This window comes from Triturus cristatus, chromosome 4_1, assembly GCF_964204655.1.
Source record: "Triturus cristatus chromosome 4_1, aTriCri1.1, whole genome shotgun sequence".
In the NCBI taxonomy this organism is placed as follows: Eukaryota; Metazoa; Chordata; class Amphibia; order Caudata; family Salamandridae; genus Triturus; species Triturus cristatus.
In genome coordinates, this window is record NC_140585.1 from 581,526,098 (window position 1) to 581,598,186 (window position 72,089).

Sequence of the window (72,089 nt, forward strand, 5' to 3'; positions counted from 1 at the left end):
TCATATCATCATTCGAAACAGATTTCACTGTTTCCTTAACAGTCCCTTTTAATTCCTTCCTGACAATCTCTCTAACTCTCTCCTCTTCAATGCTCTCATTATCCTCTGTTATTCTAATGCCAAATGCCCAAAAATCAAAATCCTTTACCCTAAAACGGAAATTGTCTCACACTAGCCGACAGCTTTTATGTCCTTCCTCACTATATTCTCATATAGAAGACTTCATTCTTCAAACGTGTTCCTCAGCATGCTTAATTTCAGTCGGGACGTTCTTATTTTTTAAAACTACAATAGCCTTTCTTCTAACCTCAGAATACGCGTCATATGTGCGAGGCAAACTTCCTATAAATATCATCCTGCTATGCAATGCAATGCCTAAACAAAGATGGCCGCCCGCAAAATGTAAATGTTTGAAGCCTGCAAGGGCTACTTGCCCTCACTCAAACAAGTGAGCTAGAAGCTCATGACATGCATCAAGGAGAGACCCATTTTCTTAAAAAGCACTTGCTACGTGGTGCTTGCCCAATTCAAAGATGGCCACCTGCTGTAATTAAATGCCTGAAGCTTGCAACAATAACCTGCCCTTACCTGGTCACACATGCTAAAATGCTTGAGACATGTCAAAGCCAGATCAGTAGCTGAAAACTGCTACGATCAATGTACAAACTGGTAACATTCAAAAATATTATTTATTCTTACAACATTGCTATAGAATGAATATACATTTTAAATGCTGCATTCTAACCTGTAAAGAATTTAAAACCTTCTTTAAACTAGGCAACATATATACTAAAGCTCTATTCACCATACATCATACATCTTAATCCTCATATTGTCACTCATACCAATCCATAAATTCGATTGAACTTGAACATTCACTAACATTGTCAAAAAAACATTAAGCATCCCAAATAAACAGCATGTAATTATCTGCTCAGAAACAGCAACAAAATAGGGCGAAGTCGGAATGTTGGTGGAATATATGGACTGTAGTGTTCTTTTTTGTTTATGAGTCATCCCAAGTTCATTTTTTGGAAGTTTGGAATGTTTGCTGCTTGTAGGTGGTAAATAACAGGGTTAAGAGACTCACTGACAATGGTGAGCAGAGGTAGGAGATTGTCCCCAGAGAAAGCCTTAATTAAGGTTGATGTTAAGACAGCATCTTCATAAGAAGTGGAGCTGAGGAAGTTGAGTATGTCAGCAAGATCTAGAATAGAGCTATGGAGGCCAAACATTCTACGATTTACTGGAGGGTAGGTGTAATCCATGAACTGGGCTTGGTATTATCAATATGCTGTTATATCTTCTGTATTTTTTCACTAAAGGAAAAGTTGATGGCATTCTTTTTTCTGTGCAATGAGGAGTAGAAGGGTCTTTGTTATATCCTCTCTAGCTTGTCTATGGCTCGCTTTGCCTGTACTGGAATGTTTTGCCTCACTGAGTTCTGGCATTTTAGAATGTTTTATTTTGGATCTGATGGTTGGGGTATACTGGACTTGGGGAAGCGGAGAGTACCTGCATGTCCTTCCTGGGCAGTTCATTAACTTTGTTACATATAAAGCTTGTACACACAAGCTTTATATGTAACAAAGTTACAAAGTCTGTAGTCATCACTACAGTCTCGGAAGGGGTTGAAGCAGTGAGTGATTGTATTGAAGTGTTCTGCTTCTGTCTGCTGGTGGCTTCATTGTTGGTGTCTTTATAGTACTTTGCATTGGCTGATGTGATGAGAAGCCTATGTGTTGAACAGAGTGAGTTCATTATCAAAAGTTCTGCATTTCTTCTTTTTTCTTTGCTATCTGTGGATGAATCATTTATTCTCTGAAAGGCCTTTAGAGGACGAGGGTGTTGAAGGCTTTGGCTTGCACTTGCATTGTTTGATAAGGGTGTGGATGTTCACTAAGCCTTGTAAGAAATTGTTGAAGTTGTTTAAAAGTGTGTTGGCATTGGACGTGGGGACGATAGGGTGAGAGATGAGCTGACGCATTTGATTGTCTATGGAGAATTTTTAGAAGGATCTGACGGTTTGGTCTTCTCTTTTCTGTTAACCTTGGTTTGTTGGTAGGACACTGAGCTGAGAGAAAGAGACCACAAAGTAGTCTGTCCACTGCAAGGGTAGGTGGTTTGCACTGTGTTGTGCCCTGCATAGAGACACTGGTAGCCTTGTGAGTAGTTTCAAGTCTTCTTTATTAGATCCACGTCAGGATATTAACACTATTAGTCCAGCCAACTCTAGATGGGTACAAGTCATGTACCAGCCATACACCAGCCCCACCAGGAGCAGCCTGCCTGATGTGAGGAGGCCTCAAAGGCAAGAGAAAAAACAAAGACGGGAAAGGCCTCACCGTCAATGTCTTGCTCTTGACACTGCAGACTAAACTTGGCAAATTACACGCCGTGTAGGCAAATCTCCAAGAACACCACCCAAAAAAAAAATCTCCAGTGCAAACTGTAAAACTGTTCTTGATCACGCCTGGACCATATATAAGTGTCCATGTATCCCACCACAGAGGAAACCAGATCCGTTACGCTCCTACACAGAGATGTAACATAACACCTCACTTCTTGTGCGTAACATAACTCCTCTCTTCTTGTGCCCACGTGTAGAAGTTGGGAAACACTGCGTAGACTGCTAAATGATCACATCTGTCCCAACGCTGAGATTTCACAGGGCCGTTTGTGTAACAGACCTGTAGTGAAGTTCATAACTTCCCAGGCAGACGACTTCCAAAGCACAAATAACATAGGGCCAACTCTGTCACTGCGCTTGCTGATTTCATAAGTGCAAGTAGTATTACTCAGATGTCAGATGTAGAGCTTTCCATGCGTAATGAAGACACCAAACTTGGCATAACCACATCGCTCATGTGTGGTACATGTGAATACATTCACAGAGTTAGTCTTTAACTCGCCTTTGTATAGCCACAATCCTTTTACGCGATATCCAATCAGCACCTACTTAAGGATGTGGTAGGGTGAAAGGTATTTCAGACACACCCTAACATTTAGACCATAACTGTGGTCAAATCCATGGAGCACGATCAGGCTGGACACACACGGTTGTTGGGGCCGTCCGATGACAGAACACTGGTGGGGCTGGCTTGCCTGTTGCTCCAACCAAGACGCTCTTTTCCTTTTTATGGTTAATTTCTTCCATCAAGGTTCTCATGTTTCATTTGATCTCGTGGTTACTGTAGTCTTGGTTTCTCCTTGTTTCTGTTACATCCTTGAAGACGCTTGAGTCCTGGTCCGCTCGTCGCCAAATAAATGTTGTACCCTGCATAGAGACACTGGTAGCCTTGTGAGTAGTTTCAAGTCTTCTTTATTAGATCCACGTCAGGATATTAACACTATTAGTCCAGCCAACTCTAGATGGGTACAAGTCATGTACCAGCCATACACCAGCCCCACCAGGAGCAGCCTGCCTAGCTGCTCTGCCCATCTCCAACTGTCATCCACACATCCACTCAGGCACCCAGGCATTCCACGCATCACAGTCACACCAACATTCCATTACCATCTCTCACTCTGGCTGAGCAGCTAGGAGGACCTAGGCTGATTACACATACATGCAATACTTAGGATATAACACACTGGATTATTGGTGATGAAAGGAAGTGCAGGTCGAGGATGTGACCTTTGGAGTGTGCTGGTTGTGTGATGTGATATATCATTGAGGGTGTCTCTTGAATTGTTTTTGAGCTTATGCTGTGTAGGAAGTTGAAGTTATCCAAGAGAATAGTGTGGGCGAGTTCAATGGATGAGATGTGGAGTAGATCTGAGCATTCATTAATGAAGGTCTTCTTCTGCTGAAACACCTGTAGATAAGATGGAAGGTGGTGAATTGAGTTGCCGAGAGTGGGAAATGGCACATCAGTAGCTGAATGGAGTTGAGTCATAAATGATAGGGGAAGTTGTAGGGCTAAGAGGACTTATGATTGGAAGGAAGGCTTTCTCCCTTCTTTAGTCCATAGCCCACATGATGGACTCTGTAGCATGTGGGAAGAATGACGTGATGAAGAGGGCCTCAAGCTTCTGCTAGGTGATGAGGTCTGCAATGTCTGATGCATGAGATACTGCATAAGTTGGAATGTGTATCCTGTAGTTGAGGGTGCCTGGCAGTTAGTTGAATGTGTATACGTTGCGTCTATCTGTTGTATGTTTGGTATGTGAATATCTGGGTCATCTACATGTAGGTGTGATTGTGGTGATTGGCAGTATGGGGTGCTGGGTGACGCAAATTATTTTATCTTACATTTCTGTGGAACAGGGGTTCTAGCTGAAGGGCCTTCCTTGCCCCCAAAACGACCAAACAGGCAATGTGCTTGTCCAGGTCTGCCCTTTGATTGTGATGTATAGGTAATGGGATGCCGTGAAGAGTAGATTGAAGGAGGGAGAAGGTTGGAATTGATGTCACTTCCTGTACAGATAGATCATGCGAAATGCCGTGGAGTGACTTCCTGTGCAGATACAAGATGGGAAATGAAGTTCTCTTGCTTGGCTCCTTTCTTTAAAGACAGTGTTGGTGGGATACCAGCGTTGTTACTTCCTATGCCAATAGTTGATGGCAAATGCAATGGTTTCACTAACTGTGCAGATGCAGGATGGGAAAAACAAGGCCATTGTGCTGTTCTACTTTTCTCACTTTCATTTTCATGCTCATGGATGATGAGATGATGAGAAAAACGTGGCTTATGTACTTTGCTACTTTTCTCACTTTCTTTTAAATGCTCAAGTCCTTCATGGTCTTCCTCATTTTCTCTTTATGTGTCAGTCATTCTTTCCTTCTTTTACATTCTCCTTCTCCTTCTCTGGTGTTCTCTCATTCTCTCTCCCAGTTTAATTTGACTTTTCTATAGATATCTCCCACTCTCATTCTCTTTCTTTTTCTGTCGGGCGTCTCATCCATTGCTTTCTTTCAGTTCCCTCTCCTTATATTGTTTCACTTTTAATATTATCATTCTCTTTCTATATCCTGTCACACTGGTTTTCTATAATTTCACTCGATCTTTCTATTCTATAGAGTTGCATATACTCTCTCCCTGACTATCTCTTCACTGACTTTGCTTATTCTCCTATACCTGTACACTCCATCACCCTTATTTTTCTCTTTCTATCTTCAAATATCTTTCTATCGCTTTCATTGTCTGCCATAAGCCTCCCCATTGCTGCACAATGAACTTGCAATGTTGTGATGATGCAGGTCATCAGAGGGGGGTGGAGCTGATGTAGTGGAAAACGCATTTCAATTGTAGGGGTGCATCATAATCACACGTAAAGTCTGCATCCACATATAATCCTTTTTTGTATTAGCATGAGGCATTAGAATGTGAAATGCAATAATGTGAATTGTGTTGTATTTTAGAATACTTCAATGTAATGTGGAGAAATTAACGTTGCAAGTAAATGTAAAAAGCTGAAAACCTTAGCATAAAGGACTCGCTTTGAGCAGGTGACAATAATTTGTGTATTCAATGTTCCCACAAACATGTTAATTTAGATGTAGGTAATAACCTTAATTGTCTGCATATTGTTTTATGCAATTCGTAAAGTTCATGTGCCATATAATTGTTAGTTGAATTCGTACGCCTGAAATTTTTCCCTGGAAGCTCTTGTTAGAATTAACAGTTTGAATTTAATTTGCGATGTGGATTTTGTTCTTTCTCACGTTTGTGTTGCGGGTGGAAAGAAGCGTCCTTGTTAGTTAGAATAACGTCTTTGTCTCCTTAGTCAGGCGAGTAGAGAAGGGATACATCATGACCTTAGTTTGATAAGGGAACGTGTTGTGTTTCACACCGAAGAAGGCATGGGAGTCAAGGTCAGCAATGTTGCAGTTCAGGAGAATCGCTGACCAGTGGTAACTTACCTATGGATCGTGTACAGAATAGATGGTGTGACTCGCCGCAAGGCATGATGGGAATAGGGTGCTTGAAAAGTGTGATGCAAAGTGGAAAAGATCCCTCTTCTTCTCTCTCTATCTTGGGAGAAAGAGTCTCTTAGATTGAGCTCAGTGGCTTCATGCCACAGTGACCCATAGATGTGGAGAGCCTTCTATATGCTGGAATGCTAAGTAGGTATGACATGTTATGATATAATAGGGACAGGCTAATGCTCTATTTTTATGCAGGGAAATTTGGACTCATGCTCACTTATCCCCTCCATCCTATTTCTGGAACTAATTGTTTTGTTTATGCTCCATAGATTGCACTGGGTGTGCAGATTTGGCTTTGTGTTAGTTCCGATGTACTTATGTTAGGGGTGGGCGGAATTTGCGTAGTCGAGCTACGCAAAGCTCAGCGAAATGGTAAAAAATCTCCGCGAGCATGCAAAATATCCGCGAACATGCAGAATTGCTTGCTCCGCCTGTTCGCGATGCTTTTTTCCTGTTCGCGAATGCTGTTCGCGTGCTTGGGGAGAAATATCCGCGAACAAGCATTTTGAAAGCGCGAACAAGCAAAAAATTCCGCGAAGCGGTGGATCACAGAATTTTTGGCAATTACGCGTTCTCTGTCGGAACGCGGAATTACCCAAATTCCGCACATTCCATGAGCGGAACGGAATTTACCGCCCAGGCCTAACTTATATACTCTCAACCTGAGGTGTCTCTATGTTTGTAATGAATTAACTAACTTCATGCAGTTGTCTGCGGTTACTATATGCCCAGAGAAATTTCCTTGAATTGGCTTGGCTATATTAACAAATTTTCTCCCCTCTAAGCTTACATGCTGCAAAAAAAGAACCATCGGATTGGGGGTCTAGTACTGCTCCAGAACTTCTGGGCCCAGCACCATCAATGATATTCCATTAGAACTGTTTCAAAAGAAACCTGTGGTAGCTATTTGCTCCACAACAAATAGGACTTTAGCCCAACATTGGGCATAAGTTTCAGATACAGAACAACATTCAGCTTTAAGCTTTCCTTTATAAATCTATCTTCGAAGTTAAGGATGTGCTTTAATTCACCTTTACAAATACCCTTAAGTTTCCTGGGGTCTTCAAAAGAAATTAGGTCTTCCCAGTCAACCAGACATTAATTTGACATTTATCAACCATGGAATCTCATGGGCATAAGAGTGCATCATTGGGCAGCTGGAATAGCACAGTTTCTTTCTTTTCCTTTATCTCCAGCACTCATTGTTATGATTCAGTTATTTCCTCAATTATTTCATTCTAATTTTCTGAAGTTCTTTTCTTCCTATTGGCTGATTCCCAAGTTGGTCTCTGCACCTGCTGTGGGTCTATCTTTGCGACCTGGCATGTCATCAAAGATTGGAGTGACTAGACCGGCCAGCAACTTGTAGAAAACTTTGTTGCCCCACCTTCCTCCTCCAACTCTGTGACCAAATGCGTTTCAAATAGTGCTTTGTATTGCATTTCATCTCTCCCTACAAACCATGCTCATTTTATTTTTCAACCTCACCCTACCCTATTTGTGTTTTCACCAGGACTTCTCTCATCTGGTCTCCTCCATTGCCCCTATCACGTTCTACTACTGCCACTCACCTATCTGTTTGGATCATTTGGCCAGATGCTAAAATGTTGTCCAGATCTTTGACAAACAGGAAATGCAAGCATACTCCCTTTTCCATATTTGGAATCTCATTGTAAACAAAGACTTGACAAACAGAAGCCACCTGACACTTACGGACCTTTCTGCCACAAATGCTGCTGCACTCATAATTGCCAGTGGAGACTGACCACCACCTAATCCAAGGATGTTTGGAAAGAGCCCTTGAATTAGCATAGATACTGACTTTACAATCGACCCCGGGTCAACTTGGTTGTCAAGTCTTTATTTAATTATCTAAGCCAACACATGTTATCTTTCTACTGAATACCTTCTGCATGAACACCAAAGTGTTCAGAATATAGGGCCAAGATGGTTGCTCAACTTCTTTTAATTGACTTCATGTATCCCATAAAGTCGCCTTCAAGGTCCTCTGCATCACCCACTGTGATCTACATGATTTGGGTTCAGATTCCGCCACAAGTCATTATAGTAATATTTCACCAGATAGATTTTGCAGTAAAATGCCAAACTTGATCACATCTCAACTAGAAGGCTAAAAATTCTCTGTTCAAAGTGCCAAACGATGCAATTTCCTAGGAGCTCAAGATTGGACTTTTCATAATTGTCACTTTCCACAGGGCCACGAAGACTTGATTATCCTCATGCAAATAACTACCACTGTTACAAAGTGCCACCCACACCAGGGAGCACTGCCAACTGCTCTCTTACTTCTCAGAGATATCATAGCACAACCTATTTCACCTAAAATCTTAGCTGACACATCTCACTGTTGCCTATCACTGTAGCACGTCTCTAGCCCATACATAGGGTCTACCCTCATGTAATGTGCACCCCTGCACTTTCACAGCCAGGAACTGCAATATTCCTACTGGAAGTTTCTGTGGCTCACACTTGTTTAAGCTCTACACTCAACATTTCTGTGCAGTCATTCTTATTTTGTTCAACATCAAGTCGGTAGCAACATGATCAGGGGACATCCATGATCCTCGCACTGATCACTCAATTCTCCACACATGGATCACACTTCCTAAAGACATTTATGCCTGCATGCATCTGTAGACATCTTTCTCAAAGGACAAGACAGTTGAAGACAACATAAATAGCAGCAGTGCAGTGCATGATGGACAATGATACTTTTTTGGTGGATGGGGGTAGCTATAAACACTGATATGAAATATTTGAAGTAGATCGTCTCAATCTCCTCAACTGTACAGTGACAATCAGGTGCCCTCCTAGTTCACGCTCTTCAAAACCAAGCTCCTTCTCTTAGAATAGATATATGTATTCTCATATTGAAAACTGGGCTTTTAGACAGTACATGCAGAGTTACACTATGGGATCGTTGATAGAAATGCACCAATTCATACTGGAATAGTTAAATATGTAAACCCAGTCCTCTATAATGCAGTTTCATACATATGAAATTTGTTTCCGGTCAAATATTTTAAATTGTATGTTAGCAGAAGTAATTGTAAAATGGCAACAAAGTTATCCCTTTGTGCTCCCCCAGGTATATTTTCATAAGTTATCCTAATGCAATTTTTGTTAATGGGAATCAAAAAGAACTTGGTTGAATATAAGAGTTATTTGTGTTTTTGTAATCAAAAAAACTATCTAGGACCAAGATTCTCTGTTTCCAGTTGCTTTTCTCCCACTATGTAAACAACGGTTTGTATTCTGAGAGTGAATATGCTTGTATGAAGACAACCACTTTCTGAAAGTAAATCGTAGGCAATGCTGACCCCTATAGGAACAAGAACTATGACCTGGTTATTTCCGGGACAGTAATTTGTTAACTGTTAGCACATATTTGCTCCCATGTCTGGAACTGAGTATTGTCTCGCTACTTTAAGATAAAGTCTGTCATGAAATTGTATGTTTTGTGTATGCAGTTGGAAATTTTTTAATGTTCTGTATCTCCTATGCTCAAATGTGACTAGAGTGCATTGCTGTCAACTATCCCCGTGCAGTTTATGCAGATTTTGTGGAATTTTTCTCCATGTATCCTATGTAAAAGTTAGCGTTATATTTGCTGATAGAGACACTGGTTCAAGATGCAAAAGTCCTGTAGGAACAGCAAAATCGCAATCTAGAGACTTACAAAAAATGTCTAGACACGGTGTTACGCTAAATTTGTCAATGCCACTCTCTGACAAAACGCAGCAATGCGTTGTCTTTCCCCTAGTGCAAAAAAAGATGACTAGCACCAGCACAGGCACCCTGCTGCCATGCTGCAAGAGTGCCTGGGCTGCAGTGTCGATTGGTAATGTGCAGTGAGGGAGTTCATATAAACAATCAATAAGGCCGATTTGCTTTTTCTATGGGCCTGCAGTATGCAGCACCCATAGAGAGAGCAAAACACGAGGAGAGATTAATAATTTCTCCTCATATCGCCATTCTGAGACCAGTTATTCTCTGGCCTTAGTTTTTGGCGCTGCCCTAGCTTTGTAAATTTGGGGCAGCATAAAAAGCAATGGGTGTTGCAGTGCAACACCCATTAAACTCCCCTTTGCCGCAGAGGACCACAGCGGAAAGGGGAATATTTACAAAATAGTGTTAAGGTGGCTTAGTGCCACCTTGTAAAATGGGGAATTCTGCTATGCCACTGAAGCGCCATAAAAGTGACGCTCTGGTGGAGAGAAGGGCTTGTAAATATGCTCCTTTCTCTCTAACCAGTCTCCTGCTGGTGTCTCATAACGTTTGTGCATGAACTATGTACAGAACAGAAGAACATATAAATCATTATCACAATGCAAGGATTTATCAGCAGAGAACGTTCTCCGTTGTTCCCTTAATGGAGAGAACTGTTAAGCCTACAAGTCCGCTTTCATTAGCTTCTCATTGAATATTTCTGTTGATAATCCCTTTTGCCTTGAGAGTGGTTGACTGTTCCACTAGACTATTATTGTAACAGCTGAGCGATCACTGCACCCCCCCCCCCCCCCAGCCAGCCCTTCCATAATCCCTGCAGGTGCAGCCGGAAATCCATCTCGTGTTCACTTTTTAGGGCTATTTAGATGAAAAAAAGGGAAAATCAACCGTGCTCCTGTCAACTAAAAATATGTATGTCAGGAAAAAAGAACAAAAGAGCAGACCACGTGACATCCCGCTCATTTCGAAGTGTCTGGTGAGTAACTTTGTTTTTCTGGTAAATGTTCCTTAATTGTCCGAGTGGCTCAGCAGGGGTCCAAAGGTCATTTCAACATTCTGACGTTTCCGCGTGTTTAGACTGCAGTGCCACTACTCATGACGGGTTAACACGAGGCGTGCTGCGAACATGATTTCAATGGCCCTTCCCTGAGAGTGAGAAAGGCTGAACTAAAAGTGTACAAATTGGAAATTGTACCTGGTAGGAAACCAGCCACGAAAAGTGCACATTTTATTTAAAGATTTTACAATACATTCATAGGCTCAGTAGAAAAAATACACAAGAAAGCATTTACTGGCTTTCCCAGATCTGGTATGTAAACTATTGCACCACTGAAAGTAACTCACCGGCGGGAAATAGATCAGCTTCATATGAAGCCAGGGCCTTGGCAATGATCAGTGCCGCCTTAACTCCCCAGACATGCGGAAGTCTGAGCTCCACTGAAAGTGGAACAATGGTGTTTTATTCTGAGACCATTAAAAGTGAATGTAGATGGTGGGAACTGGGGGAAGGCAGACTCCACGAAAACCGAAACCGGGTCTCTGACATATATTCCAGTTAAAACGCACACATTAATATTCAAACGTTTTCTAAATATTGGCAATATTTTATACCCCCCTAAATTGCAGTGGTAGCTATTTTAAACACAAGTGTGCTACTGTTCTAAAATGTATAAGTTGCCCTGACCTCCCCCATTTTTTAGCTGATACTCTGATTGTGTCCTGGGTTCTGCTACCAGACCCAGGGCCAGTGTTCTGTTTAAAAGGTACATGGTAATTAGGTATAGTTACAATTGGTTTGCCAACCTACCTGTGCGCCCTTAGTAGATGGTAGGGCATGTCATTTTAAAGTATGCACGGCTGTGCTGGATACTGTCATTTTAAAGGCAGCCCTGCGTTGCAGTCAGCTTTTAAAAGTACATTATATGCAAATTCGACTTTGAAATTATGGTACTTCCAAAGTCTTAAACTACCTTATGTTTAAACATGTTATCCCAAGGTCTCTCCTAGGTGCCCCAGGGGTAGGGTGCCTTGTAACTTTAAGCAGGAATATTATGACACATGTTTTATATGCCCTGGTAAGAGAGAAACCACCAATTTTGTTTCCCCCCCATTGTATCACATTGTCTCCATAGGCTAAGATGGGAATACTTTAAGAATGTATAAAGATTGACAGGCACCAGCTAAACATATACTTCCAAGTATTCCAATGATCATAGGAATAACTCAAACAACTTGCCAAGGTTCGATTTATTACAACTAACACAGAAAATAAGTTATAGAACTTTCTTTTCTGACTAACTAAAATCCAGCATTCCAACAGCCTCTCCTGATTGGCCTAGCCTTTGTCAGGCTGAGCCAAACTGCTCTAATGAGGTGTGAAGTGGCCTGCGCAGAGACAAAGGACATCTGATGGGCCAAGATTTGCAAGCTCTAGAGCAAAAGGCAGGAAGGGGGCTGGGTAGCTAAACTGGCCTTCAAAGAGGGAATGACATTTAGGACAGGGCACAGGCAAAATCCCACTGCCTTTACCCCTAGCCAGACAGGAGCCCCAGCAATTAGATTAGCGCGGGGCTGGAAGGGGAGTGTTAGGGAAACTTAGCCACACCAGTGGTTTGGCTGAGGCAGATCTTAACCTTCAGAAGAAAGTTTCTACATTTTGTATTTTAAAGTACAGTGTTTTCTGGGGCAAGAAGATACCACACTTTGGAGGAAGGTGACATATGACTGGGTGGTAACCTGTATCCCATTGGTCAGGGGTGACCCCCTGCTTGTCACCCAAGAACATTGTATAAATATGGGAGAGCTGCAAAGCATCTCACATCCCTGCCTGAAAATACAAGAAGAAGAAGGACTGCTCTTCTGGACCCTTGCACTGCATAAGAGAGCCCTGCACCCATAAGGAGTGCACCTGCTGCACACTTTGGTCTTCAACCCTAAAAGGACTTTGCCTTGCTTTGAAAGTTGAAGGAGTGGACTCCCAAAAGGCAACAAGTTAAAAGAGCTCCCCCTGCATCATCTTCACCAAGAAGAACCCAGCTGGTTAGCATCTAGGGGACTTTTAAGGATTTGGCCAGGTGCATTGTGGGAGATGTAGTCCCAACATCTCAAGGAGCAACTCAAAGCTTCTGGAACTTTGGATTGATGGTGTGGACACTTTGGAACCCCAATAGGACCTTCTGGAAGAAGATCCAGAAGTTTGGAGAGGTTTGGAAAATTTTTGTCAAAAAGCTCCATGAGTTGTCTGACCTGTCGTCGAGAGTCAAACCACGACTATGCCTGGATTTCAGGTTTGTCCCACTGAAATCTCCAGAGCTCAAGACTTCCAGGACTTCACAGAGGCCTCGCATTAAACCAAGTCACCTTTGTCAACTTTAAACCCGGCCGGACAAGGTGCCTCATTCAACGTCGAGAGAGAAAGCTCTATGTTGGCCTGCACCTGTGAATTTGTACTGGTTTGGCATGACCAGATATCCGCAGCTGGTGCTTTATGCTTCTATGCGTCGTTATCACATAAATGTTTAACATTGCATATCTACAGTTCTCCTGATTGGATTTATGTTGTTTTGGTCTCAAATAATGTATTAAATTAAACTTTATTTTTCTAAATTGGTGTGTGATTTCCTGCGTTCTTGTGTTGTGTAATCACTTTATTACTGTTTGAAGTGCTGCATAAATACTTTATATATTGCCTTTGAGTTAATCCTGACTGCTTTTGTTCCAAGCTACCAGAGGCTTAATTTGGGGTTTGCTTGTGTTTCACCCTGAGAGAGATTGTGGTTCCTGCTTAAGGAGAGTTTCACCCCTCTCAACCTGTAACCACATTTCCAAAAAGGAAGTTGATTTTAGGATTTAGGACCAAATTGGAGTGTTGTGTGGTATGAGGGTGTCACCTAAGGCATGTCCAGCTACCTGAATGTATATATTTGTCATTTATAGCATAGTATTTTGCAGTGTGTGAGACAAAGGAAGGAACTTTCTTCTCTGACAGCAAGGTTTCCTTCCTTTGCTAAAGGCATCTGCTCAGGCCAAAAACACATTCATTTATGAAAGTTAAACAGATATTCACAGTTCAAACTCTCTTGTATTAGCCTCATAGGTGAATTCTTGCTCTTTGAAAATACCAATGTATGTCAGGTTATGTGAGAAGATTCAAATTATTTTTGTCAATTGCGGGTCTTTTTGATTCTGAATCAGGTAATTACCTACTTTGATGGAATTAACTGCCATGACATAGGAAAAGTAAAAAAATAAAAGTTGTTTTTACACAGCTGTTATTTCAGTAGGGGAAGCACTTAAAGGAATTCACATGTATTAGAGGCAACAAAACATCCTTCGAACCGAATACATTATTTCATACTGATTGATACTTGCAATAAATAACACATTTTTAGGTAATAGAAAACGTATTAGGATTTTTCATCAATTTTTTAGTTAATAGAGACATTACATAAATGTATTTAATATATTACCTACTGGCGGTCACCAGTAGGTAGTCAGGGTTAGGACCAAAGTTTCCGTAGGAAATAGTTTTTTGTTTTGCCAATAACTTTGGTGCTACTTGACAAATCTTCACTACTCTTTAAAAAAAACTTCCTCTTTTAGGTTCAGCTGCTGTATTGAAATTTTCGGGTTGATCTGGCATTTGGGGGCAGAGAAAAAAGGGGATTCCCAAAATGTGTTTTCCCCATGTTATGTCTATAGGGGTTTTTCATTTTTTGAACATGAATTCAGCCCAAACCACAGAATGGAATTATACCACATTTGGCAGAAAGCTAGATGTTGGTCCAGAAAGATTGCTTTTTGTGATTTGGTGTAAATCTTTCCAGTAGTTTCAGAGATATTTAATCTTAGAAAATATAGATATCAAGGGATGTGAGTCCTTAAAGTGGACTTGTGGATGCTACTAAAATTTGATTGGTTGTCAACACTTCAACTAGGAAGTGTTGGCAGTCATCTTGGACTCAGCTTGAAGCCCAAGAAAAGGATAAAATAAAGAAATGGGGGCAGGGTAGGAATACCCTGACCCACAACCTGTGGTGGGGGGTCCCAAAGTGACCCCGTTAGGGGGTAAAAAGATTTTAAAATGATGTTTTGCCACAAATTCACAGGTGAACCCACATATCCAAGGCAACATTAGAAAAAAAAGATGCGCGGGCTCCAGCAACTTTTTTATGAACCCCAGGGTGGGCCAATTCCTGGGGACTGTGTTTATTACTTATGCAGTGGGTGCCCATGAGTCACCCCTCCATACCTCAGAGAAAGCCACCTCCCTGGGGCAAACAATAAAATGAGTGCAGTTGAACCCTGTATGGCCTCCCCAGCAGCACCGGGGACCACTTTCTCCCAGGGACAAATGTATTAAGAAAGCTGGAGGAACACGTAGACCCCCCACAGCCCCAGGGGCTGCCACCTCCTCAGAGTTTCAAATTAGAATAATGTGGGGGTCAGTGTGGACACCCATGCAGCACCTTGGACCACCACCTTCTGGAGGCTTTACCTAAAAGAAATGCAGAGAGCCATGCAGCCCTGGGGACAAACCCCCCCAGTGCTATAACTTTAATTATTGGGAGGCTGCGCGAACCCCCAAGCCCCGAGGACTGCCACCTTCCCGGAGCAATCAACAGAGACATGCAGGGGTACGTGTCGCACATCTGCTGCCCCAGGGACCGCCACCTCCCCGGGGCTTAAATAATATTTTAAAGTGGGTCCGGGAACGACCACCCCAGGGGTGAATAAGATAGAGGAGGGGGCCCGCACAGCCCCTCTCCTGGAGCCATACATGGCAATCGGGCCTGCCACCCCCTACGGCCAGCTCCTGCTATGTCCTCGAGTGCCCACCCCTGGGACATAGCTGTTTGCTATGGCTTGGCGGGAGCATAGCAAACTGTGCTCCACTTTGAGCAAGCAAGAGCATTTTGCTCTCGCTTGCTGAAAGCGAGCACAATTGCTTTGACATAGAGGGAGCAGCATGTTAGCAGTTCCCTCTAAGTCAAAGCAATGCAGCCACCATAGGGGCTTTGAGGTTCACCTCACGGTCCCCAACTCTAGACAGTGGGTGCTCTGGATGGGATCAGGGCACCCACAACAGATGATGGGCCCCAGGGGATTGGGTCCCTTGGGCCAAAATCGGCTCAGGAGGGGGACGCATAGGCACCCCATTATTTATTTATTTTTAAAATAAGAAAAGGCAAAAGAAAAGGCTTGGGTCCTGGAGAGGGGGACACTGGGGCCGAAATCAGCCCCAGAGGAGAGCCGCTCAGCCCCCTTCCATTTTAGATTAAAAAAAAATGTAAAAAGGCCAGGGCCTGAGGATGGGGTACTTGGGGCTGAAATTAGCTGGGGAGGGGGGCCAAGCAGGGGGTAAACATGCCCTCCTGTTAACTCTAGTATGTCCCAAATCGTGGGATTGCCAAGAGGACTTCTGAGGCCAAGACCCCTTTCTCCACGACCCTGAAAATGCTCCTCCTGGCACAATGCTGGTTGGGGAATGAAGTTTCCTTGGCTCCAGAGGGTCCTTTGGGACAACTACCTCTCCTGTTAACTCCAGTAAGTCCCACTATGAGTGATTGCTGAGAAGTCTTATGGGGCTATGCCCCCTTTCTCCACCACTCTGCTAACGTGTCTCCTGGTGCACTTCTAGTTGGGGGATAAAGTCCCCTTGGATGCTAAGGGCCCTTAGGGGCCAGGAGCCCCTTCTGTTACCTCCAGTTAGTCCTGGATAGTGGGATTGCTGAAAGCTTATTGGAGGCCCCACCCTCTGTCTCTGCCACTCTGCAAACGCAACAATTAGTTAGAAAATATAGAAATTCACTGAAAAAACAAAGGTTACAGAGACATTATAGTTAGAAATGGAAAAAAGCCTCAGAATTTCACTTAAGAAAACAAAAGGCTTAAAATCCAAGACCAGTAACCCTTTCCACTTCTGAATCATATCTGAAGTACCTTTAACAGTTGTTACAATGGGTCTTACCAACTTGTCAATACATTTAGAGAGTGGTTCTGTCAAACAGTTACTGTAGGAGACTATAAGTCTGAGCAGTGCATCTTTGTAATTTTTAAGTGTTCTGGATACCCGTGGAGTACTGGAATGTGAGGGTCTTTCTGACTGGAAAAGTTGAACTCTTGTTCAGGTGTGTCTGATTTTTATCTTGCAACTGGCTTATAGAGTCTACGTTTCTTTTTTGATAACATTATGGTATACATACCATATCCAGCATGGTATCTTACTTCTTTGTATTCATTTTCATAGTCGTTGCATTCATTTTGCAAATCTAAGAAAGCTGATTACTTGCTTAGTAAGGTTTAATGGTGTCACTGAAATTAACTTAGTCATACTCTTTAGACTCTTAAGGTTATGTGTTTTTAAAATATGCCTACCTCTAGTTTACCATCTCAAGCATGTGGGAAATGTAGGACAATATTTGAGACCAGATGTATGTTACTCTACTAAGCTTATCTGTTGTCTTTGAACATAATAATACATAAGACATATCTTTTGAAAAAGTAATGAATATCCCTATACAGTTCGAATATGTTTATTCCTGTTTTGGCACAAATGTTCTGTCTTTTGACATCATATCCAGGAAATATATATTCAAAGATTTTGAGGATGAGTATTTTACCTTCATCACTAATGGTCTCCAATATTGTTGTCTCCTCATTTTGAGGTAGTATTGTTGGTGGTCCTGGTTCTGATATCTGCCCCTTCCATGTCCTTGAAACCTGGCCTGTGTTCCATTCCTCCAAAACTCTAACTAAGGTCAATCACTGTTAGAATAATGTATCTCTTTATAGGATCTGTCTCTACCAATGCTTCAACCATATTGCCTTGACAGGCCTTCACCTTCTAAACCTGATGGAAATGTAGCAGGTACTATTTTACTGTACTTATTATCTCTCTTCTTATATTTCACCTCTCTTGAGCTGGATTTTGAGTGGACACCCAATGATAGGAAACAATATAACAGGGACGCCCTCTGATAGGAAAAATTATAACAGCTCCTTATCTTTCTATTCTGCTATTGTGGCCATTTGCTTTAAGAGATTACAGAAACTTCTGAAGAACCCAATCAGTTGAAAGCTAGGTTACGACATATATCTCCCCACAGCTGATCCCCTTATAGTTCACTTTGCTCCTTGTTTGAAAAGTATGCTGAAGGGGGATGTTACACTAATCTACCCCATTTTACAATTGTAAATCTTCAAAATTCGAATAGAGTTTGAGAGAGTCAGAGGATTCTTATGTATGCATGAGAGAAGACAAGTCTCCTCTGCTACTAAATTGAATTCCTAGGAAGTCAAATTATGGTTAACATATTAGATCCCTGTCTAGTTAACGGAACCTCCTCTTTGTGACTTTTGATTCCCCTGTTTGCAGTACTTTGCATTTCTTAAAATCTATCTTGGTGTAGTTATTATTTTAGTATCCTAGTAACTACTTGCACAGGGCACTCTTTGTCCTCTCACTTACAAACATCAGCATGAGGAAGGTCAGCTGACCTTGGTAAATCTACTGTTATGGGAGGCAGTTCTACAGCAGACCATTTAGAAAGATGATACACAATGAAACAGCCAGAGTAAAATCAGGTATAACACTCTTATGTACTGCAAGATAAACAAATCTCACATTGCACAGTTGTTTGGATGCAGGAATAAAACAGTATTTTGGAGTGCTAAGGAAATATTTTGGCAAACAATAAGGTGATGGATGAAGTACTTGAATGAATTTCCACTAGTTCTAATTGCTTGTGTCGCACTCCGGTCCATCTTTTTTGGGCCCATCACATCAATCTAAATATAGGGCTGCCTCATGCTAATCAGTACTGACCTTGCTGCTTATGTTAACAGTTCATCACAAACTGTAAGGCTTGGCCCAATTTAGAAGAAACACAAGAAGCCCCGACAGGTTTCGGCGTATTTGAGCCTCATCAATGGGGTGCAGCTTGAGCTATATGGGTCAGTCAGCATGGAAGCCATGCAAAGGCATACCTGTCATATTTAGGGAGTCAAACGTAACAAAAAAGAAGGTGATGATTAACATGTTTGAATAGATCTGGGTCACTGACCATCATTCGGGTTACATTCCATTCCTTGTATTTGCTATGGGATTCCATCAGAATGAAACTAATGATATTGATGGGTTTGCTGTCATACACTTTGATAGCATAGCCCACGTTCCAGGCTTACGCTGGAGATGGTGATGGGGTTTGGACAGATACACAACTCAAGTAACTATAAAGTTAAAAGAAATATGAATGTAAATTCCAAGTCAAGCTTAATAAAATTATAATAATAAGTACACAACATTCAAATAAAATTATAAATTATTAAATGGAACTCATTTTTTAGAATTTAACTTTCCCATTGATTTGTGCTGAGTCAGCTGGAGAGTTTTCCATGAGGTTGAACAGGTTTGTTGGGTCATCAAAGTGCAGACGAACCTAGATGGAAATTCGTTTGTGAGACGTTTGTTGGTGAAAGCCTTTCTGGCACTTTACATCGTAAATTTCATTTAATTCTTAACCTGCAGCAGCTGAGTAGCTTCCTTACTCTCTATCAGGCAGGGATGTTCAGCTAAATCACAGCAGGTCTCCACAAGGTCAGTATAACTAGCATTTTCATTAGTTGTAGTCTGCCTGGTATTTTCAAAAATGAATCCAGACAGAACTTTACAGTACATTTTTTCTGACAGGGAGATTCTCGAAATAATAATCTTTGGACAAATTTGAATACGTGTAAAGTAGAAAATGTTAGCCATAAAAATATTTAGCTAAACTCCTGGAAAACGTATGCTCAGCCCTACTATGGGGCATATTCTCATGCCCCTACCGCTGCTGGAACATCACTTTTTCTCACGTTCCCGTGGCAATAGGGTCAGCACATAGTTCTCAAGGCAGCGTTAACCCACTTAAGGTGGCATTAAGCCACGTTAAGTGGCTTAAAGCTGCCTTGAGTATAAGGCCCCTTTCATGCAAAATTTAGCGTGAAAGGGGTGTGCAGTGGGTGTTGCGGTGGGTGTTCCACTGCAACATCCATTGCGATCGATGCTGTAATTCTGATGGAATCCTATAGCAAATACAAGGAATGGGAGGCAATAATAGGTAGCAGCGCCTAACTTAAGACCATAAAAATCCTGGTCTTAAGTTTTGTTTTTTTGGCCTTGTGCAGCACACATGGAAAAAGCTAAATGGTATTTCAGAAATGTTCATGTACAGGAAGGGGCACCTTCCTGTACATGAACAACCCTCCCTTGCACACAGACACCCTTGCAGTCTGGTGCAAGGGTGGCTGCGTTGGCGCTAAATTGTGAAACTTAGCGCAATCACAGGTGGAAACGCCAGGTGGCACCACATTCTTGAGAATAGGGTGCAGCCTTGTGTTTATGAAGTGGCGGTGAGAGGCGTTAAGCCTAGGAGGCTAACGCCTCTCACCGCCACTTCATTGAGAATATTCCCCTATGCTTCTTTATACAAGTTTTAAGGAATATTGGCTGAGCATTTGAATTCTCTCAAAAGTAGATTAGCGCATGCAGGGATTTTAAGGCAGACTAGCCTGACCTCTTGTTTCTAAATCCAAACTCAAATAATTCAGACTAGCAAAACAAGAGACCGATTTTTTTGGCAAAGATGATGGTGTTAGAAATAAACATTCACATTAATGTTTGAAAAACCCTCCTGTGAACTCAAGTGCTAACGCTTCAGGAAATCCCTAACGTAATGACAAAGAAAATATTTCTAACCTTTGAAAAGTAAACGAAGTTGGTCGGTGTGCTCACTTAAACGATTACACAATGAAGACCTAGCACTTGGCATAATGCCTCGAAATGAGGTGGACTAAAGAGAGATCAGCCCAGCTACTAGGAAAAACACATATCTATTGGGATCCGAAATTTCTCTCTTCTACAGAAGTCACGGTCGACTACAACTGAAAAGAATCAAGTAAGTGGAAAATAATCTTGAAAAGGAATCTGAAGACAATAAAAAATGTAAGCCACGTGAAACCTGCAAAAAGTGACAGATGGACTGACCCCAGTAGCACGAGGTGCCAAATAATGTTTTTCTTTTCCTTTTGCTTTATGTTTAAAATTGTTTGTACGATGGTGTGACATATCTTTAAAGCGGCTTCTTAACGGCATGTAGCGCCTCATAAATCACTGAAAACATAAATAGCTCAATTTCACCCGTGAACAGAGTGCATGGAATGTATGACTGTGTTCCAAAAAAGCACTATATATTACCACGACGCCCTGCCTCGCTGTATAGGGCAAATTATAACTCTGTAGCACACATTCAATTCCATCGAGTAGTAAGCATTCTCCTGCAACTTGCTAGGTCTTTGCAGTGCTTTATTATTACAATGCCCAGTTCTCACCTTCCTATATCTGTTGCAATACACACTAATCCTATTTTCAGTTAGGTGCTGTTCCAAGATGTTCACTGACATTTTGGGAACTCCTTTGATAGAGTTGTAGAGGCCCAATAATGTCTCCATTACACTTGCTGCTTCAATATTATAACCCTTTTATTTCAGTTTTTTGTTTAATTCTGAACAGTCAACTATCAGTGGGAGGAACATAGCATTATATCAGTTGTATGACAGAGGTATGCATGGCTAATCCATGAGTGCCTCTACAACGTGAGCCCGACAACAAATGCATCCAAACAATTCATTCCTTTACGACGCATGCCCTTACTACTCATGCCTTTTCCACTCAATTTTGTGGTAAAGGCATGACTGGTAAAGGGATGTGTGGTAAAGATCACACCTTACCCCCCCGGCCTGAGTCCTAAAAAAGACCCCAACCCCCCTGAGCCCTAAAAAAACGACCTGTCAGAGGATGGCTTCTTCAGCATAGGGTTGATCTCTGCATGTTTCCAGTCGTTGGGGAAGGTGGCGATGGAGCAGTTGATGGTGTGGCATAGCTCAGGGTCATGGAGGTGGTGGCTCTGTGAAAGATGTGGTGTGGGCAGGGATCCAAGGGGGCTCTGGATTGCATCCTTGTCGTGGTCTTGAACGTGTCGTCCGTGACGAGCAGGGTCCAGTTGAGCAGGATCTATTGGGAGGTCAGCGTAGTTGGGTGTGGTGGTGGCGGACTTGGTGGGTGAGTCTTGGGTGACCAAGCTGTCATAGATCTGCCTGATCTTGTGATGGAAAAAGGTGCCAAGTTTGTTGCAGTGGTCTTGGAATGGTGAGACGTCTGTGTTCTCACTGTTGGTTCTGGCAAACTAATTGACAATGGCAAAGAGTTCTTTACTGTTGCGTGCATTGGTGTTGATTCTGTTTTGGAGGGCCGTTTTCTTTGTAGTTTTGAGGAGGAGGTGGTGTGTGGTGGCGGCAGCTTTGAAGGCTGAGTGGGCTTCCATGGTCTCCTCTACGCCATCTACAGGTGCGTTTGGACTCCTGAAGGGTGGGAGTGAACCACCTGGCTTCTTGACAGAGGTGGGTGAGGGTGCGGCAGCAGTGGTGGCAAGGGAGGGGGCCATGGGTGTCATTCGGCATCACGAGAAAGGTGGCGGTGTTGTGTTTGGGGTTAAGAGCATGGAGGGTGTAGGCGTAGTATCGGTGGCAGGTCCGAGGACCACGGTCCATAGTGCTGGGTCCAGGCACAGACGGGCACACACGGGCTTGCCTTTGGCGTACCAGCGGTGTGGCTCCACAGCGGCTGTCATTAAGTCATTTGCAGGGGTGCTGGAAAGCAGGAAATGCGGGGAATGGGAAAGTGGCACCAGAGGGGGCGGGGCTGCGGGGATCACAGTGGCAGTGGCAAGGTGACAAAAGGTGTAAAAAGGAAAAAAGTGCACACTGATATTAAGACACGCACTGATATATACACATGCACACCCAAGCAGACAGTTGTGGATACACTGACACACCCAGAGACACACTCATACATACACTAATACACCAAAGAGTACTCTTATGTACACACTGGCACACCAAGTCACACACTGATCCATATAGTGATCTACCCAGGCACATACAGATGCATACAGTGATACACCCAGTCACACATTGATGCATACACTAACACAGGCAGGCACAGACTGATTTAAACATGAAGAGTAACATACTAAGAGTAGCTATAATATAGTGAAATAACGGTACTTAAATCCTTAAAATATGTAATTTAATGGTATAGGATGAGAAGCTAATGTATTGATTTGTTTTTTCTTTCCAGACATCTACTTAAAAACAGAGAGTTATAATGCAAATAAAATGGAAGAAGAAAGAAACAGAGGAAAGGATACTATCTTCTTACAACCGAGAAAGAAACGGTTCAAAATATGGACAATGTGGTTAAAGAGAAAAGAGCAGCTGGTAAGAAAACTAAAATGTTTCTTAAATTAGCATGTGGAAATATGAAAAAAAAGGAAGGTTTCAAATCAGCTAAGAAAGGAGAAAAACTATGTGACATTAATAATAAAATAATCGTATAAGAAAGCAGAGAGTTTAGTAGGGTAATTCAGAATTTGGTATAAACTATGGGGTAGTACAAAAGGAGAAGCGCAACAATCGAAGAAAAAGAACATGTTGAGGCTGTAGGTGATAAGGCTTTCGCCCTGAAGAGGAAGCTATTTATTTTGATTCTTTGCAGAATGAAAACACTGGATGGTGTTGTCTATAAAGAGATGTGGCAAAAAAAAAGACTTTTGAATAGATTTAATACTTGTAAAAATTTCAGAGGTGAATGGAAGCATACATCCAGTACTGAGCCTTTCTTAATGAAGAAAGCTACTTCCGAGAACAATCAGTGCATGTAGTTGAAACAACTCGCCAAAGTTATAAAGTTAAAGATGGTACTCCAATTGCAAAAGAGGAGATGGTTCCTAGGAATGTTAAGGAAGTGATAGCTGAAGAGGTACAAGGACGACATAAGACAGGCCACTGTCTATGGAATTGTAGCACTATTTGCTGTGTTCATCAGGAATTAATTGATATATTGAGAACTTTCCTACATGAGTTTCCATGCAGAAGTCTGAAACAGAAAATTGCAATTTTGCAATAATTAGATCCATGCAAATTAAGGAAGTATACTATTTACAGGGACATTCACTGACTTGTCAGTCAAAGAAAGTGTGCTGAAGCTACTTTAATCACTTCAGAATGTTAGCTGTGCATCACTATAAAATGTGAAATTTAGTTAGGAGACTCAACTACGTGAAACTCCTACCTTATGTTTAGGAGAAATTAATAAACTCTTTTGCATGGTGCATTAGCAGAGGTGGATAAGTTTGTGAAGATGTTCAGTTTCGTTTCTTTGGTCCTGAATATGAATCTAGAGAAAATGAGAAGTTGGTATGTGAAGGTGTAAAGGAACAGGACTCGGGCATTAGTATAGATAACTTTACAAAAAAGATTGCAAAGTTTAACACAGTTTCTTCAGAGAAACCAATCTGTGTTGTATTTGTCATTGACGCACTCGCTACAAAAGTCAAACTTGCAATGTTGTTATGTACTCATAAACTGAACAAGACAACAGAGATAAGTGGCAAATATTTGCTGTGAATTTATTTACAGAGGAATGCTTTGATTTGACCACACAGCGAATTATATGAAAGTATTTTCTATGATAAGTTAGAGGGTAACAAAATGTCAGCTAGAGCAATCCATAACAAGTTAGAATTAGTATCAATTCCAAAAGAACTTAGAGAATTAAATGTTTATGAATAAATTCTCATACAATATATACTCCATTCCAGCAGACACAGGCCGTGCAGGTAAGATCGTGGGGCTGGGTTGGGGGGTTTCAACAGACCACAAAGGAAAATTATATAAATATTTAATTTTCCCTCATCGTCGACTGCCGAAATACCCCCACCCGGCCCCACCACCTCACCCCTCTTACCTGCAGTGCCCAAGGCTACATTCCAGTCAAAAGATCATGTGGAACCAAAGACAGGGAAGCTGCGACCAACTGAGCTACAAATAGGCCATAAAGGAATATTTGTCTACTTACCTTTAGATTTTAAATGGAATATTGAAACTGTAGGGATAGAGAAAGATATTGATAAACCAATTAACATTCTAGTAAATGCTGTGCCTACTAAGAACTAAAAAGTCTGGCAAGAGTGGGTGGATGATAATAAAGTGAAAAAAGCAACATTATACTGGTTAGAAAATAATTTTTATTATAAAAATGTTGATGTTGTTTGAGATACAACTTGTATGGAGGATGAAACATAAGCATCCAGTGGACAGATTGATAAAGAGGATTAATCCAAATCAGAAGAAATGTATGAAAACTGTAGTTTTTAGGGATGCCATTGATCTCTTTCACATGAAAAAAGCAAAATAATCTCCCATGAGTATGTGGGAGAAAAGCTTACAGGCTCGCTACTTTCCACAACTATTTCCCACTGGAGCAGGTGGATCATATGCTGACTGCCCCTACAAATACCAGCGGCTGAATACAGATTATATTCAGAGAGTCCTAGATTTCACAAGAGCATTTTATCCATATTGCATCTTCTATTTGAGAGCAACTTGTCTGGACTATCGCTTGCTGTTAAACAAATACTGAAGACAGAAGTTAACCTACAAAATATCTCTGCAAATGAATGTGTTGACAATGTTAATTGGAAGGATGAGAAGTTAGAATATAACTTGATTCATTTAATGGCGTGCAAATGTGGCACCAGTGAGTATTTCATTGTTGTCATGGAGAACTGAAATGTATGTTGAGAAACCTAGGTGCACTTACCTGGTTTGTGACACTAAGTTGTGCAGAGTACGCATGGGATGACTTGCTTGAATTTTTTGAAGAAGCAAACTCAAAATTTCAGGACAGGCAGGAGAATGTTGCTCTGTGGGTACTGATAATGTTTGTAGATATTTTTACCATGGGTTTCAAGTCATGCTGTCTTCCATTTGAAACAAAAGAATTTCTCCCCTCGCGATAGTACTGATTTCTTTTGGCATAAAAAGTATCAAGCAAGAGGTTCTCCTCATATTCACATGGTGTTGTGGATAAAAGACGCCCCGAAATTTGGAACTGACAGTGATGATTCTGTACTCTCTTTCATAGAACAGTAAGTGACACGCACCATGCCGAAAGGCAATGATGAAAAAGGCCTTAAACAGCACATTTTGTGCCTTCAAACACATAGAGTGGCAAGTACTGCTGTTGAAAATACATATGTAAAGGAAAAGGTTACATAAAGTGTCATTTTGGATTTCCATGATCTGTCATTTCCCAAGGAACAGTGAACAGCTTTTTATCTGCAGTCAAACATACGCTGACATGAAAATAAAGGAAAAAGACATGCAACCTATGGAGAACAGAGGCCTTCAAGTATGACTATATCCATGTGATTCTAAAAATGTGGAATGCAAATATGGATATGCAATTTCTGGCAGACAACTCCATTGCTGTGGCTCATTATGTGACTTTGTACATTACAAAATCAGACAAGACAGAGATGAAGGAAATGTGCAAGGAGATTTCTGTAAAAAAGACTTTAACCAAGAAATCGTTCTGCTTCAGCTTGAAAAGGCTTTCCCATGGAGAGATAGTCTCCTACGAATGCTGTGATTAGTTGATCTCAGTCAATTTTTATTTGAAGTCAAGAGCAATTGTTTGGGTGAGCATGTGACATTGAGCGTTCAAGTTTTTACCAGAAATTCAGTACCTAGCAGAGTTTAACAGGGAAAGTATAGACAGTAAAATCAAATATGTTGTATGGACACTACCCAAGAAGGAGTCCCCATCTAGAAAACATGTGTCTTCATGAAATACTTTAATACTACAGATATAGGAGCAATGGAACAGAAAATGGAGATGAAGGAAAATATGCAGTAGATGGTTGTTATGGTTTTTTGGTCCAACACACAAAACGAAATGTAATCAACCAAATTAATTGCCAAAACTCCAGACAAAAGAGAGTTTTCTATTTGGTACTTCTACAACTCTTCAAGCCTTAGCGTTCTGAATCGAAATTACTTGGAGACTATTACTACCACAAAGATTCTTTCAACACTGTGAAAGACAGCATTTAGTTTTCAGTGTTTCCAAACTATTTGTGAATGTTAAATGATGAGATTGAACAGGAAAAAACAATTGTTGCTGCAATTGCTAAGAAGAGTTTACAAAGCAGCCAAAATTCAGGACCACTGGCTCAAGATACTCTTTAACAACCAAGTATTGAAAATGAAGCTTTAATAGCCTAGAATTAGGTGGTAAGTACAATGCAGCAAGCAAGACAGATAAGTGTTGATTTAGAACACTTAGTTGGACAACTGAACGACTAACAGAAAGAAAGTCTCAAGAAGGTAAAAGAGAAAATAGAGCATGGATTCTTCCCCGAGAAAAATGAATGTACATGCTCAACATTCGATTAAATATTATTATACACCAGGGGTCAAGCTGGCACTGGGAAAATCTTTTTGATTGAAGGTCTCTGCTTACCTACAGAGGACTACAGAATCACATTTGTTGTGTGTAATAACAGCACCAACTGGATTAGCTGCACACAACATTAAATTAATTACTTTGCATCGACTACTTATGTAAAGTTGAACATGATAATACACTGGAATACCATAAGTTTTCTAATTAATTTTGTCATGACGTCTCAAGAGTATTGAAGAAACTGAAACTTTTAATTATCAATGAGGGAAGCATAGTCCTAAACTTGATGTATGCCTTTGTACACTTGCGAATGCAATAAATTTTAAAAAACAGAGTATGATTTTCCCTTTGGAGTAAAGCACCTAATTGTTTTCGGTGGCCTATTATTTTTATTAATATTATTTGTGACTTGTAGAGCGCATAGCTGCCCTAGGTCTTCCCAGCTCTAAGAGACAAGGTGCAGGTTGAGGTTGGACAGAGATTAGAGGTATTGCTTAAACAGACACGTTTTGATTGCTTTCTTAAACTCCAATTCTTTGTCCAGGGTCCGATATTCCAGTGGTAGAAAGTTCCAGAGTTTGGGGGCCAGGTCGGACAAGGATCTGCCTCCCGACCTCGCCTTAATGGCACTTGTTGGTTTTAGGAGTCCCTCCGAGCTTGAACTCAGATTCCTATTTGGGATATATAAGGACACCAGAGTTCTGATTTTCCTAGGGCCCCTGTTATGTAGAGCTCTGTGCGTTATGACCAGTGCCCTAAATTTGACTCTGGCCTCCACTGGGAGCCAATGTAGCCCTTCGAGGTGCTTTATTGCCGAGTCCCAAGCCGGGAAATTGCACAGCAGCCTTGCTGCCGTATTTTGGATCACCTGAAGTTTGTTGGTCACATATTTTGGCACCCCTAGGAATAGCGAGTTTCAATAGTCCAGACGGGAAGTGACCAAGGAGTGGACTACAGTCTTCTTGATCTGTATTGAAATCCGCTTTAGGATTTTTCGAAGACTCCTAAGTAGTCTGAAACAGGTGGCCGCGACTTTTTTGGGTTGTGTTGTCATTGAAAGATCCTTTCCTAGCCCAGGTTCTTAATTGATTCTTTAGGCATGGGTGGGCTGCCCAAACATTCAGGCCAGCTTATGGATGTCGGGGAATTATCTTGTTCCTGAGGATCATGAACTCCATTTTGTCCCCGTCCAGTTTTAAGCAACCGTTGGTCATCAACTCCATGCAGGTTGATAACCTCTCGGAGTCCCTGTTGGTTATGGGGTCTAAGGAGATCACCAGCTGCGTATCGTCAACGTAGGATGTCATGGAGATATCAAACTCTTGGGCGATTATAGATAGTGGCTCCATATACACATTAAACAGTGTTGGGCTCTATGAGGAACCCTGTGGGACCTCACACATTAATGACATTGTTTTAGAGAGGGTGGTATTTTCCAAAACTAGGAATGCTCTTCCCTCCAGAAACGAGGCCAGTCACTGTAGCATGGTACCTTGTACCCCGATGGCCGAGATTCTGCTTTGCAGCATTTCGCGGTCCACAGTGTCCAAGGCAGCACTCAGGTCCTAGAGGGGTAAGGCAGCTGATCTTCCTTGGTCTAACGATGTTCTGAGTCCCTCCACCACCGTCAACAGAACAGACTCTGTGTTGTGTTGCGCCCGGAAACCCATCCGGGTGGAGTGGAGGCAGTGGTTTATTTCCAGGAACTCAGACAATTATCTGTTGACGTGCGTCCATGATGCTGGAACCATGCCCGTCTCTAGAGACTGGTTCATGACCGTAATTAGGGGGTGAACGATGGCAGGTGTGACTGTTTTGAGGATCTGCTGCGGGGCAGGGTCTAGAGGCGAACCCGACTTCACTTTACCCATCAATGACTCTACTTCTTTTGTCTCCACTAGCGGAAGATAGGTGATGGTTTTTAAGGGGGGAACTCCTTCCTGATCCTTTTCCCCCCTTAAGGGTTGATTCCCGCTTGCCCTGAAGGAGCTATATATGTCTTTTACTTTAAATAGGAAGTAGGTGGCTAAGTCATTGCACCTCTCCTCCGAGGTCACTATTGGGTGGGGATCCTGAACTGGGGTGGTTAAAGCCTTGACTACCGCAAACAGTTCCCTTGAGGAATTCTGGGCCAAGCTGATTTTCTGCTCAAAGAACTTATCCTGCGATTCTTTGATACTGTTGTGGTAGCTTCTGATGGCTGACTTATACAGGGTTTTAAGTTGTGGGTCATAGTTTTTCCTCCAGTTCATTTTGATATTTTGGCAGATTTTCTTTAACGCTAGCAGTTGGGGAGTAAATCATCCCCCGCCTTGGGTCTGGATTGTGGTTTGGAGGTAACTTTCTGGGCTACTTTGTCCAGAGATTTGAGTAATTCAGTTTTCCCATCTGAAATATGCTTACTCCACTGTTACTCGTGTCTCAGTGTTAGGTGTAGTTGTTTCTGCAAGGATGTTCCTCTGCGTTGAGCTTGGCCCAGCACCTTTTCTTTGCCTCGGCTTTCGGGGGGGCCCAACGGTGCTCTCTTCCTTTGTTTCCTAAGTTGACAGGAATGAAGTGGTGGTCTGACCAGGAGACCAGTATTGAAGGTGCGACTTTAATGTTGGGGTTGTTAGAGATTACTAAATCCAATAAGTGTCCCTTGGAATGTGTGGCAGTTGTTTCCAACTGAGCGAGTTGTAGACCCACAAGGTCTAGCAGCATCCTTTTGATGCTGGGGAGGATCAGATCCTCCATGTGTAGATTTAGGTCCCCTATTATGGTGGTGTTGGATTTCTTTAATAGTATGCTGGCGAGAGTCGGGTAAGCTTTCTAGAAACTCTCCATAAGGGCCCGGGGGTCTATAAATTAAATGCCCTGAAAAGGTGTACGTGGGCGATAAGGAAATTGGAAATTGGAGGCATTCACACCCTTTGATAGGGATGGCCTCAGTGGTACATTTGTACTCGTTTTTTATCAGAATGGCCAATCCACCCCCTACCTGCCCAATCCGGTCCAGTCTGAATATTTTGTAACCTGGTGGCAGGGCCATTACTGAATCAGGGGAGGAGCAATCTTTAAGTCAGCTTTCTGTAATAAACAGGGCATCTAAGGTGGTACCCTCTAACAGTAAACGGATTTCTGTTGAATGTTTAGGCAGAGAGCGACAGTTGATCAACCCTAGCTTCTATGCCTGCCGCTCCTTTGGCCTCTTGGTTTTGCTCGACCCTGGCTTAGGAGGTGCTTTCCACTCTAGTTTACAATGATGACAGAACTTCTCTAAGGCTGGCTTGCTCTCGAAATCCCAGCCCTTACCACAACCCACTGCTCTGGATTTATTAAGGCTATGTAAATCATTCCCAGAGTATGTCATTTTTGAAGTTTGTGCAGGGTTTCTGGCCCCTTGGCACGATCAGGCACGGATGGGCACAGGCGGGCTTGCCTTTGGCGCTCCTTTGGTGGGCCAGTGGTGTGCCTGCTGTGTGTGTCCCCTGGCCGGCCTTCAGTTAAGGGTTCAGATTAATCAGGACCGGTCAACTACACCTCTGACCTGTGTTTTCCCACCTGAGTGCACTCTATGGTAGAGAGGGGTAACTCTACCTCTCTACCGCACTCTATGCTCCTGCCTGACTGCCTGGCTACCAACGCGCTCCCTGCGCTGCATTGCGATTCTATCTCCGCATGGTGCATAGTGCACAGTGCAGAGCGCTGAGATCTGTGTGGCTAAGGCACTACCAGTAGGAAGAACAATGATAAGTAATTACAAATACAACGTTTTTAAAACAGACGAACAGGTTTAAAATAGTTTTAAAACAGTGCTTTTTACTGCCATTAAAACAATGACCGTGTTGGTGTTAATATAAGAGGCCTTCATATCTCACACGGACTGCGCTTTCTCCGCAGCACGCCCGCTGGCCGGCCTTCATTTAAGGGTGCAGGTTAATCAGGGCTGCACAGTCCAATGAAGCATGTTTGAGGAGAAAAGCATTGAACACATCTCTTTTGATATTAGCCAGTGAATATGACAGTGTGGTGTAGGCTTTGTCGAGTGCAATTAATTAAACAAGCTATAGCTGTACACACTTTTCTATCATCAATCAATTGATAATAGGCAAAACATTTTGCAACTTGTATATATGTGTGCCCTGAAAGAAACATAATTGACTTCAAATGCTTAATGACATACATTTGACAGTTATATAATGCAATACACACAGTAACTCATGTCACGGACCATATGAAAAAAACAAAAACAATCCATTAAAAAAAGGGCACAGGAAAATAAGACTGCCTACCAAGAGCAAACTATAGCATGTGGCATGAGAGTTCCTGGAGACAGAGCCGCTAAGGGGGAAAAATCCAGGGATCTATTTCCAGATATGATGTAACCAGTACGCCCTGTGGGCTGGAAATATTCTTTCAACATGCAAGGGACTTGCATTTAAAATGGGTTCTCTCTGAGTCCAACATGAATATCCCAGACAAAAGCTCCTCTCCTGACATGCAGGTGGAAGCCATGTCGTGGAAAATGTCTACGAAAACTGGTAAAGCACTTTAATCTTGGTGGTTTAATTTTCGTGGCATGGTCAATTTGCTGCCTCTGCCACAACAATAGTATTGGCATCAAAATGAGGTCCTTTAACTGTCAGTCCTGTTTAGTTACAGCATTGCTGTTTGTAGTAGTGTCCTTAAGTACTGCCTGTAGAGCTCCAGAGTGGGCACTGGCACACTAGTTATTAGGTTGTGTGTTGAAGTGAATTGCTGCAGCTTATGAGACTGTCTGATTTAATCCACTTTACTATTGTCAGTTATTTAGGTCTACTGATGAAGAGCATAAGAACAAAATCATTCTCAAAGCAGCTCAGTTTGTAAACTGGCAATGAGTTCTCCCTCAAAGAGGCTCAGATAATAGCCCATACATGGGCTGTGTATCTTTCCACAATTTCTGTCACACAACTTGATAGCGTCACTACTGTTCAAAATAGTTTATTGATTATAAGCAAGACAAATAATTAGGAGCATACAAAAATAGAACAGAAACTGTAAGGAACAAAACCTAGGACATTGTAAAATAGTATAATAACAATAACTTACATAAGTCTATTAGATTAGTGCAAGCGAATAAAAACCTGCATTATATATATAAAAATTATAATGGCTACTATAATAAAGAGAGAGCAATACAGTCTGGGCCCAATAAAGCATTAGGGTTAAGAATATCCGAGTCAAGAGTATGCCACACAGGGGAAACCAGCAGGGAAGAATCCTTACATTTAGATAATAATGAAGAATATCTACATCTACGAAAAACTGTCAAATCCCACAACGAATGAACAGATAATAAGCTAGATCATCACGAGAAAGAGGGTATGTAAGAGCAAGAGATTTACACGATATTGAATGACAAAGGAAAAATATTTCCAATAATTTTCCATACTTCTGTCCAAAAATTGAAAAGAGCAGAACAGTCATTGAACATATTCTTTAAAGACACAATAGTAGTTTTGCTATGCTAACAGCTTGGTGTGTCAATTAATTTTGCTTGGAACATTTTATCTGGAGACCTGGATAAATTGTATAACAGAAATACATTAGTTTGTGAAATAGAAACCGGGAGAAGCTAGCAATATTACTCAACCAAACAGATTTCCATTGTTCAATAGATAGTTGACCATCTAAGTCTGGACTTTAACTGTTCATCAGGTGAGTAAAAAAATAGGGCTTAGTGGTGAGTTTTTTAATAGATTTTAGAAGCTATGTGTCCGGAATAACAGATAATTCAATACAAGTCACCTTAGCTGATGGTATCAAATTGAGATAGGAATTAAGAATAGGATTACAAAGAAGTTCATATTTAGAAAAGTATGATTTAGGCAGATGGAATTATATCTCAATTCAATAAAAGAATAATACATTTTTCCTTGGCAAATATCACTAATATTATATATATACCTGAATAATCCAGGAGTTCCAAAAGAGATATTTGTATTATGTTTTAAATTTGGGTTATATCAAAGTCAAATCTTTTTAGATGTCCTTGTATTGATGTCAAATTATTCCTCAAAAGACAATAATACAGGTTTAGTGGTATTAATGACAGGTACAAATTCACCAATCTTAGTGGTAGCCATGATTAAATAAGTAGGCAAAGGAAAGGGATCTAATAGATTATTTGCTATGAAAAGCCACTTAGGAGTACATGGAGGATCAACAAATTGAAACTATAATTAACTGTGTGCAGTGAGAAATAACGTATGGTATTTCTTAAGATCAGGTAATCCAATAAACCGTCTTTGTAAGGAATTTGCAAAGTTTTAAGACTAATGCGTGGAGACTTACTATTACAAAGGAATCAATGTATTAACTTATACAAAAGTATACATAAGTACTTTAGGGAAATAGAATTACATAGAATATTTGTATCTGCTATCATAGTGGGAGTACAAAAAACATTTAAGGTGAAAAACTAATTTTACTGATGTTAAGATCATAGTGACTAATAATATATAAAATAATAGGAACAGAAGTAGTGGAATTTTCAACATACTTCAAAATATCATCAGCATAGGCTGAGACCTTTAAAACAACATTTTGAGTCGCTGGCTCAGTAAATAATGTACACTTATGTAAGTGGACACCTTGCACTGATCCAGACAATCCTTATGGTGATTTTAGTGATCTTAGACAACCTTAGAAAGCTCTCTAAGTGGTAACTGTGGAGAGCAGCCTTCAGGCTTAGTCAAGAAGGAGTGTAAAGCTGCTTGTTTTACCAGACCATAATCCTATAGGTATAGATTAAGTGAAAAAGAACCATATGGTGTATTTATGAACATTTTTATTTATTATGAGACACTCACCAACATACAAATATCTGCTAGCCGGAGAAATACACAATAGACACAATACTTTGCAATAGAAACAGGTAAATAGAACAGAGTACATAGTGGTCCCGAGGGGCAGACCAAACCATATAATAGAATGGTAGTATGCGAACCACGACTAAAGTCAAGACAATAGTCAAAGGACATAGAAGTGCTGGGGATCCAAGTAACCATCCAAGGTGAGTATCTAGGAGCCCCACGGAGATCGTGTGCAGTGTGAGAACACCCCTGAGTTCTCGGTTCAAATCAACATGTAAGTTGTGGTTGTAATTTTGAAGAAAGAGGACCCTTCCCAGTGGACCCTGAAGAAACCCAGTGGAGGAAAAGAGGTTGGAGAGACACCCCACCTGTGGATACCTTAGGAACCAGGATACCTGTACCAGGGAAGCCGTGTGCATAGGTGTGAAGTGGTGTCGGAAACTGTCATAAAACACAATGGGAAATTTCAGAAAAATGCAACTGCTGGAGAAGGTGAAAGTGTCTGGTGGAACCCAAAGGGGATTCAAGATGTGAATAACCTGCAAGCAGAGGTTACAGAGTTTATGCCATTCAGCAGTGACCAGGAGGCACGGAAGATGAGTGCCCACCGATGTCGGTGTTGCAGGAGAGATGACGGTGATGTTGGAACTGCAGCTGTCTGGACCAGGGGATGCTGTGGAAGACCAGGAGCTGTACACATGCTGTCCCACATTGGCTGTCGAAAGTTGAGGGGTCGGTGTCTGGCGTGAACATCAACAAGCCTTGGCAGCTGTAACCAATGAGGAAGTTGAAGAAGGTGCAATGTCAGGACCAGCAAGGTCCAAGAGAATGACCACAAGCAGGGGAGTCAGGGCAGGCCCTGGGCAATCAGGGAAGCCCAAAAGAATTCAAAGGTGACCCTCAAGAGGACCCACTGGCTGGAGGCGCTGGAGTCGCAGTCAAGCAGCTCACCAAAGATGGAGGCCCATGGTGCAAGTGAATTATTGAGCACAAAGATCTTGGTCACTGGAGAAACTGAGTTTGGGGCTACTTGGAGCCCAAAGATCTTGGTGAAAGGAAGCCAACAAGTCTTTATAACTGCAAGTCAACGCGGTGCACAGGAATTCAGTTCCTGCAGCTCCGACGATGAAAACTGGCCTCAAACTTGGAGAGAGGACAGCGCAGGCCTTGAGGAATGTGAAGAACTATGACCTGTGTTTCTGAGCCTTTCGGAGGCAATGGGAGCCCAGGATCAGCAGACTGGTCGACTTAGTTGCGGTGCCTGCAGATGCAGGGAAGTGACTCCTTCACTTCTGGGGAGATTCCTTCAGGTGTCTTGCATGTCCACTGGTCTGGGAAGGTTTTCTGTATGGAGCGCAGGCATGGATGTTGCAGTAGACTAGCATGGCGAAGAAACCAGGAGCAGCAGGGGTCTTCCTGGTTGCAGCCTTGATGCCCAGAGTGAAATCAAGCAAAGTCCAGAGTTCCCAAGCGACCAAAGTTGAAGTGGTGTCTGAATTGAATCATGCCCCATGACGAATCTAAGTAACCACCCTCAGGTAAGCCCTTAAGTACCTTAAGGAAAGGTTTGGGCCGATTCAGGGGTCTCTCCCTAAGGAGGGGCTGGATAAGGGGGAGGATACTTCCCTGTCCTTTGTCCAGTCTTGCGCCAGAGTGGGAACCAACGGGTCCCTGAACTGGTTTGAACTGGACTATGCATTGAGGGCACCAAATGTGCCCTGCATGCAGACTATGTGGCACTGGCAATCGCTTCCACTCTGCCCCAATACACTAAACTCTGTCTGGGAGGTAGTCACACCTCCCTGTGACAGGATGCCTATTGTTCTGCCTTCCACTGCTCGAGCTTGGCTCAGCAGCAGGAGGACAGAAACGTGTCTCTGGTCGGCAGAAGCCATGTTGTGCTGTCGGCGTCTAGAACACTGGTACCGGGAGCACTGAGGGCCTAACAGAGGGTCTTTATAGTGCTTGGAATCATACATCCCACATCATTTACGGTGTGGGGGTATGATTCCAACATATTTGATACCAAACATGACAGGGTTTGTTACAGTAAGTTTCGAGATGGTCATCGCGCAATGACACGGTGCCTCTCTATATGTTATATATATATATGTTATATATATAGGTTATGCAGAGGCACCCTCACACTTAGAACCGAGCACCCTGCCTTCAGTATTGCAAAGGCCTGCTGTTGGAGTGACTTATTGGTCTTAAGTGCAGTGACCATAGATATAGAGAAACCTATATCTTTCGTAAGTGGTGCTGTCACCAGCTTACACAGGCTGCAATGGCAGGCCTGTAGTGATAGTTTGAATAGTCTCCCATAGGTAGCATAATACATGCTTCAGCCTATGGGAGGGCCACTGGGGTACCTATGCCCTATGTACCTTCATACTATATACTAGGGACATATAAGGGTACACCCAGTAGCCTATCTGGGGTGTACCTAAGTACTTACCGTAACAATTTAGGGGAGAATGCAGTGAGACTGGGGGTCCTGATTAGCAGGATCCCAGTCAGACAATTCAGAAACAGCATTACATCAAGCAAAAAGTGGGGGTAATCATAGAAGCAGATCCTACTTTCCTACAAACATTCTTTATAAAAAGTCCAGTGTATTCTCCATCAATGCAACAAGAGCATAAGAGAGGTTCATATAGCCATGAGGAGTAAAGGGAATCCTTGCCCAGTACCCTTTGTAAATTAAAGGGAGGGGAAAGGATACCATTGGTGTGAATTGTAGCTAATAGAGAATTATATAATGTTGTTAACCATATTCAGAAAATCAGAACCAAAATGAAAAGCTTCCAATGTTTGAAACAGGAACTGCCAATTAACTTTATTAAAAGATTTCTCAGCATCTAATCCCAATTGATAAGTAGGACATTTGAGTTTATTAGTTGAAGATAAAACATGACACAAAAGGTGTGCATTATGTACAGAGAGTCTGCCTTTAATAAAACCTATTTGATCAGATTGGATAATAGAACTGAGTATAGGAGTTAGTCGTTTAGCTAATATTTGGTGTATCGAGATTCAATAGAACAATAATAATAGCTTCTTTAAAAGAACCATCCACACTGGAAGTTAGTTGAAAATCAGTAAATAATGAAAGTAATGTGGGAGAGGAATGACTTTGGAAAAATGTGGAAAATTCTGCTGGTATACCATCTGGACCTGGTGACTTATTAGAGGTCAGCAACTTGATTGCCAATTGGATTTGTTGGATATCAATTGGGTATTCAATTTGAGTCTCTCTTCTGAAAAAAAAATGGTGGTAATTGTCAATTTGTTGAGATATTATCAATGATATCACTCTGAGGGACTGCAGACTTGCCATAAAGGGTAGATTAGAAAGATCAAAATACTTTTGCTATTACTTAGGTTTAAGAAGTAAGGTATACCATTGGGATTCCTTATAACATAGATTAGATTTTTATCTTTGTTAATACTCAATTTTTGGAATTAAAGTAGTAGGTAGATTTTCCAATTGAAACAAGTAAGCCTGCACTTTTGCTTAGGAAGCTGTTATATTCATATCATATTTTTTGGACATGAAAAATATGCTGCTCGTACTTGGGAATTACTCTGCCAGTGAACTTTGTGAGTGTTTGCTCCTGGGTGTGAGGGACTGCGAGGCCCTGCAGCGGCAATATCCTCATCAGCTGTGGCCTCTTCCCGGACACTTCCCTTCTTGCCTGCCTGTTTAAATACGACTCGCGGCCCCCGCTCCGTGGGAGCCGCTCGTACTTGGGAATTACTCTGCCAGTGAACTTTGTGAGTGTTTTCTCCTGGGTGTGAGGGACTGCGAGGCCCTGCAGCGGCAATATCCTCATCAGCTGCGGCCTCTTCCCGGACACTCCCCTTCTTGCCTGCCTGTTTAAATACGACTCGCGGCCCCCGCTCCGCGGGCGCCGCTCGTACTTGAGAATTACTCTGCCAGTAAACTTTGTGAGTGTTTGCTCCTGGGAGTGAGGGACTGCGAGGCCCTGCAGCGGCAATATCCCCATCAACTGTGGCCTCTTCCCAGACACTCCCCTTCTTGCCTGCCTGTTTAAATACGACTCGCGGCCCCCGCTCCGTGGGCTCCACTCGTACTTGGGAATTACTCTGCCAGTGAACTTTGTGAGGGTTTGCACCTGGGTGTGAGGGACTGCGAGGCCCTGCAGCGGCAATATCCTCATCAGCTGCGTCCTCTTCCCGGACGCTCCCCTTCTTGCCTGCCTGTTTAAATATGACTCGCGGCCCCCACTCCGCGGGAGCTGCTCGTACTTGGGAATTACTCTGCCAGTGAACTTTGTGAGTGTTTGCTCCTGGGTGTGAGGGACTGCGAGGCCCTGCAGCGGCAATATCCTCATCAGCTGCGGCCTCTTCCCAGACACTCCCCTTCTTGCCTGCCTGCTTAAATACGACTCGCGGCCCCCGCTCCGCGGGAGCCGCTCGTACTTGGGAATTACTCTGCCAGTGAACTTTGTGAGTGTTTGCTCCTGGGTGTGAGGGACTGCGAGGCCCTGCAGCGGCAATATCCTCATCAGCTGCGGCCTCTTCCCGGACACTCGCCTTTTTGCCTGCTCTACCCCTAAATATTCAGTCTGGTGACGCAACGCGGGACGCGCGCGGTTTGCGCGCCGGGCGAAGCCTGGGCCAAGGGCGGGCCCGTTTAAGCCTGTTAAAGACCGAGTAAGACCGGACCGGGCACCCCCCCTAACATCTGCTACTGTAGGAAGTTGGATACTGTATTTCATTGTATCCCATTAGCATTTGGCCGCTCCGTTATTCAATTTATTAATGGCGACCACACGAGGAAGCAGGAGTAAAACGGCCATGGATGCATCTAGTATAATTGGCCCATTGGACAATTTCATTGTAAGAGCTAACTCTGTTATTGATCAAGGGATTGCACTTATGGAACGGAGAGTGTCCCAAGACTTAGTACTAGCAAAACGTTCTTCTATGGGTCACTTTGCAACAGCTAAAACTCCAGACCAGCAAAATAAAGAATTAGTCCCTATTTTAATTCATGCGGACTTACATAGTTTTCCAAATGTGGTAGATCTGTCAGTGTCGGCTTCTAAATGTATGGTGAGCAGCCAAAATATCGAAACTAAAATATCTACCTACACTAATATCGAGTTTTAAATATCGAAGGGACAGAATATCGATGTCAATAATATCTATGGACAGAATATCGATCCTAAGGTAAGTATTTTAATATCGATGTTAGTAATATCGAAGTTAGTAATATCGACATCAAATATATCGATTTTACTAATATTGATGTTACTAATATCGATATTTATATTATTGTTATGTATTTTAATATGTATTTAATATGTATGTGTTATATGTTTTTAGTTAAGTGTTCTACTGGTTTTAACATATATGTATACAATTTTTATATGTTAACAATGGTTTTTTAAGTCAATTTTGTGTTTTAGTACCGTAGCGGGTTGTGGGTTTATAGGGGAATAGGGTGGGAAGTAATTTAATTATATGGAATTAATTATACATTTTTAGGAATTATAAATTAATTGTAATTAATTTTTGTGTTTAAGTTCTGTAGCGGGTTGTGGGTTTATAGGGGAATAGGGTGGGAAGTAATTTAATTATATGGAATTAATTATACATTTTTAGGAATTATAAATTGATTTTAATAAATTTTTGCGTTTAAGTTTTGTAGCGGGTTGTGGGTTTATAGGGGAATAGGGTGGGAAGTAATTTAATTGTAATTAATTAATAATTTATTTTCATTTATTGGTATTGATGATTATATTATTGTTAATTAAGTATTAATTGGTAATTATTTTTTATTAATTGGCAATTAGTTTTTATTAGTTGATTAATTGATAATTATGTTGAGTGTATTATTTTATTAGTGGAGTGTGTCGTGCGTTTATAGGGGAATAGTGTTGGAAGTAATTGAAATCTAATTAAGTAATTATTAAATTAGATGTTGGGTATTGATAATTAATTAATTGGACAATAATTATGAATTGGTAAATATTTAAAATGATAACATTTTGGTTATGAAAAATAATTAATTGTTGATTAATCATTAATTGTGAATTAAATATAATTAAATATTATGCATTGATATTTCTAATTAATATATTAATAAGTAATTATTAATTGGCAATTAATGTGTAATATTTATTATTTTGGCGTATGAAAAATATTTAATAGTTCAATATTTTTTAATTGGTAATTAATGTTTCATAATTATTATTTTGTGGTATATATTTTTTTAAATTGTTAAATATATTTTAATTGGTATTTACTTTTTAATAATTCATATGTTTTTGGTTATGAAAAATATTTTATCGTTTAATATTTATTATTTGGTAATTAATATTTATTAATTATTATTTATTGGTATTTATTATTAATGTATTGTTAATTAATTATTCTTTGGTAGTTATGTTTGTAATAATTATTTATCGGTATTTGTAAATAATTTTGAGTTACTTAATAATTAAATCACTAATTATTTTAAATAATTATTTTATTTATAACTATGTTATTTTTAACTTCTACGCTATCCAACACTTTCCCTACTGTTGCACCCTCTGGAGTTGGAATAGTAAATGTTATCCCTACGCTATCCAACACTTTCCGTACTGTTGCATTCTCTGGAGATGGAATAGTAATTTTTACCCCCGCTATCCAACACTTTCCCTACTGTTGCACTCTCTGGAGTGGGAATAGTAATTTTTACCCCTACGCTATCCAACACTTTCACTTCTGTTGCACTCTCTGGAGTTGGAATAGGAAATTTTACCCCTTCGCTATCCAACACTTTCCCTACTGTTGCACTCTGTGGAGTTGGAATAGTAATTTTTACCCCTGCACTATCCAACACTTTCCCTACTGTTGCACTCTCTGGAGTTGGAATAGTAATTTTTACCCCTACGCTATCCAACACTTTCCCTACTGTTGCACTCTCTGGAGTTGGAAGAGTAATTTTTACCCCTACGCTATCCAACACTTTCCCTACTGTTGCACTCTCTGGAGTTGGAATAGTAATTTTTACCCTTACGCTAACCAACACTTTCCCTACTGTTGCACTCTCTGGAGTTGGAATAGTAATTTGTACCCCTACGCTATCCAACACTTTCTCTACTGTTGCACTCTCTGGAGTGGGAATAGTAATTTTTTCCCCTTCGCTATCCAACATTTTCCCTACTGTTGCACTCTCTGGAGTTGGAATAGTAATTTTTACCCCTACACTATCCAACACTTTCCCTACTGTTGCACTCTCTGGAGCGGGAATAGTAATTTTTACCCCTACGCTATCCAACACTTTCCCTACTGTTGCACTCTCTGGAGTTGGAATAGTAATTTTTACCCCTACGCTATCCAACACTTTCCCTACTGTTGCACTCTCTGGAGTGGGAATAGTAATTTTTACCCCTACGTTATCCAACACTTTCCCTACTGTTGCACTCTGTGGAGTTGGAATAGTGATTTTTACCCCTACGCTATCCAACACTTTCCCTACTGTTGCACTCCCTGGAGTGGGAATAGTAATTTTTACCCCTACGCTATCCAACACTTTCCCTACTGTTGCACTCTCTGGAGTGGGAATAGTCATTTTTACCCCTACGCTATCCAACACTTTCCCTACTGTTGCACTCTTTGAAGTTGTAATAGTCATTTTTACCCCTACGCTATCCAACACTTTCCTTACTGTTGCACTCCCTGCAGTGGGTATAGTAATTTATACCTGTACGTTATCCAACACTTTCCCTATTGTTACACTCCCTGGAGTGGAAATAGTAATTTTTAGCTCTACGCTATCCAACATTTTCTTTACTGTTTTTTTTTGGAGCTGGAGTAGTAGTTTTATTGTCGGTGCTATTTAATATTTTTTGTATTATTTTAGCTAATGTAATATATAATTAATTTTAACAATATTCAAATTAAATGTAATTTTTTTAATGTGTTATATATAATTATTTAATTTTTATTCATGTTATTGTTTTATGTGTATGATGTATTTGTAATTTATAATAATTTTTAACAAGTTATACGTTTAATTAATGTTTTATTACATTATATATATTAATTATTAATTTTAAATATTATAAAATATATTTAATTATGTTTATTTTATGTATAAGTAATATTTCGTTTATTTTACTTTTTTTTTTTAACTAAAAAATACTTTATGTTTTTAATAACGATATTTTTGACATTCTATATATTATTTTCGATATTTTTGTACTTACCATGTTGTATTTAGGATCTCGATATTCTTGTCATCGATATTTTTGTGTCGATATTTTTGTAGGTCGATTTTCTGTCCGTCGATATTCTGTCAGACATTCAAATGTATATCAGTCTCACAATTAGAGAGGTCCTCGATTTTAGAATCAGATCCATTGTTAGAAGATTTAATTACTAGACAGTCGAGGGGAATGAGAGAGGGTGCTATATCAAAATCATCAAAAAATTCAAAGAAAAGGAAAAAAAGAAAGCAAAGAAAACTAAGAAAATTCAGAAAACTATTGCGCCCGTGGAAAAGGGGTCATGCGAGTTACCCTTAAGTAATGAGGAGGGAGTACAACAACAAACAAAGGATGGCCGTACTATTATCCGCTTAGATGTGAATAACGCGACTTTGGGTTCAGGGAGTGTAGAGGCTTCCCCTAGCATGTTTATAAGTACCAAGGATGTTTAGGCTGATAATAAACTTTTCAAGTATATGAGGGAGCTTTTTAAAATATACCTTTCCCCTTTAGAAAATAGATTGAGGTGCATCGAAAAACAGCTAACTGAATTGATCGTCTTCTCTAAGTCTCCGAGTAATCCTGGGGTATTAAAGGTTGGAGACAGGAAGTTAACTTATAAAAATAATAAATCAGCGGGCTCGTTGATAAATAAACCATCTGCCCCAGCCGAGATTGCAAAAATAACAGATCCTACTGCTTTAGAGGAGAAGTCAGTAGACAATACTAATACCCCCATTGTGAACACCAGACAGGAGACTAATACATCCAAGGATACTGCCTCGGACCTTACGGGGAATCGTAGCTGGGGATCTCCATTGGGGAAATTAGCTATTGACTTGCCCCCGGAAGTAACCCCTTTTTTGGTGGTTTTGACCGGGGTACCAGAGTTGAAGGAGGACGTAGAGGAGCCTATCGGATCACTAAAAAATAAGGTTCAGCATTGGCTCAATATAAAACGACCATTACCTCCTAATAGGACGAGCAAGATTCTAATGGTGCGTAGGGTGCCCTGGGTGGGGTATGGAAGAAAAACCATCCAGGGCGACTGCGTTTTGGTCAATTTTGAGGACCCTGGTACGGTCGATTATATCTGTTCATGGGATACCCAGAGTAATAACGAAGGCATTGGAACTAAGCGACTTTCCTTTTTTTATCCTCCCAGGATTCGTTATGACCTAGTTCTTGATCGAAGCTGGGGTAGAGTAGGTCTTCAAGAGAGAGGAGTAGACAGAAGGGAGTGGGGATGGCAAACAAACAGGGAAGTAAGTTCTAGGGATACCTGGAGAGGAATACCGATCGTGAATAGGTTTAGTTGTCTGGAGATGGTCGATTGACTCCCTTTGATTGCTGGAGTTAAGTATGATTTTTGTGGGGGCCCTAGTAAGTCAAATAAAAGAGCCAATTATTTAAAAAATGGTAATTCAAGGGTTATGTATGACGGATGGGATAATGAGATAATAGCGACTCCAATCGTCTCGCGACTACTAGTAGAGGGACTAGAAAGACAAGAGCACGCAGTGTTTAAACATACTGGTGTCGAACACGAAAGCGAACTAGTTTGTCAACAATCTCAAAACACTGTAGTGAGGGACATTGGAGTAAATCCCATACCGATAGAAATAGGCACGTGTATGGATAATCTCTCTGATTTGGAGCCGCCAGGAGATGTCCAAAGAGGGAAGCTGGCTCTCTTATCCTGAAATATAGCGGGCCTATCAAACAAGGTAAAGGACCCCATCTTCTGAGATTTTATTGAAAAATATGATGTTATCTGTTTTCAAGAGTGCTGGGAACAGGCTGAAATTCATCTTGCAGGGTATCGTACATATTTTTCTACTGCATCTCAGTCAAGGAGGGGTAGATGCTCTGGTGGGCTCTGTACATATATTTCTAATACTGTTAATCTGACCATAAAGCTCCAGAACACCGGGGGGCATAATTTTTTATCAGATTCTCTTTCTCAAAATGGGAGGCAATCAACACATTACCCTAGTAGACCTGTACAATAACATTCCAAAGGAAGATCAGAAAAGAGTCCTGGAAGACTTAAATAACTCGTTACGTCATGGGATAGGCTCGGCGCACAATGACATGTGTATCATATTGACAGGCGATTTTAATTGTCATTTATGCCCCCATAGTAACTTGGGTATATGTGGAATGGTTAATCTAATTGGTGACCCTTGCACTCACTTTGAGCATTCCATGCTGGAAAATTTGCTCAACAGCTTAACTTACGATTGGAATCTGGGTTTTGTAAATGAATTATGTAGCCCACAGGTTAGCTTTCAACCCACTTTTAATGGACGTGGATTGCGGTCTGTTATAGATTATACATTGGTTACTTCTAGCTATTATCATAACGTCCTGTCGTTTAAAACAGAGGACATTACGATGAGCGACCATTTTCCGATTAGCTCAACTTTCGATATCGGGACGAGTATTAGAACAGTACCTAATGTAGCTGAAAATGTATATCGCCATGCTATTTCGCTGGCGAAAACAAATGGTTATGTAATAAAATGGAGTAAGTTTGACTCTCCAAATTTTTTGCAAAGCCTAATAGCAGATCAATACAGTAATTTTATGACCTGCCTAGAGGAATCCCCTGATCCAAGTACGGTCATTAGTGCCTTCCAGAAGATCACAATACAAATTGGCAATAAATTGACAGGAACACTGCGGGAAGGGGAGAGACATAAAGCAGAGGGATGGTTTAACTCAGAGTGCAGTAAAGCACATACTAATTTGAAGCAGATTTTTAAAAAAACACCTAAAAACCAGCAAGATATTAGAGCTGCCAGAACAGCGTATAAAATCACATTACATAAACGGAAATTAGAGTTGAAGGAGAATGCATGGGCCACATTACTAAAGGCATCCTCCTTGAGAGATAATACTGCCTTTTGGAGAGCAGTAAATGCTCCCTTTTTCGTTGAAAGGAAATCTGACCTGGTAGAATTTGCTATTGAAGAATCAGTCTGGGTTGATCATTTCACTGAGCTTTATAAGAAAGATGATTTGCTAAGCCTAGATAATACTTGTCAAAATCAGCTGGCTGTTGGCGAGCTTATTCCTTCTGTCTGGTTTCCTTTGGGGATTTCTTTTTCTGTTTCTGAGGTGGAATTAGCTCTACTTGAAAGCTCAAAAAATAAAGCCCAGGACCCGATGGGATTCCTATAGATATATACAAGGATAATATCTTCTTATGGGCCCCGCTCCTGACTGACGTGTTAAATAGCTGTAATAATAAGGGATTTCCATCCACTTGGCAGGAAGCGATAGTAGTGCCTATTTTTAAAAAGGGAGATCGAAATGATCCTAAATGTTATAGGCCCATTTTGTTACTTGATTCTTTGATGAAAGTGGCAGGTAGAATTATTTTAAATAGATTGCAAACATGGGATAAGGACAGTGATGTTCTTTCCAAGTTCCAGTACGGTTTTAAGCCAGGATTGGGTACTGTTGAACAAGGACTTAACCTAGCCATAATAACTGGTAAATATACGGTGGCAAAAAGGGGTAATCTTTTTATGACTTTTGTTGATCTCAGCTCAGCTTTTGACTGCTTGAGTCATGAGGTTTTGTGGGATACTCTAATAGGTCTTGGCATTGATCTAAATATCCCTAATTTTATTAAAGAGTTATACAGAGGGGCAGAGGCAAAGGTACGTTTTGGAAAAAGAGGAGAATTTACAAATAAATTCCCAATAATGAAAAGTGTTCGACAGGGTTGTATTTTGGCACCTTTTCTTTTTAATTTATATATAAATGGTGTGGCGGAATCTTTAACAAAGCTAGAAGTAGACTACCCCCAAATTGATGGCACGCCGGTGCCCATTTTATTATACGCAGATGATGCGGTTATCATGGCTAGAACCCAAACAGGCCTTCAAAAGGCGATGACTAGTTTTTCAGTTTTCATGGGATCTAGGGGCCTACAAATTAATATTGGGAAAACTTTTACCATGTGCTGCACATCAAAGAATAAGATTTCTTGTAATATCTTTTTAGAGCAGTCTAAGATAGGATTAACAAGTACTTTTTCATATTTGGGGATTGTTTTTAATAAAAGAGGTACTTGGACAACAGCGGTCAGTACAAGGAACCTTGCATTTGCTCGTACAATAGGCGCAGTAAAACAGTTTGCCAATAAATTGGGGGGTAGGCCTGTTCGTATCCTAATGGATATTTACAAGGCTAAATGTGTGTCATCTGCCATATATGGGGCTGGTATCTGGGGTATTGCAGATTGTCGGGAAATACAAGCAAAAGAAAATTTCTTCCTGTGTTATCTGTTAGCTGTCCCCAATTCCACCTCCACATACGTTTGCCATAAGGAACTAGATTTGGTTTATATATCCGATTTGATTAAAATCAGTCCATTATTGTTATGGCATAAGATATGGACCTCGACAGCAACCGCCTTTGAGAGAGCGAAAAATATTCAGTGGTTTTCATATGTAAAGGATTTTATGACCAATATGGGAAACCCAGCATATTTTAGTACCCCCTCCTCGCTATCCTTGATCCCCAGAAAGGCATTTAAGGATTGTTGTCTTGCTTTTCTGGAGAATCAACGGTGGTTTGAGGAGAGGAGTAAGGTATCTGTAATGCAACATCATTTACTTTTGCAGGGCCCTGGTCTGCAGCTTTACTTATCTCCTGAGCAATCTAGCTACAATAGAATGTTACTAGCACGATTGAGAACTGGTAGTTATTATAGGTTCCTAACCTTCCCAGATACTAATGATTGGTCGTTAAGTTTAATTAAATGTCCTTGTGATGATCTTTCTACGCAATCAACAATACATAGGTGCCGATTACGATCCTGTAAAAACCGGGTACGAACCGTCGGACGGAGCATATTCTCCGTCCGACGCGTACCCGGTCGTAACAATATACAAACATGGAAGTACGATTCGCACGGAAATACAATTTCCATACGATTAGTACAAAACCCCGACCGACGAAAATAAACATACAAATGTGATCCGGGAAAGCGCCGACGTGACGTCGGGACGCACGCAGCCTGCCATTCACGAACCAGGAAGTACGATTCGCACCGACGTCATCCCGCACGGAGAATATTTTCCGGCAGCCAAAAACTGCCGGGAAATCAGGACGACGCGAACAAGGAGTACCTGCACGCGACGGACAGACATGGACCCGAACCTACGTGTCATCCCGGCCCTCATAGCAGTCGACCTCCTCTACAGGTTACGACGCAGACGCCGCAGAAGGTCGGAACAACAAAGGGAGGGGGGAAAGGGGGGGGGCAGGCCACAAAACCCCCACCAAAGTCACACAGCACACATGCCCTGGACATACCTGACCCCCAGGCCCTGGTCACTACGAGGGGGTGGGGGCGTGTCCAGCGAAGCCAGCGTCCGTCACAACGGAAGTGGTTGACGACGCGAACCGGCAACACAACAATTCAGGTACGTCCCGTACCCACGCCTTAACAGCGTGGGTACGAGTCGTACCACGCCCACAACTACGTCACCCCAACAATGGCGGGATGGCTGTACCCACGTGGCAAAGGCCTGGGTACGGCCCGCACAAGCATTCCACAGCGTGGGTACGGATATGTACGGACCGTACCCCCACCCCCGTATGCATGGAGCGTAGCCCCCACCCCAACAGTGTATGTACGACCCGTACCCTCACCCGTGTACGTATGGAGCGTACCACCCATGCCAACAGTGTACGTACGGACCGTACCCCCACCCCGTATGCATAGAGCGTACCCCCACCCCAACAGTGTATGTACGACCCTTACCCCCACCCCGTATGCATGGAGCGTACCCCCACCCCAACCGTGTATGTACGACCCGTACCCTCACCCGCGTATGTATGGAGCGTACCCCCACCCCAACCGTGGATGTACGACCCGTACCCTCACCCGCATATGTATGGAGCGTACCCCCACCCCAACAGTGTATGTACGACCCGTACCCCCACCCCGTATGCATGGAGCGTACCCCCACCCCAACTGTGTATGTACGACCCGTACCCGCACCCGCGTATGTATGGAGCGTACCCCCACCCCAACCGTGTATGTACGACCCGTACCCTCACCCGCGTATGCATGGAGCGTACCACCCATGCCAACAGTGTACGTACGAACCGTACCCCCACCCCCGTATGCATGGAGCGTACCCCCCACCCCAACATTGTATGTACGACCCGTACCCTCACCCGCGTATGCATGGAGCGTACCACCCATGCCAACAGTGTACGTACGGACCGTACCCCCACCCCGTATGCATGGAGCGTACCCCCACCCCAACCGTGTATGTACGACCTGTACCCTCACCCGCGTATGCATGGAGCGTACCCCCACCCCAACAGTGTGCGTACGGACCGTGCCCCCACCCCGTATGCATAGAGTGTACCCCCACCCCAACAGTGTATGTATGACCCGTACCCCCACCCTGTATGCATAGAGCGTACCCCCACCTCAACTGTGTATGTACAACCCGTACCCTCACCCGCGTATGCATGGAGCGTACCCCCACCCCAACAGTGTACGTACGGACCGTACCCTCACCCGCGTATGCATGGAGCGTACCCCCACCCCAACAGTGTACGTACAGACCATACCCCCACCCCGTATGCATAGAGCGTACCCCCACCCCAACAGTGTATGTACGACCCGTACCCCCACCCCGTATGCATGGAGCATACCCCCACCCCAACCGTGTATGTATGACCCGTACCCTCACCCGCGTATGCATGGAGCGTACCCCCACCCCAACCGTGTATGTACGACCCGTACCATCACTCGAGTATGTATGGAGCATACCCCCCATGCCAACAGTGTACGTACGGACCGTACCCCCACCCCGTATGCATGGAGCGAACCCACACCCGTGTATGTTCTAAGCGTACATATGCTGAAATAGGAGGGTTGGGTGCAGAGTCCTCCCAGCAGTGCCCAGTCATAAGAGGGGTGTGTGCAGAGTCCGCCCAGCAGTGCCCAGACACAGGAGGGATGGGTGCCTAACACTCCCAGCAGTGCCCAGACGCAGGAGGGGTGTGTGCAGAGGCCTCCCAGCAGTGCCCAGACACAGGAGGGGTGGGTGCCTTACACTCCCAGCAGTGCCCAGACACAGGAGGGGTGTGTGCAGAGGCCTCCCAGCAGTGCCCAGACACAGGAGGGGTGGGTGCAGAGTCCTCCCAGCAGTGCCCAGACACAGGAGGGGTGGGTGCCTAACACTCCCAGCAGTGCCCAGACACAGGAGGGGTGTGTGCAGAGTCCTCCCAGCAGTGCCCAGACACAGGAGGGGTGTGTGCGGAGGCCTCCCAGCAGTGCCCAGACACAGGAGGGGTGGGTGCAGAGTCCTCCCAGCAGTGCCCAGACACAGGAGGGGTGGGTACCTAACACTCCCAGCAGTGCCGAGACACAGGAGGGGTGTGTGCAGAGTCCTCCCAGCAGTGGCCAGACACAGGAGGGGTGTGTGCAGAGGCCTCCCAGCAGTGGCCAGACACAGGAGGGGTGGGTGCAGAGTCCTCCCAGCAGTGCCCAGACACAGGAGGGGTGGGTGCAGAGTCCTCCCAGCAGTGCCCAGACACAGGAGGGGTGGGTGCCTAACACTCCCAGCAGTGCCCAGACACAGGAGGGGTGGGTGCAGAGTCCTCCCAGCAGTGCCCAGACACAGGAGGGGTGGGTGCCTATCACTCCCAGCAGTGCCCAGACGCAGGAGGGTGTGTGCAGAAGCCTCCCAGCAGTGCACAAACACAGGAGGGGTGGGTGCCTAACACTCCCAGCAGTGCCCAGACACAGGAGGGGTGTGTGCAGAGGCCTCCCAGCAGTGCCCAGACACAGGAGGGGTGTGTGCAGAGGCCTCCCAGCAGTGCCCAGACACAGGAGGGGTGGGTGCAGAGTCCTCCCAGCAGTGCCCAGACACAGGAGGGGTGGGTGCCTAACACTCCCAGCAGTGCCCAGACACAGGATGGGTGTGTGCAGAGTCCTCCCAGCAGTGCCCAGACACAGGAGGGGTGTATGCAGAGGCCTCCCAGCAATGCCCAGACACAGGAGGGGTGGGTGCAGAGTCCTCCCAGCAGTGCCCAGACACAGGAGGGGTGGGTGCCTAACACTCCCAGCAGTGCCCAGACACAGGAGGGGTGTGTGCAGAGTCCTCCCAGCAGTGCCCAGACACAGGAGGGGTGTGTGCAGAGGCCTCCCAGCAGTGGCCAGACACAGGAGGGGTGTGTGCAGAGTCCTCCCAGCAGTGCCCAGACACAGGAGGGGTGGGTGCAGAGTCCTCCCAGCAGTGCCCAGACACAGGAGGGGTGGGTGCCTAACACTCCCAGCAGTGCCCAGACACAGGAGGGGTGGGTGCAGAGTCCTCCCAGCAGTGCCCAGACACAGGAGGGGTGGGTGCCTATCACTCCCAGCAGTGCCCAGACGCAGGAGGGGTGTGTGCAGAGGCCTCCCAGCAGTGCCCAGACACAGGAGGGGTGGGTGCCTAACACTCCCAGCAGTGCCCAGACACAGAAGGGGTGGGTGCCTAACACTCACAGCAGTGCCCCTGCAAAGAAAATGGTGGAGTACCCACAGATCCAATGCCCACAAATGTCAGTCAGGTGCACAAAGATCCTGCAGTACATGTACCACATGTGTGTGAGGCTGGGAGTATACACATGCATAGCGCCGAAAAGAAAACATGTCCACATGAAGTCATGACAACAGTCTACATACACAAGTACAGTGACCACCAAGGACGCTACGAATGATTCAGGTGGAGACATCGCTCAGCATGCATGGCCCAAGTCTAACGAGTCCATCACACACCCAGCCAATGTAGACACAGCTCAGCACCACATATTGGAAAGACCCTGCAGGGAAGATGTCAGGTTACACAGAGGGAGGAACACACCTTGGGACGATGTCACCATGCAGTAACTGCTTACATGAACAAAGTTATGTAGCCAACAGCTTGTGATGGCACACAGATACCAGGATCCACCCTATGACCAGCACAAGACTACAATTCCCACACACCCAACACATTATCACCACCCAAAATAATGGGGCAGGTCCACCAACAGTAATACCAGACAGACAGTAGTGTACTAAGGAAAAATAAATTGCTTTATTCAGCATCCAAAAATGTGTTTGTCCCTTGAAAGTTCAAAATGTACAATGCCCATAGGGCAATCAAAAGTTCAAATCCAGGTGGGGGACACAGTGGGACCCGTGTCCCCTAGCTTGCCTGCACAGTCAGACTCCATCGTCTTCCAGAGGGGGGAGGGCATCATGTGGGGGGGAAGGACCAGGCACCGCAGGGACATGAGGGCGAAGGGTAGGCGTCGTGGGTGCAGGGATGGAGGACTCCACCACAGGGGGTGGGGCAGGGCCAAAGGCGGAGGCCAGGATGGCACTGCACACCTTAGCAAGGTCCTCCAGCGACTCCCCTGCACCCGAAGGAACCACAGGCCCCAAGGGGGGGGGAGTCAGGGGGATGGGTCGCAGCGCCACTGGGGGAGGGTGTGGACAGGGGGGGGACTCAAGCACCCTGACTGGGGACTCCCTTGACTGCTTGCGGGGTGGTGTCACTGTGCGGCTCAGGGACAGAGCGGCCATGAAGGAGTCTTTGCCGGATATGTGGCCAGGAGAGCTGAGGGGAGGGGATTTGGAGGGAGTGGATTTGGTGGAATGCGGACTCCCACTCTGGCTGCGTGTCTTACGTTTGCCCCCCGACCCAGTGGGTGTGCCTACTTCACCCTGTGTGTGCGTGCCAGGAGGTGTGCGTTTGACCTTCCCTGCTGGTGTGGTGCCTGTGTCTGTTGTGGTGGGTGCATGCTGACGTCTGGGTGTACGTGGGACAGGCATGGGAGTGGGAAGTGTTGATGGGTCAGGGGTAGGGGGTTGGACGAAGCGCTGCAGGAGACCCACTGCTGCAGTCAGTGTCGAGTCAATGGACCTCAGCAAGTTGTGTTGGTCAGCCTGCGATGAGAAAATGCCCTCCAAGTATGCCTCCATGTTGTTCAGCACTTGGCTGTGGCCATGGAGGACATTAAGCATCGCAGCCTGACCAACTTGCATTTGCCGCTGGATGTCCACAGACTCGACATTGGCGGCAGCAGTGGAGACAGGGGCAGTTGGTGCGGTGCCTGGCAGGAAGGAGACATGCAGTGACTGGGCACGCTGGGAAGGGACACGAGCAAGTGGGAGGCGGCTGATGGCAATGGAGGGGGCGGGGAGAGATGTTGTGCCGCTGTCAGCTGCTGGTGCAGCCTCCGCCAACTCGGAGAGATCATCCTCGGACCCGTCAGCTTCATAATCTGTGGTGGCACTGGACAGGTCCTCGGCCTCACTCTCCTCCGCCTCAGTTCCACTCGATGTGCCATGCACGATGTCACCGCTGGCACTGGTGTTCGGTCCCTCCGCTCCGTCTGTGCTGATGTCTCCCTCCGTGTCCCCCGACGATGCTGTGGGCAAGGTGAAGAGACAGCAGTTAATCATACACCTGTATACATATGTCACATGAGTCCAATCTACATAGGTTACAGTGCATAGTCTGAAAAGAAAGATGAGCAACATCTACAAAACAAGGTACATATGTAGGGCATGCAACACACAGTTGGTTGACCCACCATGCCACTGAAAAACTATGGAGAGCAAGACACAATAGCAAATGACATGAAATGGATTTTGACAGAGGAGCCAGGCCCTGGGGACAATCCAGCACTGCATCTGCACCACACAGCGTCGCCGAAAATAGGGATGATCAGGGACCATATCCATGAACTTGAGGCACATGCTGCATAGGTAATACTGAAAACTTGCCCACCATGACTGGCTCACTGCACCTTGAGTGTATGTCCAGACAAACATCACACACTGGCCAGACCTAGCAAGGAGATATCAGGTTTTGACATGTAGGCTTTGCCCGCACCAACCACCCCCTACATGAGACAATTAGTTGAGACACAGGAAGCACTTACATCTCTTAGTCTGGGTGAGATACACATGGGCTGCATAAATGCAAGATTGGACACCAAATACCCACGGTGCGCCTGTCCAAATAATCATGTACAAATGGTCATCATCAGATGATTGTAGCAAGACACACAGGCACTGGCCACCGTGAGTATGAACAAGGAAAATCAGGTCAGGCTGTAGAGTGGACACTTGTACTACATTTTACGTCAATATACATGGTGCCAGGGGACAATGGCACAGAGCACAACCTATGCTGTGGACACTGAGAGTGTCCACATTTTGTGATGACACACATGACACCTATGAAAATATGCCCCAGGGGACAGTAGTGGCCACACAACTCCATGGTCCTGAATGGGAATGACTGCAACACACGCCACCATCCCTGCACCATGCGTATCGCACACTCATGCACATCATGTCACATGCCACAACATAGGACATGCGTGCTGTAAGGCATGACACTTGAGAGACTAACTCCCATGTCTGGACTCAGCATCAGTGCCAACTGACATGGAACCCACAAGTACTGAACTGGACAGGGCACAGGCAAGGTCCCAAAACCTGTTACACACCACCCCCACACATGATGCTACAGGCATTGTTCACGTGGATAAAGTGCCAGCCTAGATAACCTTGTGAAGGAGTGACTACACACAGACCAGGGAACACATTGCAAGGAGGGGAAGGGAGGCAGGAGAGCACCGCTATACTGTGGGTAACAGGATCTGCACAGCACCTTTAAACCCTGGCAGTGTATCCATGCAACTGTGCACTTACAAATGCTGGTGACACACAACAAACACACATGTACCTACCCCCTTCCTGCTGCTGCTTCTCCTGTAAGCGCCTGTCCAAGTCTGGAAAGACCACCGCCAGCACACGCTTGTGGGTGTGGGTCAGACGGCGGCGCCCACGGTTCTTATGGGTCTCAGGTGAGTCCCCCAGCAGGACCCGTGCGATCCTCCGCGTCCAGCACCGGATATCCTGCCAGCGTTTTCTCACCTGGGCCAGGCGCCGCTTGCGACCCTCCATCCTCCTCACGGCACTGACGGCGTTCATCCAGATCTGCTTCTTGGCAGAGGCGCCTACCTGTGAGGATGAACAAGTGACACTACATCAATACACCTGGCACATGTCACAGAGACACATATTAGAACAAATTTGCTGTTTACAACAAGGCATAGTATGCATTCAACGCATTGCACCTTTGTCATAGGGACATGATCCTCTGGGGAAGGGCAAAAGCAGTACGTGCCATTGAAAGTACACAGGCGGAATGAGGGCAACGACACAATCAATGATCCAGGCTCACACTGTGCATCACAAGCTACACCAGGATTATGTGCAGCACCTCTAAGCAGTCACATGCCACAGGCCACTGACGCTACCTCAGCAGAGTACACAGACACACACAGGCACAGGACATTCACCTGCCATTGCCAAATGCAGCGACAAACCTCACTCTGCACATGTGCCACTAGACGGGGGGGGAGCTCACAGGTGTGGGGCTGGCTCTGCACGTCAGACACACAGCACTGCTCCCTGCTCACATCAGATGGGCAGGGTATATCCATCCCTCATGCAGCCCGGGTGCTACACTCCACATATGCACCCACCCACATGACAGGGGACTTACACACACACCCATGTCCAGGGTACGAACACATCATGTGGACACTCTCAGCACAGGTACACAGAACTAACACACATCTGTGGGTACAGTCACCTGTCACACTGGGCTGACCACATAATCAAATGAGGACTGTAGAGGCTACATTCCCAGGAGGACAAGACAGGCAGAATGTGGCATGCACCATGCAGTGATTGTCACAGTAAACACAATGCAGACGGCAGACATGCACCACAGCATGCTCTGGCTGGGAGACATCAGGCATTCCCCCCTGGGACCCCCCCTACAGTACATAGCATGTGTGTCACACCTGGACACAATGCCAGAAGTCACAGTCACAAAAAAGGGACACAGTCTGTGCTATTAGACTCTGCACTCACCTGATACCCTGGTCGCCCATACAGCAGGGGGTACTGTGGGAGGATCACATCCAGCAATGCCAGGTTCTCCTCCAGGGTGAAAGGCTGTGCCCTCTCCACAGACCTTGACATGGTTCCAGGGAATCAGGAGCAGCAGCTGGGTCGTAGAATCCAAAGATGTGCAGGCAAGTGCTCCCTCATGGGACCTGTCTGCCTTATATCTGCCTTGCTGGCCTGTTTCATGCACAGGAGTACAGAGTGATTGGTCACTCACATTTGCATCCTATGTTTCCTCCAATCCCTTCAAACCTAGCACAGTCAGTGGGTTTTTACTGTTTTTTTTCTTGAGCATGATGTCAACTCCATAACCACATTGCAACAAAGTAGATTCATTCAAACTGACGTCTGCTGTGGTCTCCATGACAACCAGCATGCATGTAGGCCTTTATACTTGTCCCTCATGTGTCCCCTATGTAATTTGGAGTTTCACACACAGGTACGGTGCCTACCGGGGCCCTAGGGCACCCCAAATGCATAGCAACGGCCCGTACAGGCGTGTGTAGGGTCCGTATCACTATGGGTACGCATACGCGAGCACACCCATAGTGATAGTGAGCGTACAGGCGTGTGTACGGTCCGTATCACTATGGGTGTGCTCGCGTATGCGTACCCATAGTGATAGTGAGCGTACAGGCGTGTGTACGGTCCGTATCACTATGGGTGTGCTCGCGTATGCATGCCCATAGTGATACGGACCGTACACATGCCTGTACGCTCACTATCACTATGAGTGTGCTCGCGTATGCGTACCCATAGTGATACGGACCGTACACACGCCTGTACGCTCACTATCCCTATTTGTATGCTCGCGTATGCGTACCCATAGTGATAGTGAGCGTACAGGCCTGTGTACGGTCCGTATCACTATGGGTGTGCTCGCGTATGCGTACCCATAGTGATAGTGAGCCTACAGGCGTGTGTACGGTCCGTATCACTATGGGTGTGCTCGCGTATGCGTACCCATAGTGATAGTGAGCGTACAGGTGTGTGTACGGTCCGTATCACTATGGGTGTGCTCGCGTATGCGTACCCATAGTGATAGTGAGCGTACAGGCATGTGTACGGTCTGTATCACTATGGGTGTGCTCACGTATGCGTACCCATAGTGATACAGACCGTACACACGCCTGTACGCTCACTATCACTATGGGTTTGCTCGCGTATGCGTACCCATAGTGATACGGACCGTACACACGCCTGTACGCTCACTATCACTATGGGTGTGCTCGCGTATGCGTATCCATAGTGATACGGACCGTACACGAGTGCGTACGCTCGCTATCACTATGGGTACGCATACGGCAGCACTCCCATGGTGATAGGGAACGTACACAGGCCCTCTGAGCGAATTTACGGTGCCTTTCACACATCACAGTGGTGACAGGCAGCACACAGGAAGGAATAGAGCTGACATACTTGTCCATGGATGGACATCAAGGCATTGTCTGGGCAGTACTACATGTGTGGGGCACAGGTGTGAAAGGCTGTGATGTGGCACATTACTCCTGAGTCGAGAAGGCAACAGATGTATGATGTGATGTGTACCGATGTTATGTGTGATGGTGCAATGTGTGCCAGGCATGCCCTTAACTCCTTTGACATGTGTGCATGTCGTACTGCACACTTGGGATGAGCGTCACTGGCATGGCACAGTCAACAACACACGCAAGTGTCCCCTGATGCCCGCTACAGGGGTTACCACACCAGACATGTGACTACCCATGGTGCACGATGTGTCTATGTCATGTATGTGTGGGGTGTTCCCATTAGCTTGATGTTGGTGCTCCCTCAAAAGCATCAGCTGTTGCAGCAACCAACATGTGTCTGTGTGTAGATGGACATGGCACACTGTTACGCACACCAGGCCACATGTGGTATCGGATGTGAGGTGCGTATGTATGCATGGGACACGGAGTAGTGTAACAAGGACATGTCTGCATCCTCTCAATGAATGTGTGGTGAGTCATTACATGTACACCTTATTGGCAAGGTGTGTGGGCTGTCCTAGTGTAATGTCATGTGACCTGTGGCTCTAGTGTTCCGCTACCTGTCTCTGAAATCGACATCCTACTTCTGCTGATGTGTTGATGTATGTCACTCCTGTGTTGCGTCTGGCTGTTCACTTACACTGGGACACAGCTAATCCCATGCCATGGCATGTGGAGGTTCACAATCTCCGTGTGTAGCTGGGTCTTGGTAGGAGTGTCACCTGGCAGCCATACGTGTCCAGGGCATGTGGCACATACCTGACTCCGTATGTAGCATATGTGTATTGTCAGATTAACATGTGCTCAGTACAAATAAATTGGTGTTGCAGTGCACTCACTCTTCCTTGTCACTTCCAAATTACTGCAGAGCGCCGCCTCTTCCCCGACCAATTCCGGACTTGGCTGACATGCGGGAGAATGACTGTATACGGTGCTACCGCTTCCCCCAACCGTTGATTGAGGAGTTGACGGCAAGGCTGGCACCACACCTGCAACCACTGACACCCAAGCTGAAGGTAATGGCAGCCCTACATTTTCTTGCCACGGGTACCTTTCAATATACCATAGCTCATGTTGGTGGCATGTCCCAGAGCATGTTCAGCCATGTGCTGCATGATTTCTTAGAGGCCATGTTGCTTCACCTGGATGAGTTCATCCATTTCCCAACTCCTGAACTGTTGACTGGGGTCAAGCGTGGATTCTATGCCCTGGGAGGGATGCCCCATGTCATTGGGTCCATAGATGGGACACATGAGGCTTTGGTACCACCACAGGCACAGGAGGTAGCGTACAGGAATCGCATGCACTACCACTCCATCAATACCCTTGTGGTGTGTCTGTCCAACATGGTGATTTCACATGTCTGTGCTCGTTTTCCAGGATCAGCACACGATGCCTACATCATGAGGCGTAGCAGGGTGCCTGAAATGATGACGCAGCTGCGCAATGAACGAGCATGTGTTGTTGGTGGGTACACTCTGTCTGTCCTGTATTTTGCGTAGACTTCCAGCACGACCGCTTCTCCTGTCCTACTTATGTCCATGTGGTTTCCATGTAGGGGACGCTGGCTATCCCAACATGCCATGGCTGATCACACCTCTCCGCAACCCCATCACGCCGGCCCAGCTCCGCTACAACACCGCCCATGGCCGGACAAGGCGAGTGATAGAGAGGACATTTGGCCTCCTGAAGAGCCGATTCAGATGCCTCCACAAGACCGGCGGCGCCCTCCCATATGCCCCGGCGAAGGTCTGCAAAATCTTCATGGTGTGCTGCATGCTGCACAACATGGCAATTGAGAAAGCTGTGCCACTCATCCTGGATCAAGATGATCAGGACCATCCACCCGTGGAGGATGAAGGGCTTGGCAATGGGGCTAGTGATGTGGAGGAGGTGGTTCCGCAAGAGGACATCCGGAGTCGGCTCATACGCAACTTCTTTGCTTAGTGGTGAGTACCAGTGTCTGTGTGTGCACGCATTGGTCCCCGTGTGGCATGTGTTGCGATGTGTGTGTCCATCTGCATGTATGCCACGTGAGTCAGAGGTGTGTGTGGATGTGTCACTGGAGTGATGGTGCCAGTGATGAGTGTATTTCCCCAGTCATAATTGTGACCTAGCATGTTGTCATCCTTACATGTGTCGAGTACATGCACATGCAAGTGGCTGTGCTTTTTGTGGCTGACTTCTTGTGTGTCTCTCATTCCCAGGTACTTGCGCATGCCGTCTGCTGGTTGCATTGTTGTGGCACTGCTATTCCTCATGGACACGTCATCGTGTGCTGACTCAGCGTTACACGCACTGACAAGTTTGGAAGTCTCCTTAGGGTAAGGGATGCATCAGGGGTGTATTGGGTGTGGCAGTTGTTTACGATGTGTGCACACTGCCCCTTTCGATGTTTGGTTCCTCTGCAGACATGTCGCATCACCATGGGACACATGACATGTAGCTGGGTACACCTGAATAGATGGTCAGACTTGTTGACAGTCATCTGTGATGGGATAGTGGATTGTGATGATGGCATCAATGTGTGTAACACTGCCCTCGGACACATACGGTTTGCATTGGCTTGACATGGTGTGGGACTTCCACATCAGAGGATCAATGGTGTATGGCAGCCTCTCCGTGAGCAGCAGGGGGTGTTTAGCTGTTAGCCGACACTTGTGTGCCAGTTCCATGGCTATCACGCATTTGTGCTGCAGAAGGGGGGTTCCAGTGTTGGACCCACAGGTTACTCCACATGACCTGTTTATGTGTATTCCGAGTTGCCTCTGCATTCCCGAATACATGAATAATAAAGGTGTCCCTATGCCTCCAAGGTGCCTATTCTCAGTCAATGCTGGTGTGTTGCCACGGTGCATCCGGCATGTCTGGCATGGTTTTCCGTGATAGTGGCTATGTGTCTATGTGTCGAGTAGCAAGATGCAAGCTGTTTGTGTGGGATTAGACTGTGTATTGTGCATGATGTCCATGACTGTGTGGGTATTGTTTCATGTGCCATCCCCATGCATCCAACATTGGCCAGGCCACCATTCTCTGCATCCACCTGACTCAAGCTTGCAGGACATGGTTCTGCCACCTGTCCACACATACCTGGGTGCCCCCCAGGACACTCCACATGATCCCTGACCTCTGCGCATGGCTGTCGCTGTACTCAATATGTCTGTCGGCACGGTTGTGCGGCCACCCCCTCAGCTGGTTGGGCCCATCAAGGGTGTGTATGGTGCTCCATGTCTGTCTTGCCTAATACATTGTGACCCATGTGTGTCCTGTGCCAGACTCAGGCCCCAGGGTGTGGATGGTTGAAGTCAAATGAGAACTCAGGCATGGTTAGACTTTACAAGACACATGTAAGGTAATAATGCTAAATGTAGGCATCATCTCTTTATCGTGTAACTTTTTATTTTGGTTGGGGTACGTGGGGGGGGGGTTATGACATGAGGGGCTTTCCGGGTGTGTGGAATCCAAAGTTCACTAGGGGAGTTGGTGTCCTTGCCCTTGGAAATCCTCAGAGTCCATGCCACAGTCTTTGTCAACATTGGTCAGACAGTGACCAGCAAGTCCATGTGGCAGAGAATGTCTTTTGCTGCTGTGCTGCTGTTGGTCCAGTGGGCCAGGTGCCAGGTCAGGTGTCCTGGGAGATGGTGCTGTTGCGCTGACCCTCACGGTCTTTTCCGTGGACGACCCGCCCTCCTGCGGGGACCCTCAGAAGCAGGCTGTGACGATGTTTGGGATGCTCCGTCGGATGTCTCCTACTCCTCCTGATCCCTCCCTGTGGGTGGTGATGTTCTACGCCTGGTGGCACAGGGAGGGTTGCCCATGTTGTCGGCTATCCGACGGAGTGTACGGTGAATTCCCGTGAACACCGTCACGAGCTCAGCCTGTCTGTCCTCCATCCGCCCTTGGTGTCGCAGTAGACAGGCATGTTGCTCCGCATGTTGCTGGGCCTGCTGGGTCTTGATCTCCTCGAGGATGGACACAATCTGGGCCATGCCCGTGGTGTCCTGCCGGTATGTGTCCAGGATGTTTCTGACAAGGGAATATACCGGTTCCGCAGCCAACTGGTCAGGCTCGCGCCTCCGCCGTCCTCCACTCCCACCACCCCTGCCCACTTGCACCTGGCCTGCCCTTGTGGGCACATCGGGTCTCCGGGACCCCTGAGGGGTGGCATTGGCGTTGTCACCTGCCTCCTCCTGGGTGCCCGGTACACCGTGTCCCTCCTGGCCAGCCTGGCTGCATTGTGGTGGTGGGGCAGGGATCCTGGGTGTCTCCTGGGATGTGGCAGGAGTGGGGGTGGTGGTTGGCCCAGTTGTACCTGACGCAGGTGCTGCAGGTGGTTGGACACCAGAGGGGCCAGGTTGGTCGGGGTCGTCCACAGAGTGGTGAGAGTCGTCGCTGCCGGTGGGTCCGTCATCCCGCAGAGCCGGGTCCTGTGAGTCTTCCCCCCCAGTGTTGGGGGGTGATCCACGATGTTGACCTGTGTGTGAGAGAGACAATGTTAATTTTGTTCCATGCAACATCCATGTTTCATTCGTTTCTAAGTTGGCACATTTCCTCTGGGAATTTGGATATGTCTTGCATTCCACTCACAGTGCACTTGTGCATGGGTATGTCCCTTGGCCACAGCTTTTGCGACTTTACCTATGTGTGGCACAGTCTTACTTGCTGCGTCAATTGTGACTGCAGTCAGCAGTGGAGTGGGCAGGTGTGGTGAGCCATGCATTAGCGCCTTCCGTGTTGCACTGTACGTGGGCACATGGAGTTGTTCCACACACTTATATAATGCAGGTACCTGTCATTGTGCTCGTGCACAGGTTGAGACATGGCCCAGTGCTTTGCCATGGAGAAGAGAGGGGGATTCAGGCACTGGCCACCCTTGTCTACATGCACGCAGTCCACCTGCTGACGAGCAGACATTCCCACACCCCCCAAGGCTGAATTGGTCTCCCTGTGTGTCCCTTTCTCACTCCCTCTCTGTCCCCCTCTCCCTCCCTCTGTGTGTCACCCTCTGTCACCTCAGCCCAGCTTCCTAGGCACACACTTTTTGCAGTTCTTTGAATGGCCCTTGGCTTGTTGATGTGAGTTTGTTTCTGATCTCCAGGCACCCATTGGGTGTAGTGTCTGTGTCTGCGCTGCTGCTGTGGTGGTGTGGGCTGCCACTCTTTCACAGTGTTGTCTGTTCATTAGCTGCTGTCATGTGCAAAAACGTGCCGTCACCCCCATGTCTTAATGCAAGGCGTCCGCCATTTGCTGGCAAGTCTTTCCTGTGTGGGGAAACACTGTTTGTCTGGCTGTGACCTAGGCCATATGGGCAGAGGGCATTGTTGTCTGCTTCTGAATTGCACTATGTGATTTTTGGGGCCCACACTCCCGCCATCCGGCTGACCGTGTCTTGTGTTGGTGTTTTCTGTGGCCTGTGACTTTGCATTGTCCAGCTGGGTGCATGGGGCATGGTGGCGCCAGTGGCATGTGCGTGTTCATGGAGTGTGGTTGAGTCATGCGATAGCTTGGGGTGGTTGCGTGCCTGATTGTGAGTTTGGTTGTGGATGACGTTCCCCCCATGTGAGGTGAGTTGTTTGTGTACTCACCCGGGTCTCGGAGTCCTTCTAATCCGTCCACTGACACCACCGGCAGTATGGCCATCACCCTCTCCTCCCAGGGATGGTATTGTACGGGTCTGCGGGGCGGCCCTCCTCCAGTGACGTTGGCCTGGTTGTGGTCGTCGGTCATTTTGGCTCGGACCCTCCTCCGCAGATCGTACCACCTGGCTTGGCATTCATGCCTGGTCCTTCTGGTGGACGCAACAGCATTCACAGCATCAACGATCCTCTGCCACATGGCTGTTTTTTCTGAAATGCTGGTCTGTCTGACCAATGTTCCAAAGAGGTGTGGCTCGACTCTGAGGATTTCATCGACAAGGACCTCCAACTCTTGGCTAGTGAACTTTGGATTCTTGTTAGTGGGCATGGTGAGGGGTGTGGGTGTGGATGGTTGTGGGGGTGTGGGTGTGGATGGTTGTGGGTGTGTGGGTGTGGTTGTGCAGGTGTGTGTGTGAATGTGATGAGGGGGTGTTTGTGAAGGTGGGTGTGTGAAGGTGTGCACGTGTAAGGTGTAGTAAAGGTTCAAGTATGGTGCTGTAGGTTGTCTGTGGGGTCTGGCAGCAGTGAGTCTGTTGCAAAGGCTCATGGTTTGTGTCTGTGGGCCCTTTTTATTGGTCCATTGGTGGGTGTGGCTGTGTTTGAACTTTGGGTGGGTGTGTTATAAGGAATGGTTGGGTTTTGGGCCTCTGTTTGGGATTTTGGCAGTTGCAGGTCAGTGAATGTGTTGTTTTTGTGCTTGTTGGACATGTTTTGTGGCTTTGTGCCATTTGAATGGTGTATTCTTGTGTTGTTTTGCTTTGTCCTGGTTGTGTACGTGCGTTTTTAGCGTGTGTACAGTGTGTACTTCGGGAATTTAGTTGTACAGTGCTGTCCTTGTGTCTGGCTTGGTACGACTCGTAAATGCGCGATGTTGGGTGAAGGTGCTGGTGTTGGGGCCTGGGGTGCGCTCCGTACTTAGAATGTTGGGGTGGGGGTACGGGTCGTACATACACGGTTGGGGTGGGGGTACGGGCCGTACATACACTGTTGGCATGGGGGGTACGGTCCATACGTACGCGGGTGAGGGTATGGGTCGTACATACACTGTTGGGGTGGGGGTACGCTCCATACATACGCGGGTAAGGGTAAGGGTCGTACATACACGGTTGGGGTGGGGGTACGGGTCGTACATACACTGTTGGGGTGGGGGTACGCTCCATACATACGCAGGTGAGGGTACGGGTCGTACATACACTGTTGGGGTGGGGGTACCCTCCATATGTACGCGGGTGAGGGTACGGGTCGTAGATACACGGTTGGGGTGGGGGTACGGGTCGTACATACACGGTTGGGGTGGGGGTACGCTCCATACATATGCGGGTGAGGGTACGGGTCGTACATACACTGTTGGGGTGGGGGTACACTCCATACATACGTGGGTGAGGGTAAGGGTCGTACATACACGGTTGGGGTGGGGGTACGGGTCGTACATACACTGTTGGGGTGGGGGTACGCTCCATACATACGCGGGTGAGGGTACGGGTCGTACATACACGGTTGGGGTGGGGGTACGCTCCATGCATACGTGGGTGAGGGTACGGGTCGTACATACATGGTTGGGGTGGGGGTACGCTCCATGCATACGCGGGTGAGGGTACGGGTCGTACATACATGGTTGGGGTAGGGGTACGGTCCTTACATACACGGTTGGGGTGGGGGTATGCTCCATACGTACGCGGGTGAGGGTAAGGGTTGTACATACACGGTTGGGGTTGGGGTGGGGGTACGGGTCGTACATACACTGTTGGGGTGGGGGTACGCTCCCTACGTACGCAGGTGAGGGTACGGGCCGTACATACACTGTTGGGGTGGGGGTACGCTCCATACATACGCGGGTGAGGGTACGGGTCGTACATACACGGTTGGGGTGGGGGTACACTCCATGCATACGCGGGTGAGGGTACGGGTCGTACATACACGGTTGGGGTGGGGGTACGGTCCATACATACGCGGGTGAGGGAACGGTCCGTACATACATGGTTGGGGTGAGGGTACGCTCCATACATACGCGGGTGAGGGTACAGGTCATACATACACGGTTGGGGTGGGGGTACGGGTCGTACATACACTGTTGGGGTGGGGGTATGCTCCATAAGTACGCGGGTGAGGGTACGGGTCGTACATACACGGTTGGGGTGGGGGTATGGTCCGTACATGCACGGTTGGGGTGGGGGTACGCTCCATACATACGCGGGTGAGGGTACGGGTCGTACATACACTGTTGGGGTGGGGGTACGCTCCATACATTCACGGGTGGGGGTACGTCTCGTACATACACGGGTGTACATACACGGGTGGGGATTCGACTCGTACATAGGAAGGTTGGGGGGAGTGTTGGGCGCGTATGCGGGCACATGTCTCCATTGTTGCTATGGGAGTTCGGTGCGGACGGTGTTTTTTCCATACGGTTGTAACATCGGACGCACAGGATGGATCGTACTTGCGCGGTCGGACTTCACTTTTCACATTTGTACGGTAAATCGTCCGGGGACGTGTCGGACACATTTTCCGACCCGAGGACGTGTGGGGAATTATTCCCAATGCGATTCGTATGGACTTTTTCCCATGCGAATCGTACTTGGCAGTTTGTACGGCACTTGTATGATTCGTACGGTAAAAAGACCGGATACGAGTCGGACGGGGAATTTTTTTACAGGATCGTAATCGGCACCTTATTGTTTTGCTCTGGAAATTTTATGCGTGGGGGAGGAAGAGATATTTGATTCCCCTTTTAAAGATCTGGGGCTTGAGGCAGTGTAGACCTGCTTATCTAAAGCTGCTTTTGTTAGAAGATGAAGTGACCATTAACGATGTATCCAAGTTTTTAAAATTTGAAATTAGGTGCAGATCTTCTATGGATTCATTTTTAATTTTGTTTTGACCCAGACTGTCCCACTATGATGTACTTAAATTGTAATGTATGTCGATTTCTATTATTGTGTTTATTGTATGCATTTTTACTGTGCTTTTCTGATTTTTATATTGAAATCGAATAAAGCTATATTTGATTGATTGATTGAATTTATCTCAGAAAGAAAATAGAAAGCCTCTGTAATTCCGCAATTTGATTCTCTAGCGAAGACAATTTAGAATAAAATGTTTGTTTTTATGTGCCATAATGAACATAGTGACTCCTCAGATGCAGACTTTAAATACATCCCAATGAACAATTTTAGAGGTGTAATCACGGTTAATATTAGGTGTGAGTAAAATTTTTACTATGCCAGTCTAATCAGAGTAATTATGTCTTACTCTTGTGATGTGAAATTGAGTGATTATGCCTGCTTAAGTGTTCAAGAATAATTTGGGTCAAACATCCTACTGCAAGAGCACATGAACAATGATCTAAGAAAGAGTGAGTGGCTGCTGCCTACTGCTGTTCATGTCCTCTAGCATCTAGTGCTATTTTCATAGCTTAAATTGGAACCTATAGCCCATTATGGACGCAAGTGTGCAAAATAGCGCTAAATGTTGAATTAATCTTCTCACATAATTAAGTATATTTATGAGTAATTGTTCTGTAATTATGATTAATGACTCTAGAGAGAATTACATCAGTTATGCCCAACCCTAGTTAAATCTTTTAAAATAATCAGTAATGGCAGAAAATGTGATTAGACCATGATCATAGACTGACCTGGCGGTAAGTAAGTAATCAAGTCTATAAAAGTAGAATGTGTGTTAGAAAAAAGTATATTCCTTAGCTGTGGAGTTAGCCAGTCATCAAAAGGTCAACAAGTTTAGTGATAGAAAAGAAGGATTTCAATAGATAAAAGTACTTAGTGGGTCAAAATGTGAAACTGGAAGATCTATCTATAAGGGGATTATTAATAAGATTAAAGTATCTTTCCAAAATAGGGGGACGGTATCTAGTTCAATGATTTCTGTAGTAATATTTTTCCACAAGAGAGGGTCATCTAGTGTGGGAGCATAAATGTTCACAAAAGTGAGTATATAGTTATGTACTTTAATTTTAGCATATACGAATTTAGCATCTGAATCATTACGATGGTTCTACAATTGTATTTGAGAATGGCATGAATAAAGAATGGCACCAGAAAAATCTGGTATAATATGCTGAGTTAGTTCTTATGTTTGTAGGGCTTCTTCAAGCGCAAGAACTAAGGAACAACAAATAAAGGGCAGCAGAGGTAAATATAGGAAAATAAAGATGGCTATACATCTGTATTTTGTGTGTTAGACCCACTGCACAATCAAATACTGCTGAACACAAAAGGGGACTGCCTGACTTAAATGTCTGTGGCATGCAATGTTTCTCATTTCTGCCCTGTCTTTGCAGCCCAAATGTTTGTCTAGCTGTGAGAGGTTCACAAAAGTAAAACTCTCCTTGTACGGAGTGTGCTCCTTTCCTCAAAGCTCCCCTTGAAACTTACATCTGTGCAGGTTCAGCCAGTATGTATGTAGTTTGTTGCTGCATGAGATCTATGAACTGAAAAAAACCACACTCCAATAGTATTGCAGCTGCTGAGATAATGTGACTTTCTCACCTCCTTTATAGCACTTGCAATATTCTGGCCCATTAGTGGGTTGTACTGAAGTTATTAGAAGGGGAATTCTGGAAAACAGGGATGAAAAGCAAATAACATTTTGGATGGCAATCAGTAGAATTCTAGTTACCAAATATTCAGCTCCATTATGAATTGCCCCCAAGGAATTATATCTGATTCATAGGTGTAAACTTGCCCTTCTTCATGCAGCTACAAAACGACAGCAATATAATATGAGGATCTCTATGTGCTAAACCTTACCCAGCCACCAAAGAGCACTGCTAAATCATTGGGCACTGTTTCTCTATGAGTAGACATGGCTTTCTCCTGTAGTACTCATGACTTAATCCTGAATTTCAGGTATGAGCACTGTGTTACGGTTGGAATTCAGAAATAAGCCAGGAGCACTATAGGAGTATGTCACAGTGATATATTTACGAAATGTATCGGGCTTAACGCCATTGTGCATTGACAGGCAGAGAAACAACTTCTTAAATTCTCCCTACTGTTACCTTTTCCACCAAGGAACGTAGGTCATTTTACAGTCTAGGGGCATGCATAAATAGCTGATGTTTGTCCGGTGCAGGTGTATCTGTTTTCCACAGGGCACATTCATCTTTTATTGTCTTTCGGTTATTGGTAGCATCAGGCCTAAACTACTTTAAGACTTAGGGCCTTATTACGAGTCTGGTGGTCCATGGACTGCTAAACTCGCAAGGGCATAGTGGTGGCAGTCTTCCAACTGCCCTATTACGACCAGGGCATTCGGGCCACCCAGAGACCTCTGTAACCACCAAGGATCAGAGATCCCTGACAGTGGTGTGATGGTCTTGAGGCCGCAATATGCTTAGTGGGACTCTCACGGTCCCCCTAAGTATATTACAAGTTTCTTCTCCGGCGCAGTTTCCATGGCGGTGAGCTCGCCATGAAAACCGTTGTGGAGAGAAAACAAAGGGGGCCCTAAAGGCCCCCTATTGCCTCAGGGCCATAGGGTGCATGCAAAGGGGCACATGTTGTGCACACTGTGTGCATGTGCCCCCATTACCTGCTTGGCATGGACTGCACCAGTCCATGCCATGCAGGTACTGATTTTGACGTTCCGATTGCGGTGCTGTGGGAACGCCAAAAAAAACCACCTGCCAGACAGGATTAAACTTCTAATTTGGTGGGCGGTTTAACCATGGGTTTGGCAGTGCGTGAGCAGGGGAGTCCTGCTCCAGCACTGCCAGATTCATAATAAGGCCCCTAATCTTTCAAGTACACTATCAAGCGTTGGATTGAAAGTTGTTTCCAAGGTTTGCATAAAGATGTGTTTTTTTCAGTAGGAGGGAGATTTTTGGGCTCCATGAAGGTGTTGCTGGTATTCAGGGGAACACTGTGCTTTGCTCTAAGAGGTATATGGTTAAAGTAATCATCCAGTAAACTGAGGTGTGTGTTTTTGTAGGCTAACATCTAATCAATGTTCTTGCTGTTTTCAGTGTGTTTCCCACCTCTGTGGCCAGACAATCTCTTAGGGTTATTTTAATATGTTGTTGCACTTTATAAAATACCTTTGATGGACCATGTTCCCTTACTAGTATAAATATTCATACTGTACCTGTGCGGAATGTACTCCTAAAGAAAGTATGCAAATGTGTGGCAGGCAATAAATGTATAGTAAGACTTCAATTGGACTGTGAGGGGTTGCATGCAGGAACTCAATTTACTGCACACAGTAAGTACATTTGGTAAAGCATTTCTGTTGGAAACCGGGCAACCGGGTTAGCAGTCACCAGGTTCCCAGCACAATGGTAGCTTGGCTCGAGCGGTTGGGGGTCAGGCACCGTGTTAAGCGTACGTCACACCCTCACAATAACCATGCGTTCATCCGTTCCAAAAACGACACTACACCGTAAAAATAATGCAAGTCAAATTGAAAATATATATGTCTTTATCTTATTTTCTCTTAGTTGCAGGTTTCATAAAATAACTACAATACAATAAGATTTTCCTTAGAAGAGCAGGTCAAATAAATAATACTACATTGGAATTTCAATAAATAGGTTCAGGTCATAAATAAGCAAGAAATAAATAGGGTGCAATAAATACAGATGGCAAATAAATACACTCAGACAATAAATATAGTGCAGGAATAAATTAGTGGATGGCAATAAATAAAGCACTTCCAATAAATAAGGTAAAACAATCAATGACAGTGACAATTCAAAACATTTACATGAGGTCACTTGGTCTTACTTTGCCCACACACAACTTAAGGACCTTTGGATGGCATGAGGGTGTCCCATCTAGATTGGTCAAGGCTGGGCCTAAGCTGAGGCAGAACAAGGGTAACCTAAAGATCTGGCCCTTCAAACTACACAGCTATTTATGTAGGTCACTGTACCAGTCTCAGTTCACCCCTGGCACTCTCAGGCTGGTTCTAACACCCCTTTTTAACCTCTAGGATGGTCTTTTAGGACTCCACAGGGCCTCAGATGCCCCCTCTACCACTTACTGCCCTTTTTAAGATGATCGGCTCCGCTCGGCACCGTGTCGACGCCGTGAGGCGGCTCCGGATCGATGTCGTTGGGCGGCCTCGACTCGATGTCGCTGGGCGGTCTCGACTCGATGTCGCTGGGCGGTCTCGACTCGATGTCGCTGGGCGGCCTCGGCTCGATGTCGCTGGGCGGCCTCGGCTCGATGTCGCTGGGCGGCCTCGACTCGATGTCGCTGGACGGCCTCGTCTCGATGTCGCCTTCCGGCGTCGCAGGGACTCGGACTCCCCACTTCCTGGTGTCTCCGGAGTGCGATCTCCACTCCCGACCTCCGGCGCGCTTCACCTCAGTTTCCGGCGACTCCGGTGGGCGGACTTCACTCCCCCGTCGATGCCTCACCTTGACCTCAGGTGATTTCCGACTCGACCTCCGGCGCCTCTCCACGACTTCCGTCGGCGCCCTCCTCGACCTCGGGTGACTCCTTACTCGACCTCCGGTGCCTCTCCACGACCTCCGTCGGCGCCCTCACTCGACCTCTGGCAGCTCCGGGTACGACGTCTGCTTTCTGTCAGCGCCGCTTCTCGACCTCAGGCCCCAGGTCTCCAGGCTTCTCGACGTCAGGACTCCAGGAGGACACTGCTGAACAGGTCAGGAACTTGCTGTTCTTCTTCTTTAAGGCCTGTTCCAAATATTTAGTCCTTTAAGATGGTTCTTCTGGTCTTGATCCCCCACAGGGCTCTAGGTTGGGCTTGGTCAGTAGAGACTAGCATCAAGGGTGGGTTTCTGGACCCCACTCCAAGCACTGGTTTCCACCTCTGCTGCCTTACTCCGACCTCCTTCTAACTCTGTCCTTCCTCTTCTCCAGTCAGTTGCCAACTGCCACTCTGAGATGGCCTCCCAACATTCTAAACTGCCTCTCACTGTCACAGGGTTCCAGAATGTTACGGAAGGTTCTAGAAATCTCCAGTGGGTTCTGATGATGTCACAGGTGACAATGGGTGGCCACCATTTTGTGTCTCAGGCCCTCAGACAGAAGTTCCAGGGGTAGGGAAAATGGCTCCCTGATCCTGCATCAACACTAAAAAGTCTGGTGGTTCCCAAAAAGGAAAAATTACAACAGGGTTTGAGGCAAAAGTGGGACAAAATAAATAATGATGAGGAGAGACCACCCAAAGGGCTGACAGGTCTAACACGCGTCCCCCCCAGCTGAAAGTGGGGAGAGCTACCCAACCCCTTGGGAGTTCTCATCACTAAGGCGGAAATACCTTGAGAGACCATCTGCATTGGCGTGGTCCACTCCAGGCCGATGTTCCACCTGAAAGTCCATTCCCTGTAGGGAGATAGACCACCTTAGCAACTTGGGATTCTCCCCCTTCATCTGCATCAGCCACCGAAGGGGTCTGTGGTCGGTCTGAACTAGGAAGTGCGAGCCAAACAGGTATGGCCGCAACTTCTTCAGAGCCCATACCACTGCAAAGGCTTCACGCTCTATTGCACTCCACTTCTGTTCCCTGGGAAGTAGTCTCCAGGATAGGAAGACCACGGGTTGATCCAGACCCTCTTCATTGAGTTGCGATAACACTGCCCCAATGCCATGTTCCGATGCATCCGTCTGGACAATGAACTCCTTGGAAAAATCTGGGGCCCTTAAGACCGGGGCCTCGCATATGGCTTGTTTCAGTTTCACAAAGGCCTGCTGACAAGCCTCCGTCCAGACTACCCGTCGAGGTTGTTTCTTGGACGTAAGCTCCGTGAGGGGGGCCACAATGGTCCCATACCCCTTCACGAAGCGGCGGTAATATCCTGTGAGGCCCAGAAAAGCTCGGACCTCAGTCTGAGTCTTGGGGGGGTTCCCAGGCCATGATAGCCTCGATTTTCGCCTGGAGGGGTTGCACCGCTCCCCTACCCACCAAGTGTCCAAGGTACACTACCGACCCCTGCCCGATCTGGCATTTACTGGCCCTGATCGTTAAACCAGCGTGTTTCAGGGCCTGGAGAACAGTTTGCAGGTGACGCAAGTGATCCTCCCAGCTGTTACTGAAGACGGCAATGTCGTCCAGATAAGCAGCAGAGAAACTCTCCATTCCGGCGAGGATCTGGTTCACCAGACGCTGAAACGTGGCAGGTGCGTTCTTGAGCCCAAAGGGCATCACGCAGAACTGGTAGTGGCCCTTGGGCGTGGAGAAGGCTGACCTTTCCTTAGCTCCATCAGTCAGAGAGATCTGCCAGTACCCGGAAGTAAGGTCAAAGGTACTCAAATATTGGGCAGCTCCCAGCCGGTCAATCAATTCATACGCCCTTGGGATCGGATGAGCATCAGTCTTGGTTACTGAGTTCAGTCCCCGGTAGTCCACACAGAACCTCAGTTCCGGTTGGGCACCCGGTGGTACAGCTTTTGGTACTAGTACCACCGGACTGGACCAGGGGCTGCTGGAAGGTTCAATCACTCCTAGCTCCAGCATCTTAGTGACTTCACTGTGAATGCTGGCCTTCACCTTGTCTGTCATCCGGTAGATCTTTGACTTCACAGGTGGGCTGTCTCCTGTGTCCACGTCATGGACGCACAGGTGAGTCCTACCCGGAACAAGGGAGAACAACGAAGAGTACTGCCCCAGGACCTGGCGGCAGTCCTCCTGCTGTTCAGGAGTTAGGGACGGGGAGAGAATCACTCCCTCCACCAACCCATCCTTCTCTTGAGACGCAAATAAGTCGGGGAGAGGCTCGCTTTCCACGTCCTCTGCTCCGTCAGTCACCATTAACAATATGACTTCGGGCCTCTCATGGTGGGGTTTGAGGCGGTTGGCATGCAGCACCCGGAGGGGCTGACGAGGGGTCTTCAGATCCACCAAGTAGGTAGCCTTACCCTTCTTCTCCAACAC